The sequence below is a fragment of the Panthera tigris genome, chromosome C2 (genome assembly GCF_018350195.1).
Source record: "Panthera tigris isolate Pti1 chromosome C2, P.tigris_Pti1_mat1.1, whole genome shotgun sequence".
Taxonomy (NCBI): Eukaryota; Metazoa; Chordata; class Mammalia; order Carnivora; family Felidae; genus Panthera; species Panthera tigris.
This window is the reverse complement of record NC_056668.1, coordinates 1,912,666-1,976,333: the sequence shown is the minus strand read 5'-3', so window position 1 is coordinate 1,976,333 and position 63,668 is coordinate 1,912,666. Positions and strand designations below refer to the sequence as shown.

The 63,668-nt window shown below is 52.2% G+C and overlaps 6 protein-coding genes across 8 annotated transcripts in view; 4 read left to right on the top strand and 2 right to left on the bottom strand.

The window, feature by feature from the left end:
* Window positions 1-18,293: 18,293 nt before the first annotated feature.
* On the bottom strand, window positions 18,294-19,373 carry LOC122242008 (keratin-associated protein 10-7-like). The gene is made up of 2 exons (XM_042998858.1): window positions 18,548-19,373; window positions 18,294-18,493 (listed from the first exon to the last, which is right to left on the bottom strand). Exons 1-2 carry the CDS (start codon window positions 19,371-19,373, stop codon window positions 18,294-18,296), a joined length of 1,026 nt encoding a protein of 341 aa, XP_042854792.1.
* A 4,191-nt stretch (window positions 19,374-23,564) lies between these two features.
* Window positions 23,565-24,708, top strand: LOC122242004 (keratin-associated protein 10-12-like). Its single transcript, XM_042998853.1, has one exon. The coding sequence runs from the start codon at window positions 23,587-23,589 to the stop codon at window positions 24,706-24,708; it is 1,122 nt and encodes a 373-aa protein (XP_042854787.1). The 5' UTR covers window positions 23,565-23,586.
* A 13,020-nt stretch (window positions 24,709-37,728) lies between these two features.
* LOC122242003 (keratin-associated protein 10-8-like) lies at window positions 37,729-39,081 on the top strand. 3 transcript variants are annotated; one of them, XM_042998850.1, is made up of 4 exons: window positions 37,729-37,922; window positions 38,004-38,256; window positions 38,695-38,746; window positions 38,873-39,081. In XM_042998850.1, exons 1-4 carry the CDS (start codon window positions 37,729-37,731, stop codon window positions 39,079-39,081), a joined length of 708 nt encoding a protein of 235 aa, XP_042854784.1. The 3 variants fall into 3 exon arrangements, with proteins under 3 accessions (XP_042854784.1, XP_042854783.1, XP_042854782.1); XM_042998849.1 differs by having other exon boundaries at window positions 38,004-38,226; window positions 38,695-39,081; XM_042998848.1 differs by having other exon boundaries at window positions 38,004-38,360; window positions 38,421-39,081.
* A 10,906-nt stretch (window positions 39,082-49,987) lies between these two features.
* Window positions 49,988-52,447, top strand: LOC122230596 (keratin-associated protein 10-7-like). The gene is made up of 4 exons (XM_042956587.1): window positions 49,988-50,777; window positions 51,335-51,441; window positions 51,555-51,612; window positions 52,116-52,447. The coding sequence occupies exons 1-4, from the start codon at window positions 49,988-49,990 to the stop codon at window positions 52,445-52,447; spliced, it is 1,287 nt and encodes a 428-aa protein (XP_042812521.1).
* A 6,490-nt stretch (window positions 52,448-58,937) lies between these two features.
* LOC122230595 (keratin-associated protein 10-4-like) lies at window positions 58,938-60,104 on the top strand. The gene is made up of 3 exons (XM_042956586.1): window positions 58,938-59,180; window positions 59,256-59,743; window positions 59,822-60,104. Exons 1-3 carry the CDS (start codon window positions 58,938-58,940, stop codon window positions 60,102-60,104), a joined length of 1,014 nt encoding a protein of 337 aa, XP_042812520.1.
* A 3,475-nt stretch (window positions 60,105-63,579) lies between these two features.
* The window catches only part of LOC122242010 (keratin-associated protein 12-1-like), a 351-nt gene continuing 262 nt past the window's right edge, over window positions 63,580-63,668 (bottom strand). The window contains exon 1 of the mRNA XM_042998873.1: window positions 63,580-63,668. This exon is cut by the window's right edge and continues 262 nt beyond it. Coding sequence (XP_042854807.1) covers window positions 63,580-63,668 — 89 coding nt within the window.

Sequence of the window (63,668 nt, the reverse complement as noted above, 5' to 3'; positions counted from 1 at the left end):
TTCAAGGTTATGACGATCGAAAATTCTTCAGGGAAGAGGTCGCATTGGAAGAAAATCCTCGATGCGGGGAAGCTCATGGCGTGGGGGGCGGCGGCTGAGAGCTGGAGTCCTCGCACGCCATTCGCCTGTGTCACCCTGATTCCGCCCGCAGCGCCATTTGGAGGGAGGGCCTCTGCCAGGATGTCCAGGGGGCGCAGGTCTGTGTCAGGGAAACCACACGTGGGTTATGCGGGTGCTTACGGGGTGCCTGGCGCGGCAGGCTCTGAACCCTCATGGGGCCCCTACGAGTTTCCCCTGGAACCAGTGGGGAAACCGAGGCCCCAAGGGTTAAGACGGCAGTTGAGTCTGCGGCGACCCCTCCCCCCTCCGCCAAACCCCGGAGCACATCCCGTGCTGCCACTGTTTCCCAGTTGAGGGCCGAGCCCTGTGCTGGGCGAGCCAGGGGACAGAGGACGGATGAGTCCCCTCGGGGGCTGGGCTCCAGGAGTTCAGGGACCCTGGAACGTGGAGCATGGCATTTCCTGTGGCCTCAGCGGGGCTCCGTGACTCGTGTCCCCACGTGCTGTGGCAGGTAGGGCCGCCGTGGGACGGGCACTGCTCCTCACACAGCCTGCAGAGGGGCAGACATGCTCCTGGAGAGCCTCCGTCCTACAGCTCAAGGTCGTCAGAAACACAGCTGAGGGGCTGGCCGGCCTCAGCCGAGGCCAGATGATGGGAAAGGAAAATGGGGAGCCCGGAGGGGGGCACCTGTGCCCAGAGAGGCTGTTTCTGGACCAACTCACAGGGCCCGGCCTCCAGAAGGGAGGTGCCGGCTTGGAGTAGAGCCCGTGGCTGCCGCCCGGACCCTTCCCGACCCGGCCACGCGAGGTCACCGGGCAATGACAGTGGAGGCTGACCTGAGGTCCAGTGTGGTCTGTCACAGGTGTCCCTCCCTCCGTCCCTACAGGAGCCATGGTCCCTTGATTCAGTGTCCTTCCAGGAGGGAGAAGCTTCCCTGGGACAGGAGGCCCCATGACCGGGGTCTTGAAGGGCTTTCTGTGCCGTCGCAGCCTGGCGAGGCCCACGGCATACACCCGCCTGCATTGGTCTGGGACATAGTGGCCTGTGTCCTCTCCCAAGTGCAAGGCCTGTCCAGGACGGACACTGTGGTACCTCCATTTCCCCAGAAGTGCGGGGCCGGCCCCTGGCCTATCGTCGTTGCTGGATAAATGTCTGCCACACTGATGTGAACTGGGCAGGGAAAGCGGGGTACCCTGCAGAGGGTCTTGAACATGGGTTGTGCCTGCCGCCACAGGCTGAGAGCCTCGAGGGACACAGGCTGTGTCCGCCGCTCCTGGTGAGGGCGTGGGCAGAGAAACAGCGGCAAGAGTAGTTTGTAGCAGGTGCTGGGACCCAGGAACCCGGACCGCCTCCCGTGAGCACACAGCGCCACTTTGGGCTCGTGGCTGGCTCCAAGTAGATGGACATTCGGCCGTCACTGACCGGTCCTCTGGTTTACCAGGGGAACAGCTCTTCAGAGCAGGGTCGCCGTCACCAACAAAACCCAGAAAACTTCAGCGGTGACTGCCGCCCCTCTGGCTGGCTCTGTCCTCACGGGCGCTCGGCACACCTTTCCTGTTGTACGGGTTCCGAGCCCAGTCCCCGCTGGCAGGGACAGACGGCTAATATTTGGGGACGGTTGCCAGCTTCCAGGCGCCCCTGTGGGCTACGTCCACCTCATGCACACCTGGCCCAGGCTGGTGTCGCACAGAGGACGTGACCGATTCCCTGTGCCTGGAAAAACCTCGAAGGCCTTGATCAGGGTGCAGAGGAAGGGCACCCAGCCCTCTGTCTGCTCTCTGAATGTGGGTGAGGACACCGGGTGACCAGTCAGAGTGGAGAGCTCCTTCCCAGCGAGGCTGGGGAACATCACTCCCTCTCCTGAGTCACATGGCCACCCACCGCAGTCACACCGGACCAAACCCCAGCAGCTGGGGCAGACGTATACCTACAGTTCTCGGGCAGCCCACAAAATAATCCAGAAAACCCAGGGACACCCTCCCTTAAGGGTTGAACCAGTGATCCTCCTTGAAGCAAGGGCTGTGGCTCAGGGGGGGTGGGGGTCTGGGGTCACTTCCAGCCTGTTGGGGGACAACACGATCACGACTCCCCATTTCTGTGAGAAGCAGGGTCTGGAGGCAGCACCAGCGAGAACGGTGGGTGGCGACTGATGCATCTGAGAGGGGCTTTGCTGTTCCCTAGTTGGACCCCCTTCTGAGGACAGGGCAGGCTGAGCTCGCAAACCCTGCCCCCGCCCTCGGCCAGCAGCCCCGTCAGTGGCCACCCCCTGCAGGGCTGAGCAGCCAGGTGGCCTGGGACCAGGACCCGTGAGGATAGGGCGCATTTCCCCCCCTCGGATCAGAGGGACGTAAGAAGGAAAGTCTGAAACAGGAGTTCAGAGGACAGGCACCAGGTGCAAAGAAGAAATGACAAGACAGCGAGCCGGGGGCCTATGGTCCGGAGTCGGGGAAGACGGGTCCCAAGTGCTGCTGGGTGGCAGCACTGAGTGCCATCAGGACTTGGGGGCCAGGCGGAGGGGGCAGAACGATGGGCACCCAGTATGGATACTCCGGCTCCCTAATGCCCCCAGCAAGACACCGAGCAGGGCTGTGCCCCCGGGGCTCACAGGAGGGGAGCCCGGAGCAGCCATTGCAGTGGGGACCATGGACCTGCCCACGCTGCCCAGGAGCATGGAGCACGACCCAGATCACACCTGCCCCCTCCACCCCCTCCACGCCCCCCACCCCACCATGGGTTTCACCGTCAGATCCCTGCCGTCGCTGGTCAGGAGGAAGCGTGTGCAAGGCGCGTGGGGGCCAGTGGGGTGCGAGAGGGGCCTGAACTGGGTCGGGAGGACAACAACGGATGCCTCTGGGGGGGCGCTGTGAGGAGGGGCGGGTATATCAGCATTGTCACTATTGTTTCTGTGTTACAAATGGCACGTGGAGAGCCGGGAGACCGTGGGCTTCTTGGAAAGAGCGGCGCTAGAACTCCCTCCTGGAGAAGGGTCTGCGTCCCTCAAGGGTCTGCACGCCAAGGGCAGGGGTCACCCCTGAGGCAGCTGTGTGTGGGGGGGGGCAGGGTCCCAGACCGACTGTAGGGAGGAGACTGGCATCTCAGGGGTGGGGGCGAGCCTGGGCTCCGGGACCTAACCCTGACGAGGCCTGGGGCAGGAGGGGCACCAGGGTCGGACTCCCAAGTCCTCTGGGGTTGTGTCGGGGTGGGGCCCCTGGGGGGTGTGAGGCTCTAAGGAAACACTGTGCCCCACCTTCACCCCCCAAAACGCTGAGAGACGCTGGGCGCACGGCCCGGCCGGATGGTTTAGGCCGAGGCCCCACCAGGCTCTGGCCCCTCGTTCAGGACAGCGCGTCTGCCACCAGGCAGGCCGCCAGCACCCAGGACGGGCCTCGGCCCGGCTGCGCCCCGGACACAGGCAATCGGGGTGCGTCAGCAGCACGGGGAGCCCCGAATCTGGCTGATCCCCCCGCGAGCCCCTCCCTCCCTCCGTTGTTTGGCTAAAGAGCCTCCTCCTGGGCCCCCTCCCCCCACTGCCATGCAGACGCGCAGGCTCCGCCGCGACACACGCTCGGTCCGCGGCCTCCGGGTCTCCACCCCCGCCCCGCGTGCCGTCTGCACGCGCGGGCGGGGAGTTCCTGCCTCCCTGGAGGTGTTCCCGCTGCAGGCAGGGAGGAGGGGTGACCGAGTCTACAAGAGGCAGAGCCACCGCAGGACATTCAGACGCACACGGAGACGCTCGGCAAGTTCATTCTAACCAGCTGGACACACACGCACCGCAGCGCCCTCCTCCGCCCGGAGGCTGTGTACGCGTGCGGGCCGCGACATGTCCCGTGCCGACCTTGACCCTGCCGCGTGCCGACCGTGCCCACGCTACGTGCCCATGGCCACGGGACCCCGACTCCCGGCCTCCACAGCAGCCGGCCCCGAAGCCGTCGGCCCAAAGGAGCCGGGACTTGGCCGACGACTGACCCCCTCCCCCAACCGCTAACAGCTCACGTCGGAGGCCGGGCTTCGCCTTGGCTGCCTGCAGCTTCCCCACCCCACGGTCTCCGGGCTGCCCAGAGCCTCTCTTCTACCCCTATGACTTCCCTCCCTCCCCGGCTCGGAGTCTGCCAAACCCGGTGCTGGTGGGGGGGGGGCCCCCTGTCACAGCCAGCTTGGAAGGAACAGCCCCTGCTTCTTCTCATTTAGGGGGTCTTCCTTTACTCTACAGAGGCTTCTTGAAAGTGCAGCTTCAGGGGTGCTTGTCCTCAGGGTACTTACAATTTAGCGGTGGTAGCCACGAATACATGAACTCAAAACCGGCCACACGTAGGTCCTAAACGAGCCTCTAGATCTTAAGAGCCGTCCCACAACTAACTCACTGAAACTGAAACTCTCAGAGCCTCGGTTTTCTCATCTGTAAGATGGGAAGGTGGGGGCGTCCCCGGTCAGGGACCCAGCTGAGCGGTTGGGTGGGTGAGCCGGTAACAGCAGCAAGGCAAAGCGGAGGAAGCAGTGAAGGCTGTTAATCACTCACTGCAGTGGCCTGAGCAAGAGGCGAAAACCAGAGGAAGCACGGACTGCCCCCCCCCCCCCAGGAAAGGCATGTGGTGGGGGTCATGCCCAGGAGCCCAGGATGAAAGCCTCCCGTGGTCCGAGGAGTCCTGGAGTGGGGAGGAGCGGGAGGGAGGGTTGGGCATGAGCACCGGGTACTGAGTCTGGGGGGGTGGGGGGGGAGTGGCTTCCAGGCATCCCTCGAGGAGGCCTCTGATGGCGGCGGCAGGGCTAGAAATGCGCATGTACGTCGGAGCATGGCTGGCGGGCCTGGGTCCCTGCTGCAGTTTCCCCAGGATGGCAGTGCCCTGGCTGTGTCCCAATCCCGGTGTGTGGCGGGGCTTTCTCGTGCCACCCGCCGGGTGAAGCCTTCGTGATTGACTGCCTCTGGGCTGACCGGTCACGCGTAGGATTTCTGGCCCGGAGCCAGGCTCTTCACGCTCCAGAACTGTTTCCTGGGAGGGCTTTCTGTACCGGAGCCCGTCAAGACCCAGGTTATTCGGGAGAGGCCACCTGCGTCGGCTGGCAGTGCAGGTGTGGGCCACAGCTCCTCAGCCAGCTGGACCCTGACACTCTAGATGGCCTCCAAGAAGGGGGGCTCCCCCACTGCGGCGGGAAAGGAGGCAGAACTCAATGGCCAAGAAAGTCCCCCTTACTCTGGGGATTTCATTGATTTAAATTGTGTGCCCAGAGCCCAGGAGAAGTTTATTTCCAGGAATTTAGGTTGGGGTATTATAAGTGTTGCTCTGTGGGACAGTAAGATTGTATAGCCATCATCACAAATCAGACCAGTTTGGGCCTAAGAAGAGGCAGGTGGACCCGTGCGGACAAGAGATGGAGAATTCAAATGCCCATGGGTCAGTAGTCCGCGTGGATCAGCGTGGAGGGAAGGGCATTCAAGAGAGGTTGATGGCAAGGCTGGGTGTCTGTGGGGAGAAAACCAGGCTGAACTCCTCCCTGAACAGGGCATGTAGTCGTCCCTCCCAGGACGTCCCTCCCTCCTCCTCCCAGGAGGGTGGACCGAGAATGCTCCACGTTGCAGGATTGGTGGCTGTCTCTGTGACTTTGGGGTACAGATGATTCCCCAAACAAGCTCAATAAACACGAGCCATTAGAAAGAAGCCGGTACATTTGCTCGTGTCAAAACAAGAACTTCTGCTCAGGAAAGACACCACACCACGGGCAGAGCCAATAGTCCCAGCACGGAACAAGAAAGGTGTCTGTCATACCAAGAAAGGTACAGAAGGAACAGGAAGCCCCTGAAAACCAACAAGGAAAACCTAGGAACAATCTTCACCAAAAAAAACCCCAACAACAACAACAAAAACAAAGGTAGGCAACCTAAAAAAGAAGAAACCCAAAGGGCTCACATATGACGAAATACTCAAGTCAATAAGGAGTCAGATTAATGCAATAATAATAAAATGCAAAATATGCAAAAAAATGCAAAAATAATAAAAGACCACTTTTCTCCTATTATACTGGTTAAAAAAGGAAATAGGAAAACAATGTAAAGACGGAGCGGGAATAGGAAAATAACTCATGTCCCTTTTGTGTGTTCAAACCTGCTTTTCTTAACTTGTTTTAAAGGAAGCCAAGGGATACGGAAGAGGTTGACACACTGGGCTTTGAGCGGGACCCTGAGACTCTCTGGGGCTGCAGCACGGACGCATCCAAAACCGGCGAAGGCAAAAGCAGTGTGGCAGTTAGACCACTGCGCTTTCAGGGAGGTGCCAAAATAGCAATGACACCAAGAATAACCTCGAAAAGGCATAACAGAGTGCCCGTGGCCGGCCAGAGCTAAGCCCTCTACACACATCGACACTTTTCCATCCATGTTCATCCGCTTCAGTCTCCCGCCAAAGTCCGCTTTAACTCCTTGGGTTCAAGGGTACTCAGTGTGCACATTGCCCAAAGGGTCAAGCAGACGGTACAGCAGGGACTGGGGCCTCTGCGTCCAGCTCTCCTGAGACCTGTGTGTCCCAGAGCCTCTGTCGTTGGCCTTTCAGAGGCTCGGTCTCCTCATTAGTAATAGGGAATGGTATCCCCCTTTCTTGCAGGGCTGTAGGAGGGATTGGAAGTACTGTCTGGCAGGTAGAAGTCGCTCCCCGGAAATGGACAGCCTCACAGTGACTGATCTGGAAACGGACTGCCTGTCCCTCACGAGGCAGTCAGCCCTGTGCTGGGCCACGCTTCAGGTCAGCTGTTAACTTCCTACATGAGTCTGTGGGAGGATGTGGCTGCCTGCAGGAAGGCAGGCTCCCAGGGCTGGCTAAGCAGGAGCCGAGTAAGACCCATGTGGCAAGTACACAGCGTGGTGTTACCTCCGCTTTGCATAAATCGGCAATAGGGTATCCAGGGGTGCCTTAATCAGCTGACACAGAAAAATACACACACAGCTGGAACGAGTCCACCTGCTGGACCCACACTTGCCAGCCCCAACCCGGAACCTTCTTTTCCCTCCTTTCTCCAGTGTTGTCCATTAGGTATAGCAACTGCCCGGCCTCAGCGGACACGTGGACATTCAGGAGGCGAAACACGGGTCACGTATCACACAGACCGCAAGGCTGGCATGGGGACAAGCGGGTTTGATCTGGGCTCTTCCCGAGACAGGATGCTCAGCTGCCCGCAGGGCCCCACCCACAGAACTTGTCCCTATTGATCCAAGATGCCACCACCTCTAATCTCCTCTGCCAGGAGCTGAGAGGTGGGAGAGGCGAACATGAAGGGGCAGTCCCTGCCCCCCGGGGACCTTTGTAATCAAAACACTGCTCTCCCCCGCCAGGCAAGATTATCTCTGCGATCGAGCCAGCTTCCCGTGTTCCCTTATCTCACGTCCTTCTGGCAAGTGAGAACAGGATGAGAGGATGAATCCGGCTGCAGGGGCCCCAGGCTGCAGGATGTGGAAAGTCCAAACCGCTCAGCACCTGGAGCTTCACCCGCCTTCCAATCCCGTTGTGTGCGACTCCTCCTTGATTCTATTAGCCTTCAAACGTGTGCACTGGGCCCAGGGATTCTGGAATTGGAGCCGGAAAGGGCTGACACGTCAGGGCTATTGGCACAGGGAGGACTGGTAGTGTGCGGCTAGAGGAGAAGGAAGTTTATAGAACTAAGTGCTCCATTAGACGAGAAGACGGGTATCAGACCGACCAACTAACTTGGATTTAAGAAACTTGAATGCAGAAGGACAAGTTAATGTAATTGTACATAATGTAACTCAGAGGAAGTGAAAACAAGACAAATAGAGGAAATCAATTGAAATCAAAGCTGCTTCTTTGAGAAGATGAATAAAATTGATAAGTTTCCAGCCAGACCGACAAGGGGGAAAAAACAAGAAGAAATAACTTACCAATATCGGGAGCAAAAGAGGGATATTACCAACCATTTTCCACAAATTAAAAGGTTAAGGAGGGACCTCCACAAACAACGTTATGCTTATATATTCAAACCCTGTGTGAAATGGACCAATTCCCGAGTAGCCACAAATTCCTGAAACTCATTAAAGAAGAAAGATGACCAGAAAGTCCCGTATCTGCTAAAGAAAACTCCAGTTTCTTAGGAAATTCTCCCAGATATTTAAAGAAGACCAAACACTGACTCTACACAATCTTTTCTAGAAAGTAGAAGAGGACGAACCCTTGCCAACTCCTTTCGCGAGGGCAGCACTGTCAAAATTGAAGACCTGGCAATAAAAGAAAACTACAGACCTATATCCTCATCACAGCAGACATGAAAATCCCGGATAAAATGTTAGCACACCAAATCCAGCAACATATAAAAAGGACAATCGTCACAACCAAGTGAGGTTTACCTAGGAATTCAAGACTGGCTCAAGATTCAAAAATCAATTAACGTGAGTACACAGAACCTCTCTGTGCTGGCTTTGCGATTTCCTGTAAATATCAAAATAAAAAGCATTAATAACCAATTAATGTAATTCACTGTATTAAGAGACTAAAAAAGAAAATGATGCAGTCATCTCAACAGGTACATGAAAAGCATTCCATGAAACCCAACATCCATTCATGATAAAATCTCTCAGTGATAAGAGGGAGCTTTATAGCCTGGGAAAGCTAATCTAGACAAAACCACCACGACCACGGTCCAACTGGCATGAATATTGAACGCCTCCCCCCAAGACCAGGGATGTGCTGGCATGCGCACCCACACCTCCTCGCTTGGCCCACTGGAGCCCAGCATCAACGAGCCCATCTAGCTCCGGATCTTGGCTTCTAAATGCCATCATCCGCTGAAAGAAGCAGGACTCCTTGGAGAAGGGGTGGATTGTAGGGAGGGGACGGGGAGAATTCGAGATGAGCTGGGACCAGAGTTGAGATGTTGGAAAGCTGCAGGTGTGCTGAAAGGTACAAGAGCCAAACGAAGGAGGTCCCAATGGTCAAAGCTGGGACAATTTGGACAACAAAATAAATAATGATGATACTGGATTATAACTCAAATAATACAACAAATACTCTCTAAGTCACATTGAAATAAATAAAAACATGTGAATAAGTGGAGGAGAAGGGGCAACTCCTCCTTATAGAAGGATTTCAGTTAATAAGTGGAGGTGGGATGGGGAAGTGGAAACTCACCATCAGAATACCACAGGGACCTTGTTGCAGGCACAGTCCCCAGAGGGACGCTAAAATCATTGGACAAACGTGATATCTGCAAAGTTTCATAGAACCTCCCCCACCACAAATATTTATCAATTACATAGGGAAATATAACCATATCCCCTGTGACAAGACACATCAACATCATGTGCCCTTGTTTCACTGTGGGATTCTTTCCCCAAATATAATGACCTTGGTCTAGTTGTGACAAAACCTCAGACGACCCTAAATTTCTACAAGACACCTGGTCAGGGTTCTTCAAAACTGTCAAGACAGAAAGGATAAGGAAAGACCAAGAAACTCTCAGACTGAGTCTTCCCTACAAGACTAGGGAGACCTTACAAATGCAGCGTGGGGTCCCGGACCAGAGAGGGGACATTTGTGGGAAGTGGGTCTGTCCTCTAGTGACTAGTAACGTGCCAACATTGACTTCTAAGATTCGTCATCGATCTATGGGTATGTGAGATGTTACTAGAGGAAGCTGGGCGAGGGGCATCCGTAAATCTTCCGTCCTCTTTTTACAAGTATTCTGCCAACTGCACAAAACCAAACATTGTCCCGTGAGCTCAGCCACGCCTGGACAAGCAGATGTGTGTGTGCTGCTGGCCTGTCATGCCACGTGCTACCTGCACCCTGTCCTTCACTTGCTGCAGCCTGGAGTCCCCGAGAAAGGAGACCTGCTCGACATTTTCTTCCCTCCCAGGTTCTGGCTCTGGATCTGCTTCAACGCAGCTGCTCGCTCTGGGTGGAAATGTGTCCCCAGGAGGGTGCTGAAGCCCTAACTTCCGGGACCCGCAGATGTGACCTTAGTTGGAAAGGCGGTCTTCGTAGAGGATCAAGATACATAGAGGTCATTGGGGGAGAGGGATCCTAATCCAATACGACCTGGTGTCCTTGTAAAATGAGCGAATGTGGATGCAGACAGGCACCCAGGGAGGGTGCCATGTGCAGATGCAGGCAGAAATCGGGAGATGCTTCTACAAGCCGAGGAACCCCCAGATTGCCAGCGAACACCAGAAGCTGGGAAAGCGCGGGACAGGTTCTCCCTCGTGGCCTCAGGAAGAATCAACCCTGCCGATCCTTGATCTCAGACCCCCAGCCTCCAAACGGTGAGAGAACGAATCTGTTGTTTAAGCCACGGTCTGTGGTGCTTCGTTACTGTGACCGACTGAGCGCCACATACAAACCATGACTCATCGCTATTTAGAAACCAAATAACCTGCCAAGCACAGAGGCACGTGACTGTGCTCAGCCAGCAGGGCACTCCGCGGAAGCACTCGCCCCAGACCAGGACCTAGGACCCAGCACCCAACACACAGGGATTCTACCTTGGCCCCCGGTGACCCCTGCTAAAACAACAAGAAACCACACTCCACCCCCAAGTTTTCTTTCTCCAACTAAACACAGGGAAAGACTCCCAAGCCAATTTCCTGAGTTCTGTGAACGGAGCAAGGACCTCTGGAAGGAAAACAGCTGTGGCTGGTTCTGCAAGGAACCAACATTCAAAAATCTTGGCACCCCGGGTGGGAGGGTGTGGGGAGCCTGCTGCTAGGACAGCACAAGCCAGGAGGGTGTGAAGAGAAAACCAGAGAACCTGGCACACACTCGCATTAGGGGTTTTCATCTCTGTATTGCCTGAAATCCTCTCACATGCCCCACTGATATCGCCGCCGAGGGGTGTAATCTGTTGCTTACATCCTGTGTGAGCAGAGATATTTTCCTCACCCTCTCTGGGCTTTCGCGTCCTCCCCATGGTCAGATTAATAGGACTCATGCCTACGATATTTACAAGGACTGGTAATAATGGCAAAGGGCAAGCACATTCTGATCACTGAATGTGTGGGGCACAGGTGGATTGGTCAGAACATAAAGACACTGTCATGATTTCTGGGTATTTTAGCAGTGTTTTAAAAATTATGTTTGGAAGACTGATGTGTTGGAGTCCTTGCAGGAAGTACTGATTCTCTTCCAACGATTATAAAATCAAGAAGGATTTTAAGTGAAGGTGTCTGAGAGTTGCCTACAACTCGACCGCAGAAGAGGCAGAGATTGTCCAGGATTCCAGAGTACCCGCCATGTCGAAAGCCTGGTTCCAGGATGGATGAGAATGTTCATCACACAGGTTTTCAGCCACCAGCTCAGTGTGCCAACTGTAATACATGGGACAAGAGAGTAAAGATCATCCAAAGATTGAGAATTCTGGGGGAGAGTCTTCTTTAAAATAAAGTGCTGCTCCCCTGCTGTGGCCCAGCAGAGATGGCCATTCGTGATCAAGGCAATCAGTGTGCTTACCGAAGTCAACTCTGAGTGCAGAAAGTAATTTGCTAGGCAGGGAGCAAACCTCACCAAGATATCCAACGCTGTTACCCATTTCCATTGGCCATTTGGGTGGGGCCTCATCTCATGAAGAATTCGTTTACAAAAAACAAAACTCTCTTCATTGGTCTTTCATTCACTAAGAGATATTATTTCAATTTCTAACTTAGCGACATTACAAATGTTGATGACTCAAGAGACAAAGACCGTGACTAGAGGTCATATCTACCCCCTTGAATAACTGGTGCTTCTCACTAGGCACAGAGACCAGCACCTTTGGGATGCCCCTGTCTGCATCCTCAGAGACTGGAACAAAGACCTAATGTTCCCATGCCCTTGAATGGACCCTGATCTGTGAAATTCATTATCACCAGGTGAAGCACTTCCTTAGCCTGTTTTAGACCCTTACAGAGCAGTCTGATTGAATATATTTAACCTGGAGAATTTGTAAGGCCCATAACTAAGCACACGCTTCTGCCTCTCAGACTGGCTTCAGACTCTTTACACATGTCCCATTTCTCCCAAGAAATGCCCTCTGTTCATTTACTCACTAGAAACCATCAGCAATGCCAGGATGAAAGTACAAGCACCTCCCTTGACCACTCTTACCCACAAAATTCTTAGCTGTGAATCTGGATTTTGCTTCCACATATGGGGCCCTCAATTGGGGCTTGATATACTTACCATGGGGTATGTGCAAACAGGACTCCACTGAACCTTGGTTGGGATGTGGGGTTGTTGATGTTTCTCATGGAGCTCAGAGCCTCAGAAAAGTTAGGCTGAGGCTCCGGCACCCATTATAAGAGTTCTACAGGGAGACTGTTGGTTGCATGCTCCAGTTCTGGGCAGCAGGTATGTGTCAGTTTGGAATTGAGTCTAGCTGGAGCATTTCCCAGAGTGAAAAAGGCAGACTCAGTTTCAGAGTCAGGGAAGATCTTGAGCAGTTAAAGAGGAAAGCAAGGGATTGTCTAGAAAAGAAACAGAAGTCTCAAAAACAAGGAGTGGGGCTTTGGTTTGGGTCACGATGGACCTGACTTGTCCTCCCACCTTAAATAAGTAGAAGATGGGACAAAGGATACAAGAAACCCATTTTTAGACATTGGACAACTGACAGTGCAGATCCCTGGGAGAAGAAAAGCAGAGGGGGTGAACCCTACGATTGCCCAGGCTCAAGGGCCAAGAGAGTCTCTAGGCCACAGTACACGGAGGGGAATGCTATCAGCAATGTGTTTTGTCGAGCTGAAGAGAGGGAAATCAGGGTCAAGGAGGCTGAGGCACCGGGAATTTATGAGGGCAGACACAGGAGAAGAGGCAAATATATAGCAAAATGCTCCATGGGAACCCCCTGAGACCACTGTCGATACCAAGCCATCCATTCAGAGCTCAGAACCCCATGAGGCTGGACAGTAATAACCATGGAGCTCAAAGGTGAACAATTCCCAGAGTTTATGCAAGGCTGAGAGACACCGGAGTTCCAAACAACCAGAGTGGAGAGACCTCATTGAGTACCAGAGACATTCAGTACAGATCCCAGAAATCACATGATAGTTGTGCTAAACCTGCCTGAGAATAAAGGCCTCTCTAGATCAGCCGTAACAAAATGTAGAAACAAGCACAGAAGCATCACAATCATCAAGCCTTCCCACAGGTGGTAACTGCCAGACAGAACAAAGCCCAGCACTCCTTAAAAGAAGGAAACAAAGTACGACAGTCAACAGTATGAGAACATTATTTAACTGAAATCCAGAAACCAATAAAAATTGCTAGAAACATTAAGAAGAGGAAAATCTAACTCATAATCAAGAGACAAAACAGTTTCTAGAAATAAACCCAGAAATAACAGTTGATGGAATTAGCAGACAAGGTAGTAAAAACAACTACGATAAATATGTTCGAGGATTTCAAGGAAAAAATGAACACAATGAGGAGAGAAATGTAAGGTACAAAAGAGAACTGAATGGAGCTCCAAGAGCTGGAAAACATAATATTAACAATAAAAAATTTAAAGGATGAGTTTACACTCAGTGTAAGGATTACTGACCTAAAAGACATAATCAGAGAAATTACCCAAAACAAAAGACAGTAAGAAAAAAAAATTAAATTAACAGAGCCTCAGTGATCTGAGGAACAATATTAAGTGGTCTAACATACATATAATTGGAGTACCTGAGAAAAAGTTCAGGAGGTGGGAGACAAAAAATATTTAAAGAGATAATGGCCAAATAACTCTTCCAAATTTGATGAAATTGAGAGATATATGGAAAACTTGAGAAACAATATATACTAACACGACCTTGTTGACATTTATTCCATCCAACAACAGTAGAGTTCACATTTTTTCAAGTGTATATAGAACATTCACCAAAATAAATCGTATGCTGGGCCATAAAACAAGTCTTAGTATATTTAATAGGATTGAAATCATACCGAGAATGCTGTTTGACCACAACAAAATCAGAAATCATGAACAGAAAGATATCTGGAAAACTGAAAAATATTTGGCTATTAAATAACAAACTTCAAAATAGTCCATGAGTCAAAGAAGAAATCACAATGGAAAATTGGAAATATTTTAAATAAAATAAAAATAAGCTTTATGGAATGCAACTCACACAATATATAGAAGGAAATATGTAGGCTTTATTTATATTAGAAAATAAGGAAGGCCTATAATCAATTATCTAAGCTTCTACTTTAAGAAGCTACAAAAGAAGCACAATTTGAACCCAAAAAAGGTAGAGGGAAGGAAATAATTGAGAAATGTAGAAATCTACCAAATAGAAAATGGACAAACAAGAGACGAAATTAATAAACCTAAGTCTAATTTTTTGAAAGATCACCAAAATTGATAAACTTCTACCTTGACCAGTCAAGAAAAAGAAAAGAAAGAAAGAAAAGGAAATAAATTAACAATATCAGGAATAAAGAAAGGGTTATCACTAGAGATTCTATAGCCACTAAAAGAATGATAAAAGGGGTGCCTGGGTGGCTCAGTCGGTTGAGCGTCCAACTTCAGCTCAGGTCATGATCTTGCGGTTCATGAGTTCGAGCTCCACGTCGGACTCTGTGCTGACAGCTCAGAGCCTGGAGCCTGCTTCGGATTCTGTGTCTCTCTCTCTCTCTGCCCCTCCCCTGCTCATGCTCTGTGTGTATCTCTCTCTCTCTCAAAAATAAATAGACATTAAAATTTTTAAAAAGAACAATAAAAGAAGAAGGCAATTTTATGCCGATACATTCAACAACTGAGGTGAAATGGACAAATAACTGGAGAGATATAAATTATAAATACGAATACAAGAAGATACAGAAAAACAAAATAGCCCTCTATCAGTTGAAGTAACTGAATTATAATTAAGATCCTTCCCACAAAGAAAATACCAAGCCCAGTCCTAAGGAATATACAAAAAAGCTATGAGAATTCGTAAGTGTAGTTACCAAGGTTACAGGATACAAGGTAAATACACACAAATTAATTAAATTTCTACATGTTAGCAATGAATACTTGGAAATGTAATAAATAAACCATTATCTAAAACATTGCAAAGTGAAGTAATAGAGAAACTTAACATATGTACAACATCTATCTACTAAAAAATGACAAAATATTGTGGAAAAAAGTCATCCTAAGTGACTGGAAATATATACTATGTTTATAAACTGAAAGACTTGGTTTTGTTACAATATCACTTCCTTCCAAATTCACCTACAAGTTTAATGCAATTCCAATAAAAATCCCAGCAAGTTCTTCCTTAGAAAGCAATGAGCTGATTCTAAAATATATTCTAAAATCAACACAGAAATGTAACGGACCTAGGATAGCCAACCAATTTTGAAAAAGGAAAGAGGAGGGGCGCCTGGGTGGCGCAGTCGGTTAAGCGTCCGACTTCAGCCAGGTCACGATCTCGCGGTCCGTGAGTTCGAGCCCCGCGTCAGGCTCTGGGCTGATGGCTCGGAGCCTGGAGCCTGTTTCCGATTCTGTGTCTCCCTCTCTCTCTGCCCCTCCCCCGTTCATGCTCTGTCTCTCTCTGTCCCAAAAATAAATAAAAAAAAAAAAAAAAAAAAAGAAAAAGGAAAGAGGAATTGGTCGACTAAGTGCTGGAATTCAAGACTTAATTTGAAGCGCCATTGATGGAGACACGTGTTGTGGGTGCAAGGACAAATGCAGAAGAAGATAGGAGAACAGCGTCCAGAAATAGACGCACACGTACACACGGTCAATGGAATTTTTGGCAAGGATACTTCAATGGCGAAAGGATAATCCTCTCGACAAATGATGCTCGCCAACCAACAGCACATTCAAAAATTAACTAGAAAGGGATTATAGAACTTGACATAAAAGTTAAAGCCACGGAGTATCTTAGAAGTACGCACAGGACAAAACCGGCGTGACCCTGCGTGTAGACAAAGATTCCTCAGCACCACCGAAGAAAGGGAATTCATTGAATTTCATCAGAATTAAAGACGCCAGCCTCTCCAAAAGCACGGTCAAGAACATGAAAAGTCTAGCCACAGGTGGAGGAATTTGCAATACACACGTATGACAAATGCATGGTACCTGGAATACATAAAGAACACTTAACAATTAATAAGGGTCACCTGGGCGATTCAGTCAGACAAGCGTCTGACTTCAGCTCAGGTCATGATCTCTCAGTTCGTGAGTTCCAGACCCGCGTTGGGCTTTCTGCTGACAGTGCACGAGCTTGCTTCAGACTGTCTCTCCTTCCCTCTCCCTCCTCCCCCACTCGCACTCTGTCTCTCTCTCTCTCAAAAAAGAATAAATAAACATTTAAAAAAATTTTTAAGTTGAACAGTGAATAAGAACTCGAACAATCCAATTATGGAAAATGGGCAGAGGATTTGAACAGATGCTTCGCCGAATGGGAAAGAGGCAGGTGAGCCACTGACCTACCCCCCACAGATCCGTCAGCAGGAGATGCAAATATCACTGTGCCCACTGCCCTTGCCACGGACCCAGTAAGCCCACCCTTAGGTATTGACCCAAGAGAGGTGAGAGCCCACAGAGTCCAGGTGTTTGCAGTGGGATCATCCATAATCATAAACACCCCGAATGTACCTCGATGGGTAAACAAACAACTGTGACGGATCCATTCAATAAAACATGACCCTGCAATTAAAAAGGAATTCGCTGAGAGTATCCACAACAAAGGGACAAGTAAAGGAAGCCAGACCCCGGGCACGCATAGTGTTGCCTCTTTTCAAGGCACTCCTTCAGTAACACAGCAGAGCAGTGGTGCCCGGCTGTGGCCAGCGGTGGTGGCTGGGAAGGGACACAAAGAAACCTTTGGAGGGAAATCTTGACACAAGTGGAGGCTGCAAGATGAAGACCTTTCTCAAAACTCATCAAACTGAACAATGAAATAGGGTGCATCTGATTACATGTAAATTGCACCTCAAAAAGGCAATTTTAATGGAAGTATTAGCAAAACACTGGTAAGTGGGGAGGGAGAAGGGTTTGGGCAAGGAAAATGCAGCAGGCGGGGCATGAGGCATGGGGTGGAAGGTGGCAGGGTTTCAGGGAAGGAGACTGAGGTCCTGGGGACAGCAGCGGCTCCCTTTGTGGGTTCTGGCCATGGCCACAGCCGCGGGGAGAGGAAGCAGCGCGGGGGCAGGGAGCCGACACCCAGTCCCCGTGGGGGGTTCAGGAAGGGTGGAAGTCCGATTGATCCTTCACCGGTAGGGGACGCCGGTCCCGGGTTTGCAACAGCTCTGGAACCCTGGTGGGTGACTTCCTGCATATCCCCGCCCTTGTCAGCAGGTGCCCTCACGTGCGGCCAATGTCACCCAGAGGTCAGAGCGGACTGTCACCTACAGCACTCGGTACATCGTGGCCTGACGGGGTCCTCAGTTCACAGGGAGGGCCCTGCACCATGACTCCGTGTCCCTCATAGCCCCCCGGGCGGAGCCCAGCCTACCAGATGGTGGCCCCAGAGTCTGGCCCGGGACCGCCTGGGGGTCCTGCCACCCACCCTCATACTTTGTTTCAAACCTAGTCGATTTCCATGAGAGGCTGGAGCACCGCCTGCCCCGCTCCGTCACCTTTCTGCTAAATGGGTAGAGCCCGCGGGAGGACCACAGGGCGACCCCAGGCCCGTAGAGGCTGTGAGCCTGGAGCCCCCAGGCCTGCTTGTCTGGGCCCGGTTTGCCCGGATGGGGCAGTGGGTGGAAACGGGCCAGGCCACGACCCGTGGGCAGGTGACCAGCCTGGGAAGCCCTGGGCACCGGGCCCACCGGCACGGAGCTTCCTGGGCCAGGGCGTGAGTCCCACCCGTGGCCCTGCCCACAGGAGTTAGGCCCGCCTCTGGGACTGCTCAGTCCCTCGTTCCTAGAAATGTTTGTGGCTGGAAGAGACCGTGCCTGGGCCAAACCCCGGGGTCCCCGCACCCCCATGAGGGTCACATGAAAGGAAGCAGATCAGCTGGCAAAGTGAGTTTATTGGGGTACCCAAGGAGGTACTGACAGGTTAGGAGTCGAGGTCAAGTGACCTGAGCAGAGAAAGGGGGAGGGAAGGACAGGTGACCCAGAACAGGTGCAGGTGCCCCCTGGGAGCAGAAGCTCCAGGAAGCCGCGGGGTCAGCGTTCCTGGGAGGCAGGAGGTCAAGGTCAGGTCAGGAGAGTGGACACATGGAGGACCCCGTCCTGGGTGGGGGTAGTCACCTAACACAGGTCAGGACTGACTGAGGGGTGGCCGGGAGGACCACAGTCACCAGGTGGGACCTGAGCCCAGCTGGCCCTGGGGGGACGTGCCCATCAGCAGCAAGACTGGCCCGAGGCGGGGCCGAAGCAGGCAGGGCGGGCGCACGCGGGGCGGCAGAGCAGGGACACGCAGGAGGCTGGGCGGCAGCGGGAGGAGGCAGGGGCACAGCAGGCTGGCCTGCACACGGGGCGGCAGAGCAGGGACACGCAGGAGGAGGGTCTGCAGCAGGGGCTGGGCTGGCAGCAGGAGGGGGCTGAGCAGGGGGAGTCCTCGCAGCAGACAGGGGTGCAGCAGACGGGCTTGCAGCACACAGGGGTGAAGCAGGCGGGCCTGCACACGGGGCGACAGAGCAGGGACACGCAGGAGGAGGGTCTGCAGCAGGGGCTGGGCTGGCAGCAGGAGGGGGCTGAGCAGGGGGAATCCTCGCAGCACACAGGGGTGCAGCAGACGGGCTTGCAGCAGACAGGGGTGCAGCACACGGGCTTGCAGCACACAGGGGTGCAGCAGTCTTCCTGGCAGGGGGAGGAGGTGCAGCAGGACGGCTGGCAGCATGAAGAGGTTGTGCAGGGGGAGTCTTCACAGCAGACAGGGGTGCAGCAGACGGGCTTGCAGCAGACAGGGGTGCAGCAGACGGGCTTGCAGCAGACAGGGGTGCAGCAGACGGGCTTGCAGCACACAGGGGTGCAGCAGACGGGCTTGCAGCACACAGGGGTGCAGCAGTTTTCCTGGCAGGGGGAGGAGGTGCAGCAGGACGGCTGGCAGCATGAAGAGGTTGTGCAGGGGGAGTCCTCGCAGCAGACAGGGGTGCAGCAGACGGGCTTGCAGCACGCAGGGGTGCAGCAGACGGGCTTGCAGCACGCAGGGGTGCAGCAGACGGGCTTGCAGCAGACAGGGGTGCAGCAGATGGGCTTGCAGCACACAGGGGTGCAGCAGTCTCCCCGGCAGGGGGAGGAGGGGCCGCACAGGAGGGTCAGGCAGGGGGCCGGGGCGCGGCACGGGGGCTCGCAGCAGCTCTCTGGGCAGTCGTCCACCTGCCAGGAGGAGTCGGGGCAGGAGTCCGAGGCCCCGGGCAGGCAGACGCGGCTGCCATAGCTCAGGTCGCTGGAGCAGGCGGACAGGGTGGACGCGGCCATGGCGGGGGCGGTGGGGCTGCAGGAGGGAGTGGGTGTGGGTGTGTGAGTGTGTGTGAGAGTGTGTGAGGTGCCTTAGGCTGACGGCTTTTATACCCTCCTGGCTCTTGTGTCCCAGGCCCCACAAGCCTCTAGTTCCGGCTCCCAGGCTGCATTAGGGATGTTTATTTGCCTGGATGTTGTCCGCAGCTCGTAAATCTCCCAGAGCCTCTGACTCAGAGCGGGTCCCATTGTGTCCCAGGGGAGCGGGAGTGGGATGGACAAGACCCCAGCCCTGGGTCTCCAAGCAGGGGTGGAGGGTGTCGGGTAAGTGTGTTGAGACCGTCCTGGGGGCACCAGCCGGGGCAGCCCCAGGGCAGTGCTCACTTGGCGGGAGGACCGCGTTCGGGGGTTTCTCTGTGGTTCAAGCGCCTCTTCCCCTGGGGATTAGGCGCTAGAGGTCACAACACGGTGGAAAGGACACGCTCACATCTGGGGGCTGAAACCGGAAGGCAGGCGCCACCTCGTTCCACGTCAGCCGGGGGTGTGTGGTGGCATCTCAAGGTCGGGGCTTTCTGCACATGTCCTCGCGTGACCGTGCACACGTCACAAGCAGTGATTTGGGGTTACGAGTAAATTTTCGCGAGTAGGTGAACCACAAATAAAGAATCCATGAACGGTGAGATTGACTCTATCCACCCATCCTCTCTCTACATCTCTTCTCTCTCTACATGTGTACATATGCATAGAATGGATTTGTGTGTACCCGTTTGCAAAATACAGACTGTATTGTGTTCTACCCACTTGGCTTTTTCATAAGTTAATACAACGTGCAGCTCCCGTGAATATGTAACGATTTCTCTTTCTAGTTTGCAGCTGCGTAGAACTTCACACTGTCCTGTGTATTGACTTGTATTCTTTCCCATCTTTGGCCTTCCATCATTCTCGTGCCCTTATATTTAGGATCTAGCTCTTGGATTCAGCACACAGGTTTTTCGTGATTTCCATGCAGACTAACGGTCCTTATTTGCAAATCGAACTGTTTAATACTTTACATTTAATTTCATTATTGATAATTGGGTTTATGTCTACTATCTGAGTGCATGTCTTCTATTTCTCTCAAATTTTTATGTTCCTTTTAAAAATCATTTCTTGGGGTGCCTGGGTAGCTCAGTCGGTTGAGCGTCCGACTTTGGCTCAGGTCATGATCTCGCGGTTTGTGAGTTCGGGCCCCGCGTCGGGCTCTGTGCTGACAGCTCAGAGCCTGGAGCCTGCTTCAGATTCCGTGTCTCCCTCTCTCTCTGCCCCTCCCCCACTCATGCTCTGTCTCTCTCTCTCTCTCTCAAAAAATAAATACACACTGAAAAAAATTTAAAACTCATTTCCTGACTGCTTTGGGTATTTTTTATCACTTATCTCCCGTCTTTCACTCAATACTAGTTCACGCGGTTTGGGGATTGTCTCGGCGGCTGCCCCAGAGGCCACAGCGTACCTTCCTGGGATATTCAAGTCTGAGGGACCTGGGCGCTTGGGCCGCTTCCAGAGCAACAGCCTAAGGGCCTCGTCCGTCTCATGATGCGTGGTTTCATTTCCACTTACAGTTTAGAGCCCACGGGAAATTGTAAATATGATACATATTGTAACGTTGTGAATGGAAACGTGGGCCAGTTGTCACTTCAACTGTGCGTCTGTTTACCCTTCCAGGCTCTCTTCAACCTTCCTGCATTTCTGTCCTTCGCCGTCCTACCCGAAACCCTCCCTTGGGAGTTACTTTAAAGTGGATCTTCCAGTGTGGCCCGTGCTCCATTTCTGTTGGTCTGGCGATGTGTTGGGGCACCTTCACCTCTGGGTGGCGCTCTTGGGGAGCAATATTCCACTTGTGCAGCCCTTTCCTTTGCCCTTAAACACGCCGCCCCACTCTTCCATTCCCGCTGTCTGGCCCTTCCGCCACCCGTGCTAGCGCAACACCCACCTAAGAGCGCCGCTCCTGTTCTCTTCAGTCTAGAATGTCTACTTGTCTCTTCATGCGTGTTTCAGTTTTACGGTGTCACACCCGTTTCCCTGAGCACATTCACCACCATTGTTTTGCAAGCCTCTGTCCGAGGACTCCACCCCTGTCATCTCAGGTTTGTTTCTATCATCTGTTTTTTCTGTTGGCATGACTGTAATTCTTGATTGAATGTTTGACATCGTCTATGAAAAATTCTGGCAGCTGTGGATGAGTTTGTCTCCTTCCGAAGAGTTTCACCTCTCGCTCTGGCTGGTGGCCTGAGTGGGGGCAAGGGACTCACTGACGTGAGGCTGCTCCTGGGATTTAGCTGTCCAGGGGTCCACCCAGAGCCACTCCGCCTTGGCCAGTCATCAGAGTCGTTGTCTCCTTGGTTGAGGCTGTAAAGGCTCTGCTCAGGCTGTCCTGGCTTTCTGCTGGCTTCCTCAGCATCTTTCCCGCATGGCATGAAAGCATGCCAAATGCCTGGACATTTAACCGGCAGCTTTGGGGCTCCCCCTGGTGCCCGCCACTGATCTAGGCTTGTCCCCTAGAGTCCGCGCTGCCTCTGTTGCCACAGTTCTGTCCACCCCCCCTAGGTTTCTAGAAGCTCTGCCGGCCTCTCTATGTGCTAGTTACTTCCCCTCGAACCCCACACCAAGATTCATCAGTGGTACCTCAGGAAAAGCCATTCAGAGACGCCAGCTCGCCTCTCGGAAGTCACCCCATCTCCACCTGTTGACTCTCAATGCTGAGTCTCATCAGCAGCCTTCAAAGGCTTTACGCAGACGTTTTTGTATTTTATGCTGTCCTCGGCAGGAGCGTATTGGAAGGCGAACAGCCCCCGCCCCTTGCTCGGCCACGCGCATCCAGCTTATGGATCAGTTCCTGTAGCTCCAGAGGGGCCTGAGCACAGGATGCCAGGCTCGACTCTACCCTATTTTTATAGCTCGAGACATACAGAAAGACGACTCGGCCCGCAGTTTAACTGCATTCTCACAACCCCTTCCTGGACTGTCATGAACCCCTCTCACCGGGGTAAGAACCATTGCTGGAAAGAGAAGGGCGGAAGGGAAAGGTGAGAATTTGAGCCCAGGGACTTCCCGGGGCGGGGGCGTCACAGTCCCTCCCACCGGGGTGCCTCTCCTGCCCTGCTGCTGAGTCGGCTTCTCTCTGGTATCACAGGGCACCGAGAGCCTGCCTCCTTGGCCCACAAGGCTCCCTGTGCCGGGCCAGCAGGGCCCAGTGCAGGTTTCATTCTGGTGCTAGCCCACATTTCCAGCACACGGTGGGGAGGCCGTGGCTCCACAGTGAATAAACTCATGCTTGGAAGGTTCCAGGGCCGGAGAGGATGGAAACTCATCCAGCAGAGGACCCCCAAAGCACGTGGTGGCCACTTGGATAGCATCTGCAGAAGAAAGGAAGGGGTCTGCGTGACGTTCCTGGCTGCAGTCACCCGAGGCATTTTTCAGTTCACAATCAAGAAAATCAACGGGATTTGATCAGCGCAAAAGCAGTCACTGTTTTCCATACAGAGGCTCAGCTGAGGCTACGCCTTCTTCAGGGAGAAAACAGGGGGTCCGTTTGTACTCATGCTTCACAGCGTCTGGGGTAAATCCAAGTGGGAATCAGAAGGCCACGGACAGATGGCATCTCCGGCACGGCCACCCAAGGACACCTGACTGTCCCACCTTTCCCTGCCTGCCACCTGCACCAGTGCCCTCAGGCACCACACAGAGTTCCGGGGGGTCATGACCAGGAAAGTTCTGGCCGCACACCCCCGTCGACCCTGGTTCCTCTAGCCTGGCACTCTGGAAGCTGTGCCACCCTGACAAGCGGATCCCCCCCGTGAGCGCAAAACCCATCCACGTGCCTCAAAAGGGCGGAAGGAATTAGAATATCTGGATTTCTTACGCAGCCACAGAACATGGTATTTGCACACTCACACCTTTTCTCGCTCAACGCACGTTCTGGATGCTCAGGGTGCGTCAACAGACTCAAAAATGTACGAGGAGTTTTATAGCTAAGCAACATCTCATGGAACCAAACATAAACCTGGAACTAATGAGAGTCCCCTGGGCTGCAAACACCAACAAGGAAGGAGGCGTGTGAGCCGTCGGCTGGGGGACAACACGCAGCCGGGAGTATAAAAGCCGACAGACAGAGCTCCTCACACACTCACACACACACACACACACACACACACACACTCACACGCACACCGCCTCCTGCAGCCCCACCGCCCCCGCCATGGCCGCGTCCACCCTGTCCGTCTGCTCCAGCGACCTGAGCTATGGCAGCCGCGTCTGCCTGCCCGGGGCCTCGGACTCCTGCCCCGACTCCCCCTGGCAGGTGGACGACTGCCCAGAGAGCTGCTGCGAGCCCCCGTGCCGCGCCCCGGCCCCCTGCCTGACCCTCCTGTGCGGCCCCTCCTCCCCCTGCCGGCGAGGCTGCTGCACCCCTGCGTGCTGCAAGCCCGTCTGCTGCACCCCTGCGTGCTGCAAGCCCGTCTGCTGCACCCCTGTGTGCTGCAAGCCCGTGTGCTGCACCCCTGTGTGCTGCAAGCCCGTCTGCTGCACCCCTGTCTGCTGCAAGCCCGTCTGCTGCACCCCTGTCTGCTGTGAAGACTCCCCCTGCACAACCTCTTCATGCTGCCAGCCATCCTGCTGCACCTCCTCCCCCTGCCAGGAAGACTGCTGCAAGCCCGTGTGCTGCACCCCTGTCTGCTGCAAGCCCGTCTGCTGCACCCCTGTCTGCTGGGAGGACTCCCCCTGCTCAGCCCCCTCCTGCTGCCAGCCCAGCCCCTGCTGCAGACCCTCCTCCTGCGTGTCCTTGCTCTGCCGCCCCGTGTGCAGGCCCGCCTGCTGCACCCCTGTCTGCTGCAAGCTCTTCTCCTGCACCCCTGTGTGCTGCGAGGACTCCCCCTGCACAACCTCTTCATGTTGCCAGCCGTCCTGCTGCACCTCCTCCCCCTGCCAGGAAGACTGCTGCAAGCCCGTCTGCTGCACCCCTGTCTGCTGCACCCCTGTGTGCTGCGAGGACTCCCCCTGCTCAGCCTCCTCTTGCTGCCAGCCCAGCCCCTGCTGCAGGCCCTCCTCCTGCATGTCCCTGCTCTGCCGCCCTGTGTGCCCTCGCCCTGCCTGCTGTGCCCCTGCCTCCTCCTGCTGCACCCCTGCCTCCCCCTGCCGGCCCAGCTGCTGCCGCCCAGCCTCCTGCGTGTCCCTGCTCTGCCGCCCCGTGTGCAGGCCTGCCTGCTGCGCCCCTGCCTCCTCCTGCTGCCGCCCGGCCTCCTGCGTGTCCCTGCTCTGCCGCCCTGTGTGCCCCCGCCCTGCCTGCTGCACCCCTGCCTCGGGCCAGGAGTGTTGCCGCTGAGCGATCTTTTTAAGGGCATCCTGAATCTCGAGAGCTCCTCCACACACTGTGGGTTCTTTACAAAGCACCGAGACAGGTGTCAGGTCCCCTTTCCCGGGTCCCTGCAGTGGACACCGGTCACCAACCCCATTTTGCATCTGTCCTCCTACAAATAGCTCACTCATTTGCTCAAGTGCTGACTTCCCAAATCAGCGTGCCCTGCCTCCTCAGCCTGAGTTGGCAGTGACCCCAGCCGGGCTTCCCGCAGCCTTCGGGCCGTATGTGGAGTGGAGGGAGAGAAGATACGGTATCCGCAGCGTCACCCCTGGACCCTGTGTGGCCCCTGCTCCCCCACTGATTCCCGAGCTGGTTTCTTTATCGTCCCTCATCCCGCGAGCTATCGGTTCCTCCAATAAATTCTTTTCTTTATCAACTTAACCAGGATGCATTTCTGTGCTTTCCAACAAAGACCCCTGCCTGACATCCCCCACGAGCGTGGTCTGTGGTTTTCCCCAGGCCCGCGTGTTCCCGGCCTTCGGCGGTCCAGGCGGTGCCTCTGGATGCCACGGGCCCTGTGTAGTTGGGAGTTAGCACCGCAGGCCCGGCACGGCCGCCCTTAGGCCTGCTCACAGCATGAGCCCTTGGCTGTTGTCTGGGAATGTGGATTTTGGGGTTCCCACCCAGGTGATAGGAGGGCCCCAATGGGCATACACTGTGCAAATACCATGGCTTGTGCTGAATACCTGCTCTGCCTGGGGGTCTGGAATTTGGGTACGAGCCAGGCAGAGGGTGCCCATGTGACCGGGCCCTGATAGAAACCGTGATCTCTGATGGGTCCCGGGGTGGGGGTGGGAGTGGGGGGCGACACATCACATGTGTTGTCACAGCTCGTATGACTCCACTGGGAGGGGCTCTGGAAACGTGTGCCTGGTGTCCCTCGACTTTCCCCCGTGCGCCTTTGTGCTGTGTGTGCTGAGTCGTGTGAGGTCCCCCCGCAAATCACCAAATCCTGGGGACCCCCCCCCCCACCGTCAGATTGGCGGAAATGTCCAAGTCTGACAACAAGCACGGCTCTCTGTTCAGTGCTGCCGGCGACAGTCCTCCTGTTTCAGGGCAAAGTGGTAACAACCCGGAGAGGCCGAGTCCGTGCACACCCCAGGGTGGCTCTCCTGGACAAGACCTCACGGGCTGCACCTGACCCCCACGTGGGTTATTTCACGGAGCTCAAAAGGCGTCCATGTTAAAAACCAGCGGGCACTCCTCGGCGGGAGGATGGACAGCTAGAGTGCGCGTTTGCACACAAAGGAAGTGCATGTAGCGGTTAAAAGACTGAACCGGAGAAACTCATCGACATGAATGGGTCTCAAAAACGTAACATGGAGTGAGAACAAGAATCACGTTGCAACCGATCCACGCAGAAGAGCACACATCGGAAGGTTAAAAGCACAGAGGAGTATCTTGTCTTCACGACTGTAAACAACTCTACTAAAAGTACAAAGGTGCGTGGGGAGGGTGTGAACGCCAGCCTCCAAACAGGGGCTGGCTGCCCCAAGGGAGGGAGTGGGGTGGGCACGTGAGGGTGTTGATGGCATCTGGAATATTCTGTAAGTATGGCAAAAGGTTAAGATTTCTGTTAATTCATAGGTACGTGGGTGTCTATTATATTATTTTCTATGCTTTTTGAAATATTTTATAATCAAAATACTAGCCAGAAAAGTAGAGACATGTTACATAGACCAATTCCTGAGCCAGATTCAGTAAGATAAACTTAGAGCAATAAATCGAAGTTTCATTGGGAAAATGTAAAGTTGCTTTTCTCAAACTGGAAAGGAAACAGAAACGCAATTGTAAGTTCCCAGGACATAACGGAAGCCAAGTCCTACATCTCAGAGCCTGGGGGTTTGAGTGAAGTAGGATTCAGGGGGCAATCAAATCCTTAAGGACATACAGCAGAAAATAAGCGAAGTTTAAAATCAGTAAGATTTCAATTCAGAAAGTTAAAAAAAAAACTTCCAAAGGAAAAAAAAGAAACCAATTAATAAAATTAATGAATTAAAAACAGGAAAAGCAATAGTAGATCTAATCAAGAAAACGGAGTGTTTTTAAAAGGTCTATAAAAGAATAAAAACGTTGGAAACCTGAAAGAGAGATAATGGGTATCGAATATGAAAACAGGCACACGACAGGCGATGGAGAAAATGTGAAATTACAGAAAAATATACATCTTTAAGTCAACACAATCAAACTTTTTAGGCAAAGGGGATAACTGTCTAGGAAAAGATCATCCCTGAAACCAGTGTCAGGAAAGCTAAGACACTTGAAAAGGTAGGGATCCTAGGAGAACTTGAAAGGACAGGGCGACACTATCTGTCACACAAAGCACAAGATCCAGATGTGGATCAGACTTACAGACCAAGGGGCCTCCCAGGGGCCCAGTAACGACCCTCACCCCCAGTGCCACTTGATCCCCAATCAGGATGTCACTGCGGTTCAGCGGGGTAGTGGTGAGACGGGTCCACCGGCTCTCCATATGGGCAAAACAAACTGCCTTTTACCTCACACCACACACAAAATTAATGGAGGGGAGGCAGGAATCTTAGGGCTTCGTGTGGAAGGTGAAATAGTGGAGGTCCAGAAGGACACACAGGAGAATATCCTCACCATGTGTGGTAGGCAAAGACTGGAAATAGTACATTAAAAAAACACTAAACATAAAAGGAAAGAATCACCGTGTTGGACTTCGTTAAAATTAGGAACTCCTATTCGTCAAAGGACACCATGAACCACAACACATCCATTAGGACGCCTAACTAACCAGACTAACTCGGGGTAGTCTACGCCGCACGTCAGAAAGTCTAACTACCCCGAGTGTCAGGGAGGATGTGGAAGAACCAGAGCGTACGCATGTGCCTGTGGGAACGTGGACGGGTACAGTCACTTTGGAACCGGTTTGGCAGTCTCTTAATCATATGCCAACCATGTGGCCCAGACATTCCACCCCTGGCTGTTTACCCAAGAGCAAAGATAACACAAGTCCACATGAAGAATTGCTCACGAATGTTCATACTAGCCATATGTGCATCAACAGCTGAGTGGATAAACAAATTGTGTTATATCCACACAATGGAATGCTACTCAGCACAGAAAGAAGGCAACCACGTACATGTTTATACATCTCAATATACTCAGGGGAGGAAGTCAAACCCAAAGAGTTGGTGCAATGTAATTTAATTTATGTGAAACTGTAGAGAAGACAAAACTAACCTAGATGGGAAGGAGATCTGTAATTTCCCAGGTCAAGGTTAAAAGGAGGTGGGATTAAGAACACATGAGAAATTTGGGGGATGATGGAAAAGTTCTCTATCTTGCTCATGGCAGTGGGCATGAAGGGGTAGATTTTCCCAAAACTCAACAAATGGAAACTTTAGATGGATACACATTCCAGTATGTAATCATACCTCAATAAAGTTGACTTTTTTATTTAAAATTTTTTTTTAATGTTTATTTATTTTTGAGAGAGAGAAAGACAGAGCATGAGCGGGGGAGGGGCAGAGAGAGAGGGAGACGCAGAATCGGAAGCAGGCTCCAGGCTCCCAGCTGTCGGCACAGAGCCCGACGCGGGGCTCGAACCCACGAACTGTGAGATCATGAGCCATGCAGGTGCCCCTGAAGTTGACTCTTTTAAAAGGACGCCATCAAGAGGATGAGGAAATGAAACCCCCTCTAGGAAGAGTCCTGTGTAATGCTCATATCCAATGGAGTGCTGAAGCACACGTGTATCAGCTCTTCCCAGGTCTGTGCTCAGAACATCATGGTGGTAGCTGTGGTGTGTTTACAGCACAGAAGCAGGGACATGCAACAAATCAGGGCTTGTTTTGTTTTGTTTTGTTTTGTTTTATAGAGAGCCAATTATTAAACATTTATCAGACACCACTGCATACATACAACTAACTCATATTTGGAATATATAATAAATTTTTATAAGCCAATGAGAAATACAAATAATCCTACTTTTAACAAAAAGACAAGCGAAAGACTTGAACTGGCACCTCACAAGAAAAGACATCCAAATGTTTAATGAGCAGCTTTACTCATCAGGGAATGCAAATTAATCTAATGATGTGGTATCCCTACACCCTTTCCAAAATGGGTAAAAATTTTAAAAGACTGACAATACCTCTTTTATAAAAGATTCAGAGTGACTAGAAGTCATAAGATTGGTCAGTGGGAATGTAAATGTTTTTAGAAAGCCATTGGACAAAAAAATATATCTGCTCAACTGCACCTGTGCCTAACATTTGATCTGGAAATCCCACTCATGGAATCTCATTAAAGAGATATTGACAGATATGTCCACCAAAAACAAAATGCACGGGAATTTTTATAGCAGCATTATTAATATTAGCCAAATTCTGGAAACAGTCCAAAACTCCATCACTGGGAAAGAGAGTGAATCAATAACACATAGCAGGTTTAATGTAACAACTTTTATGGCACAGCAAAAAAAGAACGAACTACTGAATCTGCAGCAACATGGATGCTTATCACAGACACTGTGTTGAACAAAAGGAGCCATAAACCAAGGAGTAGGCAGAAGAGGCGAAACCAATCCATGCAGAGATAAGGTGGAATAGCGACTCCTTGGAGGAGGTGGGTTAATGGAGAAACAGCACAAGGGAACACTTGGGATTCTGGAAACATTCTGTCTTCAAGAAAATATTGTGAGGGAAGGGCGCCTTGGTGGCTCAGTTGGTTAGGCGTCCATCTTCGGTTCAGGCCATGATCTCGCAATTCTTGAGTTCAAACCCCACATCAAGCTCTGTGCTGACAGCTTGGAGCCTGGAGCCTGCTTTGGATTCTGTGTCTCCCTCTCTCTCTGCCCCTCCCCTCTCTCATTCTGCCTCTCTCTCTCTCAAAAATAAATATACATAAAAAAATATTCTAAGGGAAAACCTTTCCAATCCAGAGGACTATACCCAGCTAAATTATTAATCAAGAATAAGTGGAGAATAAATAAAATAATTTTTAGTTATGTCATGCTCAAAAATTTATCTCCCATGCACCATTTTCAGAAAGCTACCAGAGGGTGTGCTTCCTCAAAATAAAGGCATAGATCCAGAAAGAAAAGAACACCACATTCAGGAAATAAGAGATTCATGGTAGGAGAGATATGGAGGAAAATCCAAAGACAATGGTGAGGGGAGATCCCTGGATGACACCTGTACACACGTGCAGCTGAGGGAATAGACAGCAGACAACAGCCCACAAATAGAAAGAGTTCTTGGAGAGATGTTTCCACAAAATAAATGAAGCTGGCAGACTACCCAGTATTTTCAACCTTCTTGTGTGGACGTTGGGGATACATTAGTCAGAGGATTTGGGGATGATTTAATGATAGGTACACAAAGAAATAAGCAAATAAACATAAGAAGCGATTGTTAACTCTAAGAACAGAAAAACACAAGCAAAAGCAAAACATGTACAAATGAGGAAATTAAGTCTGTCTCCACTACACAGACCTGGCTATAAGCAATACACCTTGGTTAAAATGATACAGATTTGACACTGATTTAACCAAATTTTGCTGCCTTCTAGGAAAAGGAACTTTTTATGGGCCTGGTGGAAAATATGAGAAAGTGCCTTCCTCCACAACAGAAACTCACATCGTATCTAAAACTGAAGACTCAAGAAGGGGGGAGGATGGTAGGGGAGTAGGAGGACCCTAGGCTGGCCTTGTCCCATGAATACAACTAGATAACCATCAAATCATCCTAAATACCCCAGAAATTGATCTGAAGACTGGCAGAACAAACCCCACAACTAACGGGAGAGAAAAGGTCACATCAAAGAAGGTAGGATGTGCAGAGATGTGGCTTGAAAGAGAAACAGATCGTGGCCATTGCAGTGGGAAAGGAACAGTGGTCGTGGAGAAGGGGGAGAGACAGACTAACACACAGGGAAGCACACGGGGGAAACAAAGCCCCACTGCAAGTGGCTTAGAAAGTGAAAGGGCCCAAGTTTCATGAATTCTTACAACCAGTGGGGCTTAGAGCCTGGAGTTTGAAAGATCAGTGTGCTTGTCTCTGGGAGAGCGCAGAGGACACTGGGTTGCTCTTGGAGAAGAGACAGGCAAACAGTTCACAGACATACAGCATGGAAACAGCAATCTGAAGAGCACCTGGGGCACACAGTGGGGATATTATTCGCTCATCTAGAAGCATATCCAAGAGAGGCAGCATTCACGGAGAGACTTCTCTGTGAACAAAGGAACTGGCCAATGCCATCTCCCTCCTACAACCTCCATCAAAAGCACAGGGCCACCTGCAGGAACCAGCCCAGTGATGACACTGGCTATCTACCTTGCTTACACCAAGCCTCATTCCCCCGTGTTCCAGAAGAACCACCCTTCCCAGTCATGCTCACCACAGTCCCAGCATGACATTTCCCCTCCCCTAGAAGACCAGCCCAAACCCCTGCTCACACTGCACTTCCCAACACAGGAGTTTTGCAAGACCTTGGTTCCGGTGGTGGTGGCAACAGGTCTCATTTCACAAGCAGGCCAGAGCACAACTCGTTAAAATGTGCCACATTCAGGCCAGGAACCAAACACTTCCCACAACAGGCAAAGAGAGCCTAGAGATGACTGGCTTGAAAGATAAAGTGGCCAGGACATAACAGCAGAGTACACACAGAACACACCAGAGACACTCCTGGAAGCATCAGATTCTGGGGAACAGGGAACACTACATTAGGGGCCCTAATGGACCTCTTCCTCATAAGGCCATTACCTTTAAGAACAGGAGAGTGACTCCTAACACACAGAATCAGGCACACAGACTTAGGCAAAATAGAAGGCAGAGGAATTTGTCCCAAATGAAAGAACAGGACAAGGTCATGGCAAGAGATTTAAGAGGAATAGATATCAGTAACATGCCTGATGGAAAATTTAAAGCAATGATCGTAAGGATACTCACTGGACTTGAGAAAAGAGTGGAGGACATCAGTGAGACCATTAACACAGAGATAAAGTATAAGAGCAGAGGTAAAATTTCAATAAATGAAATGACAAACATGCTGGATAGGATGAACAGCAGGTTGGAAGAAGCAGAGGAATGAGTCAATGACCTAGAAGACAGAGTAATGGAAAGCAACAAAGGTGAATAAAGAGGAAAAAAAAAGAATTATGGAACATGAAAATAGACTTAGGGAAATCAGTGAATCCATGAAATGTAACAAAATGTAATAAAATTCATATTATATGGATCCCAGAAGAAGAAGAGAGAGAAAAGAAGGCAGAGAAATAATAACTGAAAACTTCTCTAGTCTGGGAAAGGAAACAGATATCTAGATGAAGGAGGCACAGAGAACTGCCAACAAAATACACAAAAGCAGGTCCACACCAAGACATATTGTATTTAAGATTGCAAAATACAGTGATAAAGAACAAATATGAGAAGCAGCAAGATAAAAGAAGAATTATATTAAAAGGGAAAACATCTAAGGCGAGCAGGAGATTTTCCAGCAGAAACTTTCCAGGCCAGAAGGGAGGTGCATGGTATATTCAAAGTGCTGAAAGGGAGAATTTCAGCCAAGAATACTCTATCCAGCAAGGCTAATATTCAGAATAGAAGGAGATATAAAGAGTTTCCCAGACAAACAAAAATGAAAGGAGTTCACGACCACTAAACCAGCCCTGCAATAAATACTAATGAGGATTATTTGAGTGGAAAGAATGACCAAAAGTGGCAGTATGAAGGTAAGAAATGAATGTTTCTGTAAAAAATGAATATTTCTGTAAAAAGTCAGTCCAGGAACTCACGAAATAAAAGGATGTAAAATATAACAACATATACCTAAAATATGGGGAGGAGTAAAGAATGGGTTCATGGGGTGTCTGGGTGGCTTAGTCAGTTAAGCATCTGACTCTTGATTTTGGCTCAGATCATGATCTCATGGTTCATGAGATTGAGCCCTACACTGGGCTCTGCGCTGACAGCATGGAGTCTGCCTGGGATTCTTTCTCTCCTTCCCTCTCTGCCCTTTCCTCACTCACAGACTCTCTCTCTCTCTCTCTCTCTCTCTCTCTCTCTCTCAAAAATTGAAGAAGAAGAAGAAGAAGAAGAAGAAGAAGAAGAAGAAGAAGGAGGAGGAGGAGAATGGGTTCAAAATTAAATGAACATCAACTTAAGATGAACTGCTATATGCAGAAGAGGTTATATACAAACCTAATGGTAACCATATGTCAAAACCTACTAATAAATATGCAAAGAATAAAGAGAATTCCAAATACATCACTAAAGAAAACCAGCAAGTCTCAACCATGAAAGAAAGACAAAAAGGGATCAGAGAAAATCTTCAGAGACAACCACAAAACAATAAAATGGCAATAAATACATATCTATCAATTAATTACTTTGAATGTAAATGGACTAAACTCTTCAATCAAAATACAGAGGGTGACAGAATAGATTAAAAAAAAAAAAACAAGACCCATCTATATTCTGCCTACAGGAGGCTCATTTTAGACCTAAAGACACCTGCTAATTGAAAGTGAGGAGATGGAGAAACATTTATCGTATAAATGGAGGTCAAAAGAAAGCTGGCGTAGCCACACTTATATAGGACAAACTAGATTTAAAAACAAAGATTGTAGCAGGAGGCAAAGAAGGACACAATATAATAATAAAGGGGACAATCCAACAAGAAGATATAACAACTGTAAACACTTACACACCCAACTGAGAAGCACCCAAATATATAAACACAAAGAAACTAATTTGTTAATAACAAACACAAAGAAACTAATTTATAAAAATACAATAGTAAAGGGCTTTAACACCCCACTTACAACAATGGACAGATCATCTAAGCAGAAAATCAACAAGGAACAGTGGCTTTGAATGACACACTGGACTTAACAGCTATATTCAGAACATTCCATTCTAAAGCAGCAGAATAAACATTCTTTTCAAGGGCACATGGAACATTCTACAGAATAAATCATATATCAGGTCAAAATCAAGCCTCAACAAATCTAAAGAGACTGGAGTCATACCATGCACCTTTTCTGACCACAACACTATGAAACTTGAAGTCAACCACAAGAAAAACTCTGGAAAGAACACGAATACATGGAGGTTAGGGAACATCCTACTAAAGAATGAATGGGTCAACCAGAACATTAAAGAAATTTTTAAAAAATACATAGAAACAAGTGAAAATGAAAACAAGTGGGTCCAAAACCTTTGGGATGCAGCAAAGGCAGTTCTAAGAAAGACGTCTATAGCAATACAGCTCTACCTCAAGAAGCAAGAAAAGACTCAAATATACAATCTAACCTTACACCTCAAGGATCTAAAAACGGAACAGCAAATAAAGCCTAAAACGAAAAGAAGATGGGAAATAATAAAGATCAGAGCAGAAATTAATGATATAGAAACTAAAACAAACAAACAACAACAAAACAAACAGTAAAACAGATCAATGAAACCAAGAGCTAGTTATTTGAAAAAAAAATTCAATAAAATTTATAAACCTCTAGCCAGAATAATCAAGACAAAAAGAGAAAGGACACCCAAAAATAAAATTACAAATGAGAGAAAAGAAATAACAATAAACCCCACAGATATACAAATAATCATAAGAGAACATTATAAAAAACTATACACTAACAAATTAACAACCGAGAAGGATAAATTCCTAGAAATATATAACCTACCAAAACTGAAACAGCAAGAAATAGAAAATTTGAACAGACCAATTACCAGCAAAGAATTTGAATCCATAATCAAGAAAATCCCAACAACAAAAAAATGTCCAGGGCCAGATGGCTTCACAGGGGAATTCTATCAAACATTTAAAGGAGAGTTAATACCTATTCTTCTCAAACTATTCCAAAAACTAGTAAAGGAAGAAAAACTTCCAAATTCATTCTATGAGGCCAGCATTACCCTGATACCAAAACCACATAAAGAAATCACACACACACACACACACACACACACACACACAACTACAGGCCAATGTCCCTGATTAACACAGATGCAAAATCCTCAACAAAATATTAGCAAACTGAATCCAACAATACTTTAAAGAGACTTATTCACCATAATCCCATAAATTGGGATTTATTCAATATAAAGAATGGTTCAATATTTGCAAAGCAATTGATGTGATATACCACATTAATAAAAGAAGGATAAGAACCATATGATCATTTCAATAGATGCAGAAAAAACATTTGACAAAGTACAACATCCATTCATGATAAAAAACCTCAACAAAGTAGATTTAGAGGAAACATACCTCAGTAAAACAAAGGCAATATATAAAAACCTCACAGCTAACATCATCCTGACAGCCTTTCCCCTAAGGTCTGAAACAAGACAGGGATGTCCACTCCCACCACTGTATTCAACATAGTACTAGAAGTCTTAGCAACAGACAGCAACAACAAAGGCATCCAGGTGAGTAAGAAGAAAGTCAAACTTTCACCGTTTGCAGATGACATGATACGATAGATAAGAAACCCGAAACACTCTACCAAAAAAACTGCTAGAGCTGATAAATAAATTCAGTAAAGTCACAGGATACAACATCAATGTACAGAAATCTGTCGCATTTCTACACACCGATAATGAAGAAGTCAACAGAGAAATTAAGAAAAAAATCCCATTTACAATTGAACCAAAAATAATAAGATACCTAAGAATAAACCTAACCAAAGGGGTAAAGACCTGTACTCTGAAAACTACAGAACACTGATGAAAGGAACTGAAGAGGACACAAAGAAATGGAAAGAGATTCCATGCTCATGGGTTGAAAAACCAAATATTGTTAAAGTGTCTATACTACCCAAAACAATCTACACATGTAATGAAATCCTTATCAGAATCCAACAGCATTTTCCCCAGAACTAGAACAAACAGTCCTAAAATTTGTATGGAACCCCAAAAGATCCTGAATAGCCAAAGCAACCTTGAAAAAGCAAAGCGAAGCTGGAGGCATAATAATTCTAGAGTTCAAGTTATATTACAAAGCCGTAGTCATCAAGAGAGTATGGTACTGGCACAAAAATAGACAAATAGATCAATAGGACAGAATAGAAAATTCCAGAAATAAACCTAGAGTTATATGGTTAATTAATCTTCGACAAAACAAGGGAGGATATCCAAAGGGAAAAAGACAGTCTCTTCAACAAATGGTGTTGGGAAAATCGGACGACAATGTGCAAAAGAACGAAACCGGACCACTTTCTTACACCATGCACAAAAATTAACTCAAAATAAAGACCTAAATATGAGACCTGAAACCATAAAAATCCTGGAAGAGAACACAGGCAGTGATTGCTCTTACATCCACCATAACAACATTTTTCTATATTTATTCCCCAAGGCAGGGGAAACAAAAGCAAAAATAAACTAACTCCTGGGACTACATGAAAATAAAAAGCTTCTGCAGAGAGAAGGAAACAACCAACAAAACTAAAAGGCAACCTACAGAATAGGAGAAGGTATTTGCAAATCATATATCTGATAAAGGGTTAGTATCCAAAATCTATAAAGAACTTCTCAAACTCAACACCCAAAAAACAAATAATCCAGTGAAGAAATGGGCAAAAAACATGAATAGACACTTCTCCAAAGAAGACATCCAGATGGCCAACCGACACAGGAAAAAATGCTCACATCACTCATCATCAGGGAAATGCAAATCAAAACCACAATGAGACACCACCTTATACCTGTCAGAATGGCTCACACGAACAACTCAGGCAACAACAGATGTTGGTGAGGATGCGGAGAAAGAGGATCTCTTTTGCATTGTTGGTGGCAATGCAAGCTGGTACAGCCACTCTGAAAAACAGTGTGGAGGTTCCTCAAAAAGTTAAAAATAGAACTACCCTACGATCCAGCTGTTGCATTGTTAGATACTTACCCAAAGGACATAAAAATACTAATTCAAAGGGATATGTGCACCCCAATGTTTATAGCAGCATTACTTACAACAGCAAATTTTGGAAAGAGCCCAAACTTCCATCGACTGATGAATGGATCAAGAAGGGGCGTGTGTGTGTGTGTGTGTGTGTGTGTGTGTGTGTAGATACAGAGATAGACAGATAGATATATGCATATAACGGAATATTACTCAGCCTTTGAAAAAACTGAAATCTTATAAAGACCTGGATGGAACTAGAGAGTATTATGCTAAGTAAAATTAGTCAAAGACAAATACCATACGGTTTTACTCACATGCAGAATTTAAAAACTGAAACAAATGAGTAAAGGGGAAAAAAGAGAGAGAGAGGCAAACCAAGAAACAGACCCTTAACTACAGAGAACTGAGGGGAGGTGGGTGGGGGGATGGGGGGAACAGGTGATGGGGATCAAGGAGGGCACCTGTGATGAGCACCAGGTGATAAACATAAAAACTGGAAAAAAGTCAAAAGTTAAAAGAAAATAATGAAACTGCAAACTCGGGAGAGAACAGAATAACGCACATCGTTTGGTAACTGAGATAAGCAGGGAATTAAGAACAGGGTCTGGAACGGACCTCGGGGGTCACACGCACTCGGCAGGGCTGGGCGCACCTGCCAGAGTCTGCAGGTGGAGCCGGCAAGGGGACACCCCTCCGGCCAACACAGCCTCGTTCAGCGAGGAGGGTCTGGGCCACGTGCGGAGCACCTGCAGAGACCGGAATTCACACCAAAGACACACAAGCAGAACTGGAGTGGACACACCCAACCACCGGCCTTTCAGCCAACGGAAACTCTGCATCCCAGGCTTTGCTTTCTGGACACGAGCCACCACCAGACACACGCAGGGTCTTGGAGACGGTGCCGCAAACACCTCGCAGGAGGTAAACCAATCAGCATCGTCGGCGGACACGCCGGCAATAACAAGGAAAAGGAAGTCCGGTCGAGACTCCGGCGACGCACGGCACCCCAGGGAGGGATATAAAAGCCCTTGGCCCGGAGCACCTCGCCCTCGCACCTGCCACACACGCCCCCGTCCAGCTCCGCTCCCAGCACAAAACTCCAGCATGGCTGACCCCTGCTGCTCTAGGACTTGTGTTATTGCCGCGGCCACCCTGTCCGTCTGCTCCAGCGACCTGAGCCGTGGCAGCCGCGTCTGCTCACCCAGTGCTTGCGCTGGATCCTCCTGGCAGGTGGACAGTTGCCAGGAGAGCTGCTGCGAGCCCCCGTGCTGCGCCCCGGCCCCCTGCCTGACCCTCCTGTGCGGCCCCTGCCAGTCGGCCCGCACCGGCTTCTGCTGCCGGCCGGCCTGCGGCCTCTCCTCCCCCTGCCAGGGAGACAGCTGCACCCCTGTGTGCTGCAAGCCCGTCTGCTGCACCCCTGTGTGCTGCAAACCCGTGTGCTGCACCCCTGTCTGCTGTGAGGACTCCCCCTACACAACCTCTTCATGCTGTCAGCCCGCCTGCTGCACCTCCTCCCCCTGCCGGGAAGACTGCTGCACCCCCGTGCACTGCAAGCCCGTCTGCTGCACCCCTGTCTGCTGCAAGCCCGTCTGCTGCACCCCTGTCTGCTGCAAGCCCGTCTGCTGCACCCCTGTCTGCTGCAAGCCCGTCTGCTGCACCCCTGTCTGCTGCAAGCCCGTCTGCTGCACCCCTGTGTGCTGCGAGGACTCCCCCTGCTCAGCCCCCTCCTGCTGCCAGCCCAGCCCCTGCTGCAGACCCTCCTCCTGCGTGTCCCTGCTCTGCCGTCCTGTGTGCAGACCCGCCTGCTGCACCCCTGTGTGCTGCAAGCCCGTCTGCTGCACCCCTGTCTGCTGCAAGCCCGTGTGCTGCACCCCTGTCTGCTGCAAGCCTGTCTGCTGCACCCCTGTGTGCTGCGAGGACTCCCCCTGCTCAGGCCCCTCCTGCTGCCAGCCCAGCCCCTGCTGCAGACCCTCCTCCTGCGTGTCCCTGCTCTGCCGTCCCGTGTGCAGACCCGCCTGCTGCACCCCTGTGTGCTGCAAGCCTGTCTGCTGCACCCCTGTGTGCTGCGAGGACTCCCCCTGCACAACCTCTTCATGCTGCCAGCCCGCGTGCTGCACCTCCTCCCCCTGCCAGGGAGACTGCTGCAAGCCCGTCTGCTGCACCCCTGTCTGCTGCAAGCCTGTCTGCTGCACCTCTGTCTGCTGCGAGGACTCCCCCTGCTCAGCCCCCTCCTGCTGCCAGCCCAGCCCCTGCTGCAGACCCTCCTCCTGCGTGTCCCTGCTCTGCCGCCCCCTGTGCAGGCCCGCCTGCTGTGCCCCTGCCTCCTCCTGCTGCACCCCTGCCTCCCTCTGCCGGCCCAGCTGCTGCCACCCGGCCTCCTGCGTGTCCCTGCTCTGCCGCCCCGCGTGCACCCGCCCTGCCTGCTGTGGCCTGGCCTCAGGCCAGTCCTGCTGCTGATGGGCACGTCCCCCCAGGGCCAGCTGGGCTCAGGTCCCACCTGGTGACTGTGGTCCTCCCGGCCACCCCTCAGTCAGTCCTGACCTGTGTTAGGTGGCTGCCCCCACCCAGGACGGGGTCCTCCATGTGTCCACTCTCCTGACCTGACCTTGACCTCCTGCCTCCCAGGAACGCTGACCCCGTGGCTTCCTGGAGCTTCTGCTCCCAGGGGGCACCTGCACCTGTTCTGGGTCACCTGTCCTTCCCTCCCCCTTTCTCTGCTCAGGTCACTTGACCTCGACTCCTAACCTGTCAGTACCTCCTTGGGTACCCCAATAAACTCACTTTGCCAGCTGATCTGCTTCCTTTCATGTGACCCTCATGGGGGTGCGGGGACCCCGGGGTTTGGCCCAGGCACGGTCTCTTCCAGCCACAAACATTTCTAGGAACGAGGGACTGAGCAGTCCCAGAGGCGGGCCTAACTCCTGTGGGCAGGGCCACGGGTGGGACTCACGCCCTGGCCCAGGAAGCTCCGTGCCGGTGGGCCCGGTGCCCAGGGCTTCCCAGGCTGGTCACCTGCCCACGGGTCGTGGCCTGGCCCGTTTCCACCCACTGCCCCATCCGGGCAAACCGGGCCCAGACAAGCAGGCCTGGGGGCTCCAGGCTCACAGCCTCTACGGGCCTGGGGTCGCCCTGTGGTCCTCCCGCGGGCTCTACCCATTTAGCAGAAAGGTGACGGAGCGGGGCAGGCGGTGCTCCAGCCTCTCATGGAAATCGACTAGGTTTGAAACAAAGTATGAGGGTGGGTGGCAGGACCCCCAGGCGGTCCCGGGCCAGACTCTGGGGCCACCATCTGGTAGGCTGGGCTCCGCCTGGGGGGCTATGAGGGACACGGAGTCATGGTGCAGGGCCCTCCCTGTGAACTGAGGACCCCGTCAGGCCACGATGTACCGAGTGCTGTAGGTGACAGTCCGCTCTGACCTCTGGGTGACATTGGCCGCACGTGAGAGCACCTGCTGACAAGGGCGGGGATATGTAGAGAGGTCACCACCACGGTGGCCGGGACTGTCCCGCCCCGGCCCCTGCCCCCACCCTAGGAACACTTGTCCTGAGTGGTTTGCACACGTGACCTGCGATTCTGCGGGCTTCTCTCCAGTCTCTGGAGCCGTGCCAGCCCAGCTGGTGAAGACCCTTCCAGTATGTGTCCACACCGACCGTGTGCTTCTGGCTCAGGCCCCTTGCCTCCGTCCATCCAGCCGTGTAGACCCCTTGCAGCTGTGCTAATAAACTCCCATGCCCCAGTTTGCTGATCCCGTCTGGTATGCATCTCCTGCCCGGGCCCTCTGGGCTCTCCTGTCGCTCCCGCAAGGCGCACGGTCTTGAACGCTCTGAGCCCACCTGCCATTCCGTGGATGTATTCCCAAGAAGCAGTGGCCTGGCCCAGCCCTTCTCCGGGCCTCACAGCTGTAGGCACCAGGAGGCCTCGGGAGCTAATCTCACTGTGGTCCCTGCTCTCAGACCCCTTCACGCCCCTCACGACGAGGAAGCTGAGGCCACACACGGGACGGCCAGCCCCGTCCAGGCGGTGCTCCGGCTGCTGCCTTTGTGGGAGAACTTCGTAGACGTGAACTTTGCCCTGCGGCAGAACTCCTTTTCTGGGACAGAAGCGTCTCTTGGCCCCAGGATGATGTTTGTCTGCACGTTTACACGTCACAGGAGACACGGGATTCTGGGTCTGAGTGACGTGGCCCAAGTGGTGTGGATGGTGCACGCCCAAAGGGCCACCCTGCCACCAGCTGTCATAGGGCCCGCTCTCCGATCACCCGAGGGCACCTGCCAGTCTTTGCCCACGGGGCAGTTCCTGGCTGCCACGGCGGATCCAAGCCTGGCACACACCTGAGCAGGGGTGGCTGTCCCCACCGACCACCAGCTGGCCTCTGTCATGTGCTTTGTGCTGCAGCTGGGACAGTCCTGAGACAAAGAGTGGTCATGGTGGCTGGGAAGGTACCAGAAGGCTACAGGCTAAACAGGGTGTCGGGGGCCCCGCTGGCAGAGGGGGACTGAGAAGCATATGCCCAACAGCCCGAAACAGACCAGACTGCTCCCACACTCAGGGTCAGGGCCCTGGGTGAGGGTGCAAACGCAGCCTTGCCCTCCTCTTCCCAGCCCCACACTGCTCCTCACAAGCCCCGTCCACCAGCCCTCGGGCCCCTGGGGCCTTGGGGACTGCACCCCGGGCACACCATGGAAGGACCCATGTGTGCCCTTGGCAGGCCTGGGGACACCTGGGTGGGCATCTGGGGGGTTGGCACTGAAGTGAGCGTGGTCTAGAAGGGGGTCACTGGCTCTGGCCAGACACTGCTACTGGTCCCGGGACCCCTCACCCCAGAGGCAGGGGGTTGAGACAGCTGGAGGGGAGCTGAGCAGGGTCCCCTGGAACTGGGGCCAGGCCCGAAGGTAGTGCTGAGGGCAGTTTCTGACCCACCCCCTGAGCCGTGGCTAAACTGGAGGCTCTCCGCGTAGTGGGCACAGAACGCTCTAGAAGCCTGCAGCTTCTATCCAAAGCCAGAAGAGCTCTCCTACTTGGAGAACCGGTCTCCAAGCAGACATGTTCATAACAGCCAGAGGAGAGTCCCACAGAGAGATGCTCCTGGGACAAAGTTGGGAAAACACAGCAGAGAGGCACCCGTGTGGCTGGCTGCCATGACGCCATTTAAAGGCCGCCCAAGGAAGTGGCCTCCAGACCAGCCCCGACCTCCACGCTGACCTCCCTCCAGCCCCCAGCCCCCACGTGCCACACCAGCGGCTCCACAGGCTGCCAGCCAGCTCTCCCCAAGACCTTGGGCAGTGTCCCTGCTCACCGCCCTCTCCCCGGGGTCGTGGGATCTCCTGCAACCTAGCCGGCCACGCGCCCATGAGCTTCCCCTCGGGGTCCTGCCCGTGTCACTTAAGCCGTCACTTGTAGGACCCTGCTTACTGCTGAGCCCCCAAGGCCACTCTCGACTCAGGAAGAAGCCACGCCAGCCTTTCCCTTTCACAGCCAGTGAATCCATCATCGTGAACTCCTTCCAGGCCTGAGCCAGCCACACCTGCAGCCCCCCCAGAAAATGCCCCCAAAGTGTCCCCAGGATGCCCTGAAAGGCAGACACCGTGGACCCTCCTGGGCACTCGGGGCCTGACAGGCGAGGAGCTGACCCCCTCAGCCCCACACAACCCCGGGGTCAGGCAGGCCATGCAACTCCCCGTCTGAAGAATAACCCCCAGCGAACCCTCACATGTCTGACACCCTCTCCCTCTGCTTCCCGTGGCTGTTCTGCTGACGAAGAGACCCACAGCTCATCTGGGAATGGGGGCTCAGGGGAGGCATGTGGCCACCAGCCAGCGCCCAAGGGCCTCTGCCACTCTTCTCTGGGGCTCAGATCGCCACCTCTGGGGGGCCGGGGGCTCTTGCACGTGACACTCGGCAGCCGTGTCTACCTCGGGCCATCGCTCTGCTGTCCGGCCACCATCACAGGTATGAAGATTTGCTCTTGGGGAAATCTGTGGGCACCACCTGGGCTGGGAACAAAGACACCACCACCCGCCGTGGGTACAAGCAGCTCCGTCCCACAGGGGGTGGGCACAGGTACGGGCTGTCCCACAGGGGAGGGGGGAGCCCACGTTTTTCTATCTTTGCTAACTTGATAGAGAATAATACCTTCTCACTATTCCTTTTTGCCTAGACATATAGCCTCCCAAAGTGTGGATATGCCATTTTATTTATGCAGAAACAGGGCGCCTCGGGGGCTCAGTTGGTTGGGCATCCGACTCTGGATTTCCACTCAGGTCATGATCTCAGGGCTGTGGGATCAAGCCCCACGTCAGGCTCCACACTGAGCGTGGAGACTGCTTGGGATTCTCTCTCTGCCTCTGCCCCTCTCTCCTGCTCTCTCTCTCTCTCTCTCAAAAGAGTCTGTTATTTTTGCAGAAACAAGAGAACGGGCATCTAAAGTCTCTCTCCTTTTGATTATCACAAACAGCGCACTGTGAGGTCCTCACCACTTGCCTGTGTGCACTGGCGTGCGTTTTCACCACACCTAAGTTCCAAAGTGACTTCCAGGTCAGAGCGTTTGCCAATTTTAAATCCTGAGAGATGTCAACAAGTGCCCTCAAAAGGACTTTTGAAAAGTGTGCCTACTGAGAGTGATGTCAGAAAAGACCGGGAATAGGGAACTCTAAGGGCCCGCTCCCCAGCCCCAGACACTGAAGAAACTGGCAAAGCTGTGGGAGTCAATTTCATCTGAGTCGTGGGAAATGGCCGAAGGTTTACAACAACGAAGGGAATGCTTCATCAAGACAAAAGCGACTGCAGCCTGGTGGACTTGGTCCCGGTGAGGGGCCTGGTGCTGGAGGGAGAGAGCGGGCCCGTTCCCCTGTTCTACCAGGAGGGTGGTTGTCTGTGCAGTGGCCTCTGGAGGCGCCCACACAAAAGGCTTGGCTTTCTTTCTCCTAACTCGGAACTCTTTCAAGGCAGAGAAGGAGCTACACAGAGTGTCTGTCAACTTAACCCCTTGCCGCCCGGGGAAAGGGTATCAGTTGTGGCAAAACACCGAGGACAGAAAGCCTGGGGAATGAAATTCTTGGGGGAACAGGGCTTTCAATGCTTCTACAGATGGCCGCGAGTCCAGAAGACCCCCCACATGCCCACGAGGGGCCCATGCTCAGAAAGGACCTGAGAAGGCCCCACGCACTCACTGCTGGCTGCACATCCCGCTCTGAAACGCAGGAAGTGGAGGTGAAGAGCTGTAAACGCCCAGCCCAGGGTTGTGGGCATGGCCCAACACACAAGCAGAGCCCAGCCACAAAGACTGGACACAAATACTGTTTGGGTCCAGGTGTTCAAGGAACTCTCTGCCAAACCACTATCTGACCACTAAGCTAATGGAACAGTGACCACACCTGACAAAGAGTATAGTTGTTACAAAATAGTTTAGAAGGTTCACTAAACAAAACACAATGACAGGTCACAACAATCAGCAACAACAAACTATAGGGAAGGAGAGAATCTGATACCTGGAATGATTACATTATAATATTGGAAATCTCTGGTTTTCAACAAAAACTATGAAGTGTGCAAAGAAGGAAGAAAGGATGGATCATTCACAGGGGAAAAAAGCAATTAGCAGAAAATGTCCCTGAAAAACCCCAGGGATTGAACTTTTTCGACAAAGCCTTTAAATAAACTATTAATATACTCTAGGAGTTCAAGAAAACCGTGGACAAAGAACTAAGAGAAACCAAGAGAATAATGTTAATCAAACTGAGAATGTCAATAAAGAGACAGAAGTATAAACGGGAACCAAAAAGAAATTCTAGGGTCATTGAATGAGTCACAATAACTGAACCAATAGCTTCACCAGCAGGGCTCAGTTACACATGTGATCAGGAGAAGAAAGGATTAGTAAATATGAAGACAGTCCAGTTGAAATACTCCTGTATGAGGAGTAGATGGGGAAAAGGAATAAAGATAAATGAACAGAGACTACAAGATCTGCGGGGACACCTTCAAGTAGACCAACATACACTTGACAGGAATCTCCAAAAGAAAGAAGAGAGAGAAAGGAGCAGGAAAAATTCTGAAGAAATAATGGCCAAAACCTTCCCAAATTTAAAGAAACATAGGAAGCTACACATACAGGAAGCTCAAAGGACTCCAAGTAGAATAAATTCAGAGACATCCACACCAAGATGCATTATCACCAAACTATCCAAAGGCAAAGGCAAAGAGAATCTTAAAAGCAGCAAGTGGGAATAATAATAGCCAATTCCTCATCAGAAATGCGAGGCGAGGCGGCAGTGGGATGATGTGTTTAAAGTCCCGAAAAGACCACCAACCAAGAAGTCCATGTTAGACATACACTTTCCAAATGAAGGACAGATTAAGACACTTCCAGGTAAATGAAAGTTAAAAGAGCTCATTATTAGTGGATATATCTGCCCCACAAGAAATGACCATTTGGGCTGAAATAAAAGGGCACTAAACTTGGAGACATAGTTAGGGATGAAGAACTCTAGCAAGGGTGTTGGACTGGGTAGTGAGTGTGTTTATAAGGGTTTGTGTGTTGCATCTAATTCCTTGGTGTCCAGTGGTTCACCGTACTCTTCTTTTTGTAAGGTCAGCAGTGATGTCCCCATTTTTCTTTAATCTGAGTCTTCTCTCTTTTTTTCTTAGTCTAACTAAAGGTTTGTTCACTCTGTTGCTCTTTTCAAAGAACCAACTTTTGGGTTCATGGATTCTTTCTGTGGTTTTCCTACCCCTCTATGTCATTAATCTGTGCTTTGTTTCCTTCCCCTGCCAGCTTTGGGTTTAGTCTGCTCTTCTTTTTCTAGTTCCTTAAGATGTAAAGTCAGGTTATGGATTTAAATGTTTCTTCTTTTTAAATTAAGTGTTGATGGCTATGAATCCGCCTCTGAGCACTGTTTTTGCTGCATCCTGTAAGTACCAGTTCATTGTGTTTTCATCCCAAGGTATGTTCTAACTTCTCCTGTGATTTCTTCTTTGACCCATTAATTGTTTCCCTGTGTGTTGTTTAATTTCCATATATTTGTGAATTTTCCTATCTTTCTTCTGTTATTGGTTTCTTTTCACTGTGGTCAGAGAAGATGCTTTGTATGATTTCAGTCTTTTAAAATTTACTAAGATTTGTTCTGTGTCCTAACATATGGTCTAATCTGGAAAATGTTCCATGGGCACTTGAGAAGAACATGCATTCTGCTGTTGTTGAGTTAAATGTCTTGTATATGTCATGGATTTAGTTGGTTTATAGCCTTCGTTTCATTATTGATCTTTGATCTAGTTGTTCTATTATGTCATTTTTTTAATTAGTGGATATGACTTATTGAAGTCTCCAACTATTGTTGTAGAACTGAAACTATTTCTTCAATTCTGTAATTTTTGCTTCGTATATTTTAGGGGCCTGCTACCGGGTGAATATGTGTTTATAATTGTCATATCTTCTTGATATATTGACACTTCTATCAATATTTTTTAATGCTTTATTTATTTTTGAGAAACAGAGACAGAGTATAAGCTGGGGAGGGGCAGAGAGAGAGGGAGACACAAAATCTGAAGCAGGATCCAGGCTCCAAGCTGCCAGCACAGAGCCCAATGTGGGGCTTGAACCCATGAACTGTGAGATCACGACCAGAGCTGAAGTTGGATGCTTAACCGGCTGAGCCACCCAGGTGCCCCTATCAATATTTGATGTCCTTTTGTCTCTTACAACAATATTTGACTGAAAGTATATTTTGTCTGATTTTATTATAGCCATCCAGCTCTCTTTTGGTTACTATTTGCATGAAATATCTTTTTCCATCCTTTCTTTTCAATGTATTTGTATCTTTGAATCTCAAGTGAGTGAACTGACTTAAGAAGAAATAGGCAAACTGGAACAGACATAAAACAAGTAACAAGATAACACTGTCATTGAAAACCCTCCCCTAAAAGTAAAGCCCAGGACCAGATGATTTCGTGATGAGTTGTGCTAAACAGTTATAAAACAATTAACACTAAACTTTCTCAAATTCCTCCAAAAAAACAGAAAATGAGGGAACACTTTCTAAATCATTCTGTGAGGTCCTGATATCAAAGCCAGACAAAGACAACAAAATAAACCTACAGATCAATAATCTTTACAGATAAAGATTTTAAAAACTTCCACAAAATACAATCAAACAAAATCTGGCAGCATTTTAAGAGAATCGTACACCATAACCAAGTGGGTTTATCCCAGGAACGCAAGAGTGATGCAACGCATGAAAACCAGAGTAATGCACGACATTAGCAAAACGACATTAGTCGATCATCTCAACTGATACAGAAAAAGCATTTGACAAGAGGCAACACCCTCTCATAATAAAACCCTCAACAGACTGTGAGAAAATAACTTCCTCAAAATAATAAGAGGGCAGATGAAAAACCCACAGCAAACATCAGCCACCATGGCAAAAGACTGAAAGCCGTCCCCTAAGCCAGGAACAGGCAAGGAGGCCCACTTTCACCACTTCTATTCAATACTGTACTGGAAGTTCTAGCCAGAACAGTTCAGTAAGAAAACAAGATAAAATATATCCAAATTAGAAAGGAGAAATAAAACTTACTACAAAGCTACGGTAATCAAAACAGTGGTACTGGCATAATGATTTACATATATATAGGTTAATGGAATAAAATTGAAAGTCTAGAAATAAATGGATTTCTATGGTCAATTTATTTTGAACAAAGGTATCAGTATCATTTAGTGGGGAAAGAATAGTCTCTTCAAATGGTGCTGGGACAACTGGACATCCACATGCAAAAGAATAAAGTTGAACCCTACCTCACACCATATATAAAAAGTAACTCAAGCATCAAAGACCTAAATATAAGAGCTGACATCATGAAACTCTTGGAAGGAAACATAGGGGTAAATCTGCATGACCTTAGATTTGGCAATGGTTTTTTGGGTTATGACACCAAACAAATGAACACATAGATAGATTGGATTTCATCAAAAGTTAAAGTTTTGTACATTGAAGGACACTATCAAGAGAGTGAAAGGCAGCCTGCAAATGAGGGAAAATATTTGCAAATCATAATTCTGATAAGGGTTTAATATCCAGAATACATAACAAACTCTTATAACTCAACAATAAAACGATAGATAACCCAATTAAAAATGGGCAAAGCACTAGATATTTCTCCACAGAAGATATTCAAATGGCCAACAAGCACTCAAAAGGAAGCCCGTGTCATTGGTCATCGGGGAAATGCGCGTCCAAACCACAAGAAGATGCCACTTCACGCCCACTAGGATGGCTCCAATGTTTTTCATGCCGAACACAATGGAACCGGTGTTGGGGAGCCCGCGGAGGAACTGGGGCCTCGCACCTCACTGCTGGGAATGTAAAATGGCGCGGCTGCGGTGGAAAGTGGTCTGGCGGTTCGTCGAAAGGTAGACACAGAGTGACCATCTGCCCCAGCAATCCCACTGCTAGGTATATACGTCCAAGAGAACCGAAAAGAGCTATTCCAACAAAAACTTGCACAAAAATGTCCACGGCATCACTGTTCACGACAGCCAAGAGGTGGAAACGACCAAATGTCCACTGACTGACGAATGGGTAAGTACAATGCGGTCTCCCGTTTGGTGGAATATTACTCAGCCATGAACAGGAGCGGAGCAGGGACACCTGCTACAACGCGGACGAACCTGGAGAACATGATTTTCAGTGAAAGTAGCCGGACACAAGAGGCCACGTGCTGCGGGATTCCTTGTTTGTGGAATGTGTGGGACGGGCAAAGCCATAGAGACAAGAGCAGATTAGTGACGGACGGGGGCTGGGAGGGGGGCTCCGAGATAGTGCGGGATTTCCTTCTGGATTGATGAGAATGTTCTGGAAGTAGAGGGTGGTCGGGGTTGCACAACATTGTGACTCCTGTAAATGCCACTGACTTGTGCACTTTAAAATGCATATGATCTAGGGTGCCCGGGTGGCTCAGTCGGTTGAGCGTCCGACTTCGGCTCAGGTCACGATTTCGCGGTCCGTGGATTTGAGCCCCGCGTCGGGCTCTGTGCTGACAGCTCGGAGCCTGGAGCCTGTTTCGGATTCTGTGTCTCCCTCTCTCTGACCCTCCCCCATTCATGCTCTGTCTCTCACTGTCTCAAAAATAAAATAAAAAACATTAAAAAAATTTAAAAAATAAAATAAAATGGATACGATCATAAATTTTATATATTATGGGTTCTGTTTGTAAAAATCATGCCTGCTAGGGGCTTCTGGGAGTGAGCCCCCACACTCAGCAGCACTGGAAGTGATCAACGTTGTAAATCTTGTTGAGCTCACAGGTAGGACATTTTGTTTTACTTTGAGAACATTTGATTATTACTAAACTCAAGTAGTTGCCATGTGCTTAGTGGAAATTTGGATGTCTTGAACGTTGTGTGTGACTCGTTCGTACCCTCTCCTGCTTTCATTGTGAGGACTTTATCAATTTCATTGACCTTCATCCATCAGGCACATTGTCAACATTTTTTATAGTTCAACATCCTTGATTTGTATTCCAAAAAGATTCCCTTTGAATTTTGAAATACAGCAATGATGGAGGGTCCTGGATGGACGGTCCCCATATCACCCTTGCTCCACGCCCACTCCTCCAGATTAAATCTCACCCCACCCTCAGGCCCCAAGCGGGGACCTGCCTCTGCCAGGACCACTGACCACAGGCTCGGGGGAACGAGATTTCGGAACCAAAGGTCAGTCCCTGAATCTGCTCCTCCTAAGGACCTAGGGAGTGCAGACCTCCTGGGACATTCCAGCTCCTCCTTGGGGAAGGGAGGTCCAGTCCTGTCTGAGGACGTCCCCCTCCTTGCCGGCCATGGCTGACATCGGGACCACAGAAGTTATAAGCCCACTCAGAAGGGTCAGTCCCACATTGCCCGTGCCCTACAACACGCAGCTCTGTCCTCTTTTTTCCAATCATGGGTCAGGCCAGCTGCTCCAGGTCAGGTCCAGGCTGGGTCCACAGGAGCACAGCACATGAGCCCAGAGCCATCACCTGGGGCCCCGGCACATGACCGGCCAGGTGGGAGCCGCGGAGTCAGCCGCAGAGAGGCTATGCCTTCCCTGCACGTGTCCCAGGGGAACCAGGCTCATGCCAGGGACAACCAGCCCTGACAGGCGCTGTCCTAGGTTTACAAGCTGAGGCAAGATCATGACACGACAACAGAATAGGCCCTAATGACAGTCCTCACAGCCCAAAACACCAACAAGGAAGGAGACATGTGAGCCGTCGGCTGGGACAACACACACCTGAGAGGTATAAAAGCCGACAGACAGCCGGAGCTCCTCACACACTCACACACCCACACCCACACCCGCTCCCTCCTGCAGCCCCACCGCCCCCGCCATGGCCACGTCCACCCTGTCCGTCTGCTCCAGCGACCTGAGCTATGGCAGCCGCGTCTGCCTGCCCGGGGCCTCGGACTCCTGCCCCGACTCCTCCTGGCAGGTGGACGACTGCCCAGAGAGCTGCTGCGAGCCCCCGTGCTGCGCCCCGGCCCCCTGCCTGACCCTCCTGTGCGGCCCCTCCTCCCCCTGCCAGGGAGACTGCTGCACCCCTGCGTGCTGCAAGCCCGTCTGCTGCACCCCTGTGTGCTGCAAGCCCGTCTGCTGCACCCCTGTCTGCTGCGAGGACTCCCCCTGCTCAGCCCCCTCCTGCTGCCAGCCCAGCCCCTGCTGCAGACCCTCCTGCTGTGTGTCCCTGCTCTGCCGCCCCGTGTGCAGGCCCACCTGCTGCACCCCTGTCTGCTGCAAGCTCTTTTCCTGCACCCCTGTGTGCTGCGAGGACTCCCCCTGCACAACCTCTTCATGTTGCCAGCCGTCCTGCTGCACCTCCTCCCCCTGCCAGGAAGACTGCTGCAAGCCCGTCTGCTGCACCCCTGTCTGCTGCAAGCCCGTGTGCTGCACCGCTGTCTGCTGCGAGGACTCCCCCTGCACAACCTCTTCATGCTGCCAGCCCAGCCCCTGCTGTAGACCCTCCTCCTGCGTGTCCCTGCTCTGCCGCCCCGTGTGCAGGCCCGCCTGCTGCGCCCCTGCCTCCTCCTGCCGGTCCAGCTGCTGCCGCCCTGCCTCCTGCGTGTCCCTGCTCTGCCGCCCCGCGGTGTGCCCCCGCCCTGCCTGCTGTGGCCCCACCTCAGGCCAGTCCTGCTGCTGAGCCTTCCTAGACATCGCCCAGGGTCCTCTCCGGGCAGGACGCTGACCTCAAGCCAGCTGTGCCCCCTGTGGCTTGCACAAGCACCAGGGGAAGGAGAGCCCCTCCTCCTGGCCTGGCCGCTTATGCAGAGACCTGGGATGCTCACCACATCTGCCCTGACCCCAGTTGCACAAGGGCACCCAGCGGCACCAGCCCCATGAGCTCTGGGGTGTTCCTTGTCCCCCAGCAGACCTGGCCCCACCCCAGCAGTGACATCACCTCTGAGTCCTAATAAAGCCACCTCTGACTCCTGCCGACCTCCTGTCTTTCTGTGGACACACTAGGGTCAGGGTGAAGGTGGACACTTGGTGCTGGCTTCTGGGAACCCCGCAGGCCAGGCCCCCGTGGGCCCTAGGGGACCCCCGGCCCCAGCACGTGGCCCCCGGGTCCATCTCAGAAAAGCTGTCTCTCTAACCAAGACCGAGGTTCGTGGGACACAGTGGACGCCCACCCCCACGCCGTCAGCAGCCACGGGCGCCTGAGCCACACTCCCCCTTGCAGCTCGCTGGCTGCCCACACCCAGCAGCCTCTCCTCTGGCCTGTCCCCACCCCACACCAGGATGAAGAAGCCCCCACCGTGGCTCTCAGGCACGGCCGGCGGGGGTACGGTGCTCACCGACTGAGGACGCCAGCCCCTGTGCGGCCTCCTCCTGGTTGCCTCCTGACCATTTCCTGGATTCCGACACCTGGTCTGATGCTCCCACATCCGCTGTTCCCTAAGCCCCGGCCCCCCACCCCCCCACCCCCACTGCACCGGGCCCCTGAGGCCCACATCCCAGGTAAGTGGGAAGATGCCCACGTCTCTGGTGGTGGGGCGGGGGGTGGGGGAGCAGGACTCATACGTACTGCCCCCCAGGCTGCCCTTCCCGCACCCCGAGGTCTGCCCGGCCTCTCCAAATGGCCGCTTGGCTTCTGCCCGCCGCCCCTCGGGCTGGGGCTCAGGCCCCCTCCAGGGCGCCCCACGGGACACGCGGTCCGGGATCCCAAGCACACGGACCGAGCAAGTAGGCACGGAGGACAGCCGGCCAGGTGGCTAGGCACGCACAGCGGGCTGAGCTGTCCCATCTCATACGGCTGCCCCCCTGCTCCTCCCTGAGGCCGCCCCCTAGGACAGGCACCCCCAGAGTTAGAGGCCAAGGTGACATAGGCTGGCCCGCCTTCCTGGTAGCACGGCCAGTTCCCTAGGGAGGGACACAGTGAGGGCCTGAGGCAGCAGAGAGTCTGGCTTTCCTGCTCCCACACGGCCTGAGCCTCCGGGCTCTGTGTCCTCTGGCCACCGCAGGGGGAGCGGATGGCAGCAGAGGGCCCGGGGCTCCCTCCCCCTCCTCTTCTACTTGGTCCTATGCCACTGTCACAGCCAGCGTGGCCCAGCCTGCCCTGGTCCCCCGGGAGCGCACCAGGGGGACGTGTCAGCCGCCCTCGGGGACGCCCCACTGCAGTGTCCTTCTGCCCCATCTGAACCTGGGTCCCAGGCACAGGCTGGAGAAAGAAAGTTCCAAACGTGTTCCCGAGAGTCACAACGTGACCCAGCAGGCCCACCTCCCAGCGCCTTCCCTGAAGACGGAGAACAGGTGTGCCAGCAAAATCCGGACACGGCCGTTCGAGGCAGCCTGACGCACAGTAACCAAAAAGCGGAAACGACCCGAATGTCCACCATCGGAAGAGGTCACACAAAATGTGGCCGGGCCATGCGACGGAGTCTCAACAGGAGGGAAGCACCGTCCACCCCGGCACGGCTGGGCCTGAGTGCGAGAGCCAGACGCAAAAGGCCACGTGTCGTGGGTTCCCATTCATCAGAAATGTCCAGAGTAGGACAATCCAGGGACGGAAAGCGACTGGAGGTTGCTGGGGGCTGGGGAAGGCAGAGGTAGCGACTGGTAACCATCACAGTCCCTACATTTGAGGGGGAGGGGTGGTGAAAAGGCTCCAAAATTAAGGCGTGGAGGTGGCGGCACAAGTCTGCGAACACAACAAAACCACGGACCGTGACCCGGAGTAGGTGAACACGGTGGCAGGTGAGCCACATATATAGAAGAAGTCTGTCAAAAACACAAAGCCTCAGGGTGCCTGGGGGCTCAGTCAGTTCAGGGTCAGACTCTTGATTGCGGCTCAGGTCCCAATCCCACGGTTCGTGAGTTCAAGCCCCACGTGGAGATCTGCACTGGCAGTGTGGAGCCTGCTTGGGATTCTCTCTCTCCCTCTCTCTCTCTCTTTCTCCCCTCCTCACATGCGCTCACTCTCTCTCTCTCTCTCTCTCAAAATAAATAAATAAATAAACTTAAAACACACACGCACAAAACCTCGTTCCATTTCCAGTTTGGACCGGTTTGCTGACGAACGCTGCCATTTCCCCTGCATCCAAATGAGAATCAGTGAGTCCCGGGCAGGGAGAGAAAACCGAGGAGGGCCACCCAGGGACCAAACCCTTAAAAGGTCTTCTGGGAAAGTCTGAGCGGAAAGCGCAGGTTGACTCTAAACCTCGACAGGAAGTACGGCAGGTGTCAGCAGACTGTCGCAGTGGCTTTCCTCCGAGGACCTGGAGCGGCCCGAGGTGGGGGCGTCAGGGGCTGACCTGAGGACAGACTGTGTGTGACCCCTGGGCCAGGGACTCCTGGATTGCAGCCCTGCATCGCGCGGCCCCGGTGCGTCCGGCTGACGCAGAGCAGTAGCGAAAGAGGAACCACACGGGGCGGGGTGGCCTGGAGGCTCCCATCCCGGTTGAGGGTTGGAGAGAAACACGCAGCACTCTTAGAAACTTCCGGAAGATAGGACACTCCCTCCGCTCCTCAGAGCCCCAGCCGTCAGCTCTGCACGAAGAAGGAGACGTTTGCTTGTGCAGAGCACATACCGCCAACGAATGCCCAGCTCTCCAGAGCCTCGCGTAAACACGGGAACACCGAAGGTCTCCAAACACGTAAGGAAAGCTAAGTGTGGAAGAGAAGCAAATCACTTCCTAAAGTAAGAACAGGATGCTTATGAAAGACAGAAAGACAGACAGACAGACTGACGGACGGAGGGAGGGAGGGAGGGAAGAAGGACGGAAATACTTGGGACTTCTTGGAAGCTAAAAGCACGACACTCCAGATAAAAGGAGACATAAGAGTGTGTGCAGTAGAGCGTGTGGGTAAAAGCTAATTCTGGAAGGATCTGCACAGAACGCGATTCAGAAGGACAGAGCGAGGAAGGTCCGAAGAGCTCAGGACACGAGGAGGGCAAACGCAGCCGGCCAGCATCCGTGGCCCCGAGCAGAGCGGAAGGGGAAGGATCGAACCCCCGTCACGGAAGAAAGTCATGGCATAAAAGTTGCACAAACGCGCCTGGAGCCAGAAGACGCTGCGAGCAGCAAGATGAAACGAGGCGATGAAAACATTACGGTAATCCGAGGTGGCAGGGGCCAGGAGGGGGACGTTTCTACAAGGTTCTAGCAAGAGAAAAGACTAGAAAATAGAGGAACCTCTGGCCCTGCCCCACTCACCACAGAGGACGGCTTTTAAACAACAGGAGCCCGGAAAGTTCACTGCCCATGAACCTCCCAAACTTCTGCTCAGCGATCTCCGGCAAGACGGAAATGGCCCGGGCTCTTCACGTGTCCACAGAACGTTCACAGACACTATCTGTGCCTGGGACCCAGAGGGAATCCCGAGGCACCTGCCGTGACACCACCATCCGTCACCTCCGAAGCAGAAACTCACCCGCCTGCAGTCTGTCGAGCCTTTCCTAGAGAGGCCTGGCCTTATGGTGGTGGTAGGACAGTCCCGAAAACACAGTAGCCTAAACAAAAGCGTGTGGAACAGTATTACTGACAAAGCCTCACCTCCCCTGGTGCGTGGCTTCCGGGACAGAGGTTGAGTGTTCCCCTCAACACTCTAGAAAAAAATACTTGAAAAAACGAAAATTTTTTAAATTTATTTTTTAATGTTTATTTTTGAGAGAGAGAGAGTGTGTGAGTGTGCGTGGGGGACAGAGAGAGAGGGAGACACAGTCTTAAGTGGGCTCCAGGCTCTGAGCTGTCAGCACAGAGCCCGTACGAGGGGCTTGAACTCAAACAGTGAGATCAGACCTGAGCTGACACTTAACCAACTGAGCCACACAGGTGTCCCTCAAAAAACAAATTAAGAAAGAGTAGGAGTGGCTCAGTCGGTTGAGCGTCCGACTCTTGATTTGGGCTCAGGTCATGATCCCAGGGTCGTGAGATCGAGCCCATGTCAGGCTCTGCACTGACAGTACAGAGCCTGCTTGAGGTTCTCTCTCCCTCTCTCTCTTTCCCTCTCCTGCTTGTGCCCTTGCTCTCTCTCCCTAGAATAAACATGAAAACAAATTTTAATAAAAGTATCAGTAAAATGTTACAAGTTCTGGCAAGTTTACTAACAATAAACTTTAAAATGGACAGAAGAATACGCTCACCGATTCAGAGATATTTGTTTCTAAGCATAAAAAAAGTAGTATATGAGTATATTTATCCTAAAATTAGAAAATGTAAATGAAGGGGTGCCTGGGGGGCTCAGTTAGTTAAGCGTCCGACTTCGGCTCAGGTCAGGATCTCATGATTCGTAAGTTGAAGCCCCACGTCGGGCTCTGTGCTGACAGCTCGGAGCCTGGAGCCGCTTCAGATTCTGTGTCTCCCTCACTCTCTGCCCCTCCTCCCCCTTCTCTCTCCCTCTCTCTCAAAAATAAACAAACATTAAAAAAAGAAAATGTAAATGAAATATACCAAGTTCTAGAAATTATAAGTTGCCTGTATTGACTAACAAGATGAAATTGTAATACAACGGTATCCAAAGAAGATCTTGAAAAGATATGTAAAGGTCTGATCTTCAAAAGGCATAGACTCGGTAAGGTTGCCTACCGCCAGCCTTCAACACAGAGGCCTTTCCTGTTACATTCACAACATTGCAGAGCTTAGAAAAAGCCAGAAGTCTTCTGGGTTTATTTAACACGCCTGGTAAAACTCTGATGCCAAAACCTCTCTCTAGAGAGAGGGAGACAGAGAAACTGACTGTAACCTAGGCTCACCTAAGAATACAAAGTAAGAAATTCCAAAGTGTTAGCTCATCCAATACGGAGCTGCCCGACAAGAGTAAAAAATCGAGTCAATGTCCGAATGCAAGTTAGAAATATGATCAACGATGCTGGAGAGTGGGAGCAGAAAAGCCGTTAGAATTCCTCCCAACAGATGAACACATACACACACACAATCTGACTCATTCTTTACTCAAAAGCCCAAAGCAAAACTCTTGGCAAACTGGGAAGACAAAGAAACCACGTAAGTTCAACCAAATTCCACCACAAAGCCATGAACGTCGGCCTGGCCACACGCTCCATCACGCACTCTGGTTCCCCCCTGGAGTGAGGCAGGAGGGCCTGCTGCCAGGGGCTCGGGCCGTACCAGGCATCCCAGCTGGTGCCATGACAGCAAAATAAACAGAACGCATGCGCTTGGAAAGGAAGACACGAAACGTGAATCCCTTGCCACTCACGTGGCTGTCTGCGACACAGCCTTCTGGACTCTCGCTCACTGCTGGCACCTCCGTGCTTGCGAGCCAGGACCCAGCTCGCTGCCCTTCTGTCCCCGCTCAGATGCCCAGAGCTTTTCTTCCTGTTTTCAGAAATCATGTGATCGTTCGATCTCCCACTGACCCTGGCCCGCCGGCACCAGCCTGAGGCCCCCGACCCACAGTGGCCCGTCTCAGAGAGGGGTCCGGACCTGGGTCAGGGCGCCGGCAACCCTCAGGAGGTGTGGTTGAAGTAGGGGCAGTTGAATGATGCTGTGACCGTCCAGAGAAGGGAGAAGCAGGCAGTGTATGGGCCAAGGGAAAGGGCATCACACATAGGGACGTGGGCCACAAATCAGAAGCAGAAGAGGAGGATGAGCCCCAACACCTGCTAGACTGAGCCGGACCCCAGAGGCAGCTGTGGGCAGAGTAGAAGTCATCAAACTGGCACCAGGGCCTGTCCCCAAAGCCAGCGTCAGCCTCCCCCGACTCCACTGGCTTCAAGCCCGCGTTCCCTCCCCATTCCCACTCACAAAACCCCAGGCTTTGGGGGCCAGGCCTGGGGGCTTGACCAGGGGGCATGAGAGATGTATCCGGAATTGTGGGCTCTTGAACTTCCCACCCACCATTGAATGGTTCACTTCTCCAGCATTTTTGCATCTGTGAAAGTGGGTCCCCGAGGGGCACTTCACACAGTGGCTGACCTCGGAAGCTGCCCACCGTGACTGTGTGTGTCTACACAGGAAAGCACCGGAACACCCTGTAGTACCAGGTGGTTATTCGTATTTCCCATAGCAACACTGCATTCTTCCGTTCAGGGGAGTGGATTAAATGCATGGTTCTCCCACAACCCCTAGAAGGCCTACAGAAAGGATATCTCAAACATTATAAGGAAAACTAAATCAAAATAGTATAAAAGCAAGAAGGAAGCTCGGGATTTTTTTATGTTTGTAGAAAAGAGACGCAGATGGAAACATTTGTATATAAATTGGAACAGGACCTCAATGCCCCAGAAGTTTTTCATTCATAAAATCAAATGAACTGACACCATTGAGCAGGCCTTGCCTGATGTCCAATGAAATAGACGTGTAAGACTTGGTGGAAAGCATGGAGACACCTGTACCGTAATCAGAGTTGTGGAGAACACATCTCCTTCACATCACAAGATGAAATCAAGCTGCTATGAACAAGAAATAATCAGGTGATGATGTTTGAAAACTGTAAGCTTGTAAATAATGCCAAATAGTAGGCTAGAAATGGCTAAAGACTGAAACGTGGTCCAAAACATAAAACCAAGAGAGTCAAGAGGGCAAATGACAAACATAAGGAAAATGAGAGAAAAGTTGAGAGATAGAAAGGCTGGTTCCAGGGGTGTCTGTGTGGCTCAGTCAGTTAAGCGTCCAACTTTGGCTCAGGTCACGATCTCCTGGTTCACAAGTTTGAGCCCGTGTCAGGCTCTGCGTTGACAACTCAGAGCCTGGAGCATATTTTTGATTGTGTGTGTGTGTGTGTGTGTGTGTGTCTATCTCTCTCTTTCCCTCCCCTGCTCATTTTTTGTCTCTATCTCTCTCAAAAATAAATAAACATTAAAAAATTTTTTAAATGGCTGGTTCCAGAAGGTCTGATGTCTAACTGGAGCACAAAAAGAGAGACAAGGAAAGATGAGATATTTTTTTCAGTTGTACACAAACATTTCCTGAAGTGAGCCTTCGCACTGAAATGCTCGATGAGTTCCAACCATACAAAGTTCAGAACTACAATAAAAAGAAAACCAAGTGCTCCTCAAGTATAAAACAAAAGAGAGAGATAAAAGGTGAATAAACAATGGCAGCACAAGAGAATGGAAACGTACCTTTGAGGCTTTCAGGAAACAAGCAGTTAAAAATCTGAATTCTATACCCAGCCAAACTATCATAAATTGCTGCATTTCAGACATGAGAAAAGTCCTAAAATATAAAACCGACCACCACATATAAAAATGTTTTTGATCTTCTAACATAGCCAAATGAAAATGGAAAAAAGAAGTCCAGAATGTATCTGGAAATGTAACAAGGGGCCTCTGAGTTAGTCATGGAGGACGAAGAGGAGCTGAGACTGAGCCTGTCTGGGGGCATGGAAACACTGCTCCTGACACAGGCACAGGGTGGGTACTTAGCTTTCTATGAGCCAGTCCTCTGCATTTTATAAGGTGAGTTGCACTTTATCAGACTTCAAAGCAATTTAAAAATATTTAAAGCAGTTCCAAACAGGGGAGCTGTAACCAGAATTCATCACTTTGGAGAAGGGCTCCCCTCTAACCTCACTCAGCAAAACCTGCCTCAAATATTTTCCACAAGTTTTCTGGAACCAAACAATGAACATGTGGGAAAACAGAGTCCTGCAACAGACTCACAAGACGACTGAGTAAAATCCAATCGTAGAAAATAAAGCAGCGCTAATGAGGGCTTACCCTGCAAGCAGCTCTCAGACCAACAAGGAAGGAGGCGTGTGAGCCGTCGGCTGGGACAACACGCAGCCGGGAGGTATAAAAGCCGACAGACAGCCGGAGCTCCTCACACACTCACACACACACACCCACACCCGCTCCCTCCTGTAGCCCCACCGCCCCCGCCATGGCCGCGTCCACCCTGTCCGTCTGCTCCAGCGACCTGAGCTATGGCAGCCGCGTCTGCCTGCCCGGGGCCTCGGACTCCTGCCCCGACTCCTCCTGGCAGGAGGACGACTGCCCAGAGAGCTGCTGCGAGCCCCCGTGCTGCGCCCCGGCCCCCTGCCTGACCCTCCTGTGCGGCCCCTCCTCCCCCTGCCAGGGAGACTGCTGCACCCCTGCGTGCTGCAAGCCCGTCTGCTGCACCCCTGTGTGCTGCGAGGACTCCCCCTGCACAACCTCTCCATGCTGCCAGCCGTCCTACTGCACCTCCTCCCCCTGTCAGGAACACTGCTGCACCCCTGTGTGCTGTAAGCCCGTCTGCTGCACCCCTGTGTGCTGCGAGGACTCCCCCTGCACAACCTCTCCATGCTGCCAGCCGTCCTACTGCACCTCCTCCCCCTGTCAGGAACACTGCTGCACCCCTGTGTGCTGTAAGCCCGTCTGCTGCACCCCTGTCTGCTGCAAGCCCGTCTGCTGCACCCCTGTGTGCTGTGAGGACTCCCCCTGCACAACCTCTTCATGTTGCCAGCCCAGCCCCTGCTGCAGACCCTCCTCCTGCGTGTCCCTGCTCTGCCGTCCCGTGTGCAGGCCCGCCTGCTGCACCCCTGTGTGCTGCAAGCCCGTCTGCTGCACCCCTGCCTGTTGCAAGCCCGTCTGCTGCAACCCTGTCTGCTGTGAAGACTCCCCCTGCACAACCTCTTCATGCTGCCAGCCGTCCTGCTGCACCTCCTCCCCCTGCCAGGAAGACTGCTGCACCCCTGTTTGCTGCAAGCCCGTCTGCTGCACCCCTGCCTCCTCCTGCTGCCGCCCGGCCTCCTGCGTGTCCCTGCTTTGCCGCCCTGTGTGCAGGCCCACCTGCTGCACCCCTGTCTGCTGCAAGCCCGTCTGCTGCACCCCTGTCTGCTGCAAGCCCGTCTGCTGCACCCCTGTGTGCTGCGAGGATTCCCCCTGCTCAGCCCCCTCCTGCTGCCAGCTCAGCCCCTGCTGCAGACCCTCCTCCAGTGTATCCCTGCTCTGCCGCCCCGTGTGCCCCCGCCCCGCCTGCTGCACCCCTGTCTCCTCCTGCTGCCGCCCAGCCTCCTGCGTGTCCCTGCTCTGCCGCCCCGCGTGCCCCCGCCCTGCCTGCTGCTGACCGGCTCCAGCTTCTGCCTCTAGAAGACCTGCCATCTTTGCTCCAGAGCACAGACGTCCTCTCTCAGGAGCCCCGGAACCCCTCTGGGGGCGCCAGGACGCCCCCTGCCCCTCGGTGGACGCACGGCTGCTGCCTTCTGGGGATCCGGACATGCCCGGCTTCCCTTTCTGCAAAGACAGGTCCCTCAACGGGGGGTGGGGGGGCTGCTGCACCCTGGAGCCCTCCCCTGCAGGGCTGGTTGCTCGCATTCCGGGTGACAAAGGCCACTGCTATCATCAATAAAATGTCTGGATCATGAAACAGAGATGGCTGTGTTGTTCCCTCTCCTCTGAGCCCAGAGACCACGCCAAAGTGGGCAGCGTTTGCTCTGCCTGGTGGAAGCAAGCGACAAAGACGCAGCCTCCAAGTCCAAGTTCAAAGCCCCCGAAAGAGGAGATCTGCACGCGGACGCCGTCCGCATACTCCACTTCCCTTCCCACCCCGCGGCCCCACCCTCCTCCCGGGGAAGGGCCAGGCCTTCCCCGGGCTGGGCCCGGCACGTGAGTGCGGCTGCAGAAGCCTCGCACCCTGAGTGGGCCTCGGGCCCTGCCCACGCCTGGCCCCCTGCCCGTGCAGGTTAAAGGTGAGCTGGGGGCAGCACGACCCTACCTGGTGGGAACCCGAGGGCCCAGTAACACCGCGCTGACGCCCTTGGAGAGAGGCGTCCACACGCAGGAACGCCTGCGTGCTGGTCTGGGCACGAGGGCTGACGCTCTGAGCACCAGAAGATTCCCGCGGGCCCCAGGAGGGGTGCAGGGGTCGGTTCAGGCATCACGCATTCTGCTCGAGGTTTCAAGGCCTGATTGAGGAGACAGGGAGCAAAACGCTGCCTTGTGAACAAATCCTCGGGACAGTGGAAGAGGACGAGCCTGCAGTCTCAGTGGACCACTAGCACTAGAGAGGGTCAGCGAGCACCGGCCAGACCCACCAGGTCAGCATCAGGCTCCCTATTTGTCCCTTGTGCCAGGGACAGACGGAAGAGGCCCCCGGGAGCAGAACAGCAGAGGCCGGCAGCCGGGAGCGGGAGGTACCTCCTCGCAGAGGCTGGCTGTCCCCACCCCCCTCCCAGGGAAGCAGAGACAGAGCAAAATCCCCAGGGGCCTGTGAAGAGAAAGGGGCTGGATTGTTACCTGCCTTGACTCCTAAATCCCTCAGTTTCCCCACATTTATTCAAAACCTGTGCCCGTTCCTCGTCCATTTGAATTTTAAGAAAAATTCCACCGTCTGCACAGATAGACGGGCAGATTGGATTCCTCACAGCACAGAGTGAGAGACGTGAGGAAGTTCCGCCTCATCGGGAACCAAAAAGAGTGCAGCGCACGGATGTTGACTCACGTGGAAACCGGCAACCCACAACCCACAACGGTGCCAGGATAGTGCATGGGAGGGAGGGGCAGGGCCCCTGCAGGACGTGCCCCCGCCCCCACCCCTGCCCCGTGGCACAAGAACATCCAGGACTTTCTGATGGCTCCCCGGGAAAGTCGGTCACAGCTGCAGAAGGCGGGGCCGGCCACCCTGAGGCCAAGCTGCTCCTGGCTGGGGCGTCTACATGGTCAGCTGGACTGCTCCCAGATGGGGCATCTACACGGTCAGCCAGACTGCTCACAGAGGGGCGTCTACACAGTCAGTAGGACTAGACTGTTTCCAGACGGGGCATCTACATAGCCAGACTGCTCCCAGATAGACATCTACATGGTCAATCAGACTAGACTGCTCACATTCAGGGTATCTACACGGTCAGCCAGACTAGACTGCTCCCAGACGGGGCATCTACATAGCCAGACTGCTCCCAGATAGACATCTACATGGTCAATCAGACTGGACTGCTCACATTCGGGGTATCTACACGGTCAGCCAGACTAGACTGCTCCCAGATGGGGCATCTATACGGTCAGCCAGACTGCTCCCAGATAGGGCGTCTACACGGTCAGCCAGACAGCTCTCAGACAGAACGTCTACACCATCCGCGGGACGACTCCCAGCTAGAGCGTCTACAGAGTCAGCGGGCGACCGTTGCCCAGGAGAGAACGAGTCGGAGGTGATGGCTGTCGTTACCGTTGGAAGCTTCTTGAACGCCGTTCACGGTGCAGCATGTTCTGGGACCCTCCAGATCTCGGGGGAGCCCGTCTGTGGGCAACTCCTGACCCCAGACACCCCGTCACCCATCAGGCCCGAGACCAGGACGGTCGCCCCCTCCGAGGCGTCACTGAGGAGACTGGGAGGGCCTCCCCGCTGCCTGGTGGGCGGGCCCGTGCCCCGGGGTCCTGGAGGGAGGGTGTGTGCAAGACGAGGGCCTGACGCAACGACTGAACACCTGTGACGGTGAGACAGTGGCTGGCGGTGGGGTCCGAATGGGACCAAGGACGAGGAAGGGCTGCGAACGGCCGGTGCTCTGAGAGCCGCTCCTGAATTTCACATCCTCTATTATCCCATGACCTCACGATAAGGGAAGTTTCCAGATATGTGTCCGTGGCAGGAAGGACCCCCCCTTGATGGTGTTCATCTTACACTATTTCTCGGTTCCCAAACAGCTTCCCCCCGGCACCCCGGTGTGCCTTGGCTTCCTTGTGCCGACGACCACGCCCTCTCTGAGCGTCTCCCGCCTGTCCCCGGGATGACACGGGCCCGCCCGGCTACTCCAGGGCGTCTCCGGTTGCGAGACCCTCCGTGCACCCCGTCTGGGAAGCCGCCTCGCCTGTAGGGCTGCAGTCGCTGATTCCGGGCATGGGGACGCGGACATCTCTGGGGCCCACGGAAGTTACCCACAAAGCCCTGTGCCCCCGGACGTTTGCAGGAGGAGCTGTACTCTGTATGGAGCAGACAGTTTTAATGGTTAGACCGGGGTGGGCTTTCATAGTAATTGCCGAGCGGGGGACTTTTAACCTCACAAAGTCAGAGGGTCACCCTGGGTCCCGCCCAGAGCTGAGTGAGAACTGACCTCACGTTCAAGGGACACAGGAAGCCCTGGGGGCCCGTCGGGCTGAGCTAGGAGTGCCCACGCGCCAAGGGGCCGCCTTTGAGTGGTCAGTCCCCTGGGCACAGCCATCTGGTCCCCTGTGGCTTCTCTGCAGAAGGAGCTTTCCAGAAGCCTGGGAGCGAGTCCTGGAGGAAGCAGTTTGAGGAAAGCACTAAGGAGAGACAGCACACGCTCGGGTGGGCTTCACATGCACTCTGGGATTTATTAGAGCTCAGTGCTGGCGGCTGCAGAGGCTGGGCACTTGCACCAGCCAGGGTGGGTGCCGTGTGGACGACCCGGGCTGGGGTCGGGGAACGCCGGGGGTGACTCTGTCCGCCTGGTTAGTGGGGATCAGGCGGCTTTGCTGTAAGATGGTCTAGTCAGGTCCAGAAGGTCTCAGGTGGACGAGGTCTGCCTGCCGGGAGTTCAGACAGCAGCTACTTCTGGCCCCACGGAGGAGGGGTCCTAGGAGGCCACGGGCTAGCCACAGTTAGGGGTGCCGCAGGGAACAGGCCTGAGGACCAGGGTGGGACAGGAGGGCCGGCAGCACCCAGAGGACTGGCAGGAGG

Coding starts and splice junctions, on each gene's coding strand:
- LOC122242003 (XM_042998848.1), top strand. CDS start 37,729: ATGGCTGACCCCTGCTGCTCTAGGACTTGTGTTATTGCCGCGGCCACC. Junction 37,923..38,003: donor GCCCCCTGCCTGACCCTCCT/GTGCGGCCCCTG, acceptor CCAGGGAGACAG/CTGCACCCCTGTGTGCTGCA. Junction 38,361..38,420: donor TCAGCCCCCTCCTGCTGCCA/GCCCAGCCCCTG, acceptor TCCTGTGTGCAG/ACCCGCCTGCTGCACCCCTG.
- LOC122230595 (XM_042956586.1), top strand. CDS start 58,938: ATGGCCGCGTCCACCCTGTCCGTCTGCTCCAGCGACCTGAGCTATGGC. Junction 59,181..59,255: donor AGCCCGTCTGCTGCACCCCT/GTGTGCTGCGAG, acceptor TCCCCCTGTCAG/GAACACTGCTGCACCCCTGT. Junction 59,744..59,821: donor TGCACCCCTGTTTGCTGCAA/GCCCGTCTGCTG, acceptor CCCTGTGTGCAG/GCCCACCTGCTGCACCCCTG.
- LOC122230596 (XM_042956587.1), top strand. CDS start 49,988: ATGGCCACGTCCACCCTGTCCGTCTGCTCCAGCGACCTGAGCTATGGC. Junction 50,778..51,334: donor CTGCTGTGGCCCCACCTCAG/GCCAGTCCTGCT, acceptor TCCCCCTTGCAG/CTCGCTGGCTGCCCACACCC. Junction 51,613..52,115: donor CCCTGAGGCCCACATCCCAG/GTAAGTGGGAAG, acceptor TGGCCACCGCAG/GGGGAGCGGATGGCAGCAGA.
- LOC122242008 (XM_042998858.1), bottom strand. CDS start 19,373: ATGGCCGCGTCCACCCTGTCCGCCTGCTCCAGCGACCTGAGCTATGGC. Junction 18,494..18,547: donor CGCCTGCTTCACCCCTGTGT/GCTGCAAGCCCG, acceptor CCCCCTGCTCAG/CCCCCTCCTGCTGCCAGCCC.
- LOC122242004 (XM_042998853.1), top strand. CDS start 23,587: ATGGCCGCGTCCACCCTGTCCGTCTGCTCCAGCGACCTGAGCTATGGC.